Source organism: Polypterus senegalus, chromosome 1, assembly GCF_016835505.1.
Source record: "Polypterus senegalus isolate Bchr_013 chromosome 1, ASM1683550v1, whole genome shotgun sequence".
NCBI classification, from domain to species: domain Eukaryota; kingdom Metazoa; phylum Chordata; class Cladistia; order Polypteriformes; family Polypteridae; genus Polypterus; species Polypterus senegalus.
Window position 1 is genome coordinate 131394127 of NC_053154.1, and position 72089 is coordinate 131466215.

At 40.4% G+C, this 72089-nt stretch overlaps 1 protein-coding gene and 1 non-coding gene across 2 annotated transcripts; both read left to right on the plus strand.

The window, feature by feature from the left end:
- Nucleotides 1-23120: 23120 nt before the first annotated feature.
- LOC120532307 (fetuin-B-like) lies at nt 23121-38394 on the plus strand. The gene is made up of 8 exons (XM_039758206.1): nt 23121-23248; nt 23870-24089; nt 24772-24879; nt 29478-29565; nt 29922-30088; nt 32852-32956; nt 34375-34458; nt 37554-38394. The coding sequence occupies exons 2-8, from the start codon at nt 23874-23876 to the stop codon at nt 38196-38198; spliced, it is 1413 nt and encodes a 470-aa protein (XP_039614140.1). The 5' UTR covers nt 23121-23248; nt 23870-23873; the 3' UTR covers nt 38199-38394.
- Nucleotides 38395-58848: 20454 nt separating this feature from the next.
- trnaf-gaa lies at nt 58849-58921 on the plus strand. Its single transcript has one exon. It is a non-coding gene; the product is annotated as a tRNA-Phe (tRNA).
- Nucleotides 58922-72089: the final 13168 nt, after the last annotated feature.

A 72089-nucleotide genomic window follows, 5' to 3' on the forward strand; every position in this document is an offset into this window, starting at 1 on the left:
TGTAAAATGTCTGGGGATGCATAGCGATTCGCTAAAATTGAGTGAGGTGCGTTGTCCAGCTTTATCTTTTATTGTCTTGCAGTTTGCCTTCATTTAGACGGCATTTTACTGTATTAGTCCAGGCTCCTGCTCAGTGATATGAAAAGAATCAAGCATTGTGAATGCAGCTGTCACATATGAATGAGCCACAGAAATGTATGTTCTCACTGGCTTCTTGCTGCAGGCAGAGCGTTCATTAAGGTGAATAACTTTTTTTGGAACTTGTAATAATCCACAGAGGAGAGTGAGTATTGACATCTGTGCAAGCAAGCCCTGATGGTGAAACATTACTGATTTCGAGGTTTGATTGACATTTTGGACAGACATTGACAAGGGGGACTGAACCGGTTCCAACACTGGTAGAAATCAACATCTGAATTAAAGAAAGAAACTTATCCTCTAACAAGACAAATCAGTAATCAGGCTGGAGAAAAGCTTGTACATCTGCGTCATTTACTACACTTCAGCTAATGCTTGAACAGGGAGCATTCTTCTACAGCAGTCTGTTACAGCATCGTCAGAATGATCAGAGAAACAAAGAATAGAGGTTAACTTTATAAACTATTGAATTTACATAGTGTCCATCAATGCATTTTACTGTTGTTGGTTCATTGGTTTACACCCAAATAATTTATCTTATATATAAATGTCTGCACATGGAAGTGCGTGGGTCTGTCTGTCTGCCCAGCCCGGACGTGCAAGGCTACAGCATGAAGCTCAAAGAAAGTCACCCTGTCGCCGAAGTGAAACCGTCTGAGAAAAGAGAGACACTCGTTTAATACACAAGCGAGGCGAGCACGTCGCCAAAACAGATGATGCCCAGAGTAGTTCCTTTCAATTACCTGACATCTGTACATTTAAATTTTTTTCAATACTTTTTAGGAGCCTGGGCTTTTTACAGCACTGGTGTACACAGCTAGTATAAAAGTCTATTATTATATTATATTCTGGCTCTTCTTATACCTTTGAGTTGAGTCATGTGGCTGAAATTTAACATCTTTTTAAAGAAAGACTAGGTTGGCTCCAACCCCTGATCGCTTCACTCGCCCACCCCCAGGTTTGTTTTACTGGATATACAATTTAAAGAGATTGTTATTTTCATGGGAATTGTTACATATGCATTATTTTCACTTTTACATTAAAACTTTTGTAAAAACAATACTTGTCCTTTATTTCCGGCCCTGGGCGTGCTTAAATCTCTTTCTCGCAGGACGTATAACGCTGCTCGCGTTGTGAAGGGGGGGTGGCTGAACAAATGTTAGGGAGATGCCGTCGGATCATGTTGTCTTGCTGCTGCTGCTGGCGAGCTGCATGTTCTGCTTGTCGCACTGCGCGTCAATCATTTAAAAGCCTGTACAGCAGCTGTTCTTTTGCCACTTTGTGTCTTTGCCACTTGCGTTGTTAAGGGGTGTTGGGGGGGTGGGCTAAACGCATGCTAAGAAGAAGCAGTCGGATCATCTGCTGGCTTGCTGCTGCTGCTGCTGGCGAGCTACATGTTCTACTTGTTGCTTGTCGTTGTTTTAAGAGCTGGGAGCACATGAAGTGTGTCTGCCAAACACATTCCAACAACTGCTTGGTTAGATGTCCATGAACTTGTTTTAAATGTTGTCTCACTGCCTTGTCTCGCGTGATGTTAAAGTATCTCTTGCAGGATGTCAAATTGTCTTCCGAGAAGATCATGTCTTGTCTCCCTCAAAAAATGTGTTTTTATAATAGAAAGAAACATCCTCTAACAGGACAATTCAGTAATCGGGCAGGAGAACAGCTGTTCATTGTATCTTTTAAATAATCCTTGTCATCCTTCAGTACATTTTGTATATTACGTCAACCTTTCTTCTGGTACATTCTTTATTTACTTGACCATCTCGCTATTTTTCCTAAACCAATTCTTATATTTCAGTGTACATTTTGTTGTTCACTTGACCTTTATCTGGTTTCCTGGTGTGCCTGAACAGATTTCTGACATTTATTAAGCTTTTATGCTATTTCTTTAAGACAAATGCTATGTTACCCTAAAATTATTCTTCCACAAAACCTGCTGCTTAAGCTCAGCCCATCTCTCCTGCTGGCAGTTCTAGTAGTAGCGCAGCAAATTTAACTGTACAGTACATGTTTTTGAACTGTAGTACGGGTGTTATCAGGGGACAAAGGTTGTCCACTCTGTCTTGCTGCTAAGTAACAAGGTGGCACCCATTGCTGTGCAGGGGTCACCAATTTGTCATTTCCTCACAGTGCTTTATTCTTCACGGCAGTTTCTAAACTCTTTTGGGACATCCCTCCCCACCCAATGGCACAATTCACCAAGCAGTATCCCGTAACGCAATCGCCGTGTCTGTGGGAGATAGCCTATCAGTTGCCGGGGCAACTGCAGGTTCCCAGAGCTGTAGCGGCTTGTAGCAAAACCAAATCCGAGCCGAACGCGTTCGTGCTATATGTTCCTGTCATCAATGGGTGATGCAAGGAACATTATATTAAGTGTGAATATATTCATATATATTGGTATGCCTCACAAGATTCTCACTGATTAGGGCACACCCTTTAGGTCTCGCGTCATGAAACAGCTATGCAAATGTTTCGGAATTAAGCAGTTACACTCCATGGTTTATCATTCACAGATGAATGGCCTGACTGAACAATTTAATCTATACTAATAAAAGGCAAAGCCCTCACTCACTCACTCACTGACTCACTCACTGACTCATCACTAATTCTCCAACTTCCCGTGTGGGTGGAAGGCTGAAATTTGGCAGGTTCATTCCTTACAGCTTCCTTACAAAAGTTGGGCAGGTTTTATATCAAATTCTACGCGTAATGGTCATAACTGGAAGCAGTTTTTCTCCATTTACTGTAATGGAGATGAGCTTCAACGCCGTGGGGGCGGAGTTTCGTGTGACATCATCACGCCTCCCACGTAATCACGCAGTACATAGAAAACCAGGAAGACCTCAAAAAAGCGCTCAAGAAAACATGCATTATATAATTGAGAAGGCAGCGAAACAATAAGAAGCGACCGAGTGACATATACAACCATATTCATGAGTTCTGCTACTTCGGAAACAAAGCACGATGTAAACCTAAAGTTTAAATTAAGTTCATAGACAGGCTGCCGCTGGCGTTTGTAATTTAGTTCCTGCCCATATAAGGCCGTCCATCAGCGGCAATCCAATAGCAAACTGCCACGGGTAAATATTCACGGGTGAAGGACTGTGCTTATGGAAAGGAAGATGAGATGGTCAGGGTGGTGTTTGACACAAACTCAGCGAAACTGCGAGAGAAAGTTTTAAGTGCCAGGACTAAGGTAACATTAAATAAAGCTATGGACATAGCACGAGATGGCACCAGCACAGCTGGGAACCTTCGATGCATGTACACCGAGTGGCTCACGTGAACTGGACGAGTGCACAGATAAAAGCAACAGTTCCAAAGAGCTGAACAAAACCGAATTACACAATTGAAAAGGCAGCAAAAATATGAAGCGTCTGATAAGCATATTCATAAATGCAGCTACTGTGGAAACAAAGCACACGGTGGAAAAAGTCAATGTCCCGCTAAAGGAAGACAGTGTAAAAAAAACCCGTGCATGCAGTGTGTCAGGTCTCAGATAAAGAAGAAGACGAGCTGTTTATTGATGCAGTAAGAAACGAATCGATGAATGAAACCTGTCATCTTTACAACGATTAATAAACAGGGAATGTAACTTGAACACAACACATCCTACAAATACAAACCTGATTGAAAGAAATAATGATAATCAAATCCTTGATGACAGCAACACTCAATAACACTCACAAAACAAATACTGTATATTGACAGTCATGTTACGTTATTTTTAAAATGTTCCCTTTTCTTTTTCTAGCTTTTTTAACACACTACTTCTCGCTGCGAACGCGGGTATATATATATGTATATATATATATCCCGCTCTACATACTCGAATAATGGATACTTTATTCGCCATCAATGATTGTTTTGGTAAAGCCATACTCAGTGTATTCATTAGATGAACGGTAAAAAAGTAAGAGCGAGGCAGAGGATGACTCATTGAGGCATGCAGGCTGTAGTGCGCGTCAAATCTATCTGAATTGCGCGATCACATTTGAAAAAATATATCTTTTCAAGTTCTATTTAGTCCATATGTGTCAAACTCAAGGGCCGGCCACATCCGCCCGGCGTGTAATTATATCCGCCCGAGATCATTTTATATACTGTATTATTGTTATTAAAGCCCGGGTATATGAAGCGCTGGTAACACAATAAACTACAGATCCCATAATGCAGCGCTTCAGCTGCCTTGCCGAACACTTACCGCTTACTAGAGTTATTGCGCACTGAGTTTGCACGGCGCTTTGGTGACTTTGAAGAACAAAAAAAGTCCGTCTACATGCGGCTCGAACCTTGTGCATGTTTGGTAGCACATATCTGTGTGAGAAGCTCTTCTCAGTGATAAAGACTAACAAAACAGCACACAGGAGTCGCCTCACTGATGAGCACCTGCAATCCATCCTGAGAATCTCCACAACACAGAACCTCACACCAAACAGAAACGAACTTGTGGCCAAAAAAAGATGCCAGGCGTCCAGCTCTAAAATGACATATGAGCAAAGACAACTGAATGATTTGATTTTTATTGCACGTAAGAGCGGGAGTCAACCGTTTTAACAAACAGCATATTGCACTGATACTGAAATAGCTGTGTGTGTATATATGTAGATATGTATGTATATGTATATATATGTTTATATATGTGTGTGTGTATGTATGTATATGTGTGTATATATATGTGTGTGTATATATGTAGATATATATGTATGTATATATGTGTATATGTTGTGAACCTCGCCCCGGACACAGACAGGCAGACACGTTGATGTCACCCACAAACACAGGTTTATTTTCCATTATCTTTTCACAATTCGCTCACCAACCCCAACTCCTTAGTCCAGGCCAATCCAATGCCTTCTCTTTTCTTCTTTTCCTTTTCTCTCTCTCTCTTTCTTTCTTTCTTTTCTTCCCACCGCCTCCTTCCTCCTCCAGGCGTTGCCACTCTTCCACCCGACTCTTGTCAACGACTGGCGGCCCTTTATAGGAACCGGATGGGCTCCAGCTGCTCCCGGCAATCTCCGCGGACACACCCCGTGTGGCGGAAATGCCGGCCGCGCACCCGAAGCCGTCCGGCGCCCCTGTCGTCTTCCCCGGCACTTCCTGGTGTGGCGGAAGTGCGGGCTCCCGAATAAACAGGCACTGGGCGCCGCCTGGCGGTGGCCACGGGTCCCTACAGGGCTGGGCTTCCAAGCCCTGTACCCGAGGCCCCCTGCATAACCAGGACGGACGCCCACTCGGTCTGGAGGAGGCACTCGCCCTCCTCCGGTCCTCCAAAGCGCCCCGGCCAGGCTCCAGCCCCAGCCGAGGACCGTACAGGATAAACCGGCATTGGGGCTCCGCCTGGCGGTGACCACGGCCCCTACAGGGTAGGGCTTCCATGCCCTCGACCCGTGGCCCCCAACAGAACCAGGACGGACGCCCCCTCACGGTCTGGAGGAGGCACAAGCCCTCCTCACATCCTCCTGGGCGTCCCGGACGGGCTCCAGCCCCGGCCGGGGACCACAATGTATAGATATGTATATATATATATGTTTGTGTGTGTGTGTAAATATATATATATATATATATATATATATATATATATATATATATATATATATATATATATATATATATATATATATATATATATATATATATGACAACAACACTCATCACTCACAACAGTGACAAAACAATTACATTGACAATCATGTTACGTTATTTTCAAAATGTTTCCTTTTCTTTTTCATTGCTTCTTTAACACACTACTTCTCCGCTGCGAAGCGCGGGTATTTTGCTAGTCTACACTAATAAAAGGCAAAGCCCTCACTGACTGACTGACTGACTCACTCACTCACTCACTCACTGACTCACTCATTACTAATTCTCCAACTTCCTGTGTAGGTACAAGGCTGAATTTTGGCATGCCTCACGGCTAATGCGGGATACAAGTTTAATGAGAGGATGCACAATATAAACGAGAGTTTTGATCACTTTGTAACTAAGTTAAAATTGCAGGTGAGGGGGTGTGCTTATGCAAGAGACTGTGTTTGTGGGGGATTGACAGTTAAGGCGGGTGGGGGAGTCACGTCATCATCTCCCTAAGCAGGTTTCATTTTGAAATTCTACACATAACGGGCATAACGGTCGACAACGTCCGCCATGTTGAACTTTCTTATTTATGGCTCCATCTTCACAAAATTTGGTAGACGGCTTCCCTGCGCTAACCGAAACTGATGTACGTACTTATTTCGGTGATATGACGCCACTGTCGGCCGCCATATTGAACTTTCCAATGTCACTAATTCTCCAACTTTCCATGTAGGTAGAAGGCTGACCCCATCTTCACGAAATTTGGTAGGCGGCTTCCCTGCGCTAACCGAAACCGATGAACTTACTTATTTTGGTGGTTCGACGCCACTGTCAGTCCCCATATTTAACTTTCCAGCGTCACTAATTCTCCAACTTTCCAACTTCCCATGTAGGTAGAAGGCTGAAATTTGGTAGGCTCATTCCTTACAGCTTACTTACAAAAGTTAAGCAGGTTTCATTTCAAAATTCTACGAGTAACGGTCATAACGGTCGACAACGTTTGCATTGTTGAACTTTCTTATTTATGGCCCCATCTTCACGAAATTTGGTAGGCAGTTTTCCTGCTCTAACCAAAACTGATGTACATACTTATTTCAGTGGTATGATGCCACTGTCAGCCACCATATTGAACTTTCCGATATCACTAATTCTCCAACTTCCCATGTAGGTAGAAGGCTGACCCCATCTTCACGAAATTTGGTAGGCGGCTTCCCTGCGCTAACCGAAACCGATGAACGTACTTATTTTGGTGGTATGACGCCACTTTCGGTCGCCATATTTAACTTTCCAGTGTCACTAATTCTCCAACTTCCCGTGTAGGTAGAAGGCTGAAATTTGGTAGGCTCATTCCTTACAGCTTACTTACAAAAGTTAAACATGTTTTATTTAGAAATTCTATGCGTAATGGTCATAATGGTCGACAACGTTTGCCATGTTGAACTTTCTTATTTATGGCCCCATCTTCACAAAATTTCGTAGGCGGCTTCCCTGCACTAACCAAAACCGATGTACGTACTTATTCCAGTGATATGATGCCACTGTCGGCCGCCATATTGAACTTTTCAACAGTGTTTGTTACTTATGGGCCCATCTTCAAGAACTTTGGTACACGGGTTCCGAACTCTTAACAGAATCCTACTTACGTACATGTATACGTGCATAGCCAGCAGCTCGGTCACCATGTGAGGCGGCGTTGGGTCCCCCATCCCAACGCCTCCCACGTTGTCGGCTGCCTGCCTATATAAGGCCGTCCGTCGCTCCGGTCTCTACATTCCCTTCCTTGCTTCGCCACAGGATTCATGTCTACCTGCTGATAACTACAGCCTTTTTATTTAATCCGCTGTTTTATTGTTCGTTTATTATGATTATAGTTATCGTGTACGTATTTTAGACTTACTTAACATTGTTCAGGTACCCATTTCCTTTATTATTCCAACCGTACCCCATTACCATGTCTATCGAGGTGATCACCATCGATCAAAGAACTGTCACTTACCGAGTGGTTTCCATGCCCGGAGATGGCACCTGCCTTTTTCATTCTCTGTGTTACATATTGCACAGCAATATCAGGCTCACTCTTGATATCCGGAGGAACATTGTGTCTTATGTATTGAATGACTGGGAAAGGTTCAAGGTGTGGACTGATGACGGTACAGGAGATAATTATACTACGCAGGAGTACTAGAAGAGTGAAATGCTTAAGCCCTTCACCTATGGTTCTCCATGTGAGTTGATGGCTGCCGCTGAATTATTTGGTTGTCGCTTTCAAGTGTACCGAAATGGCCAAATATTTTTCACCTTTCGACAACCACCAATGCCTCTTAAACATCTTAGATTCACAGGTGACGATTTCAGTAGTGGACACTTTGATGTTTATGAATGTTTAAACTCTCAAAAGCTGGATGTGCAGTTATCGATGAAACCGGTTGTATGCTTACAATGCTTGACAGATGCCGAATGTCACTTCAACACAAGTCATGCAAATACTATCGTAATTAAAACAAACCATGAAACTCAAACCGATTATGACAGCAGCAATCCAAGCTGTGAGATTTGAAACAAGATTACTGTTCACATGGCCAATTGTACATTGCATGCTTAAGAGTAAGCTCAGCGCACAGTTTGGTCATATTACAACCGGAGAGCCGAACTGACAATGTGGTATACAAAGAGATCCTTAACAAATAATTATTTGTATATTTTCCCTCAGTTTAAAAAGGTTTAATTTTCTTCTTAATAAAAATTTTAAGGCAGTATTTCGCTGCTGCGTAGTGTGGGTATTTTGCTAGTAAAACATAAAGTAGATGATTCGGTGGGTAGACCATACAGATCCAATTTCCTGGAATACTGTAGTGCCTTTCCTCCTGTTTGCTGTCCGGGCAGCCCCCAAGCATGAATTGGGATGAGGCCTTTCAAACAATTATTTTGCCAGCAACCACAAGGGGTGTTGGACATTTTTCGGAAAGAATGGACAGGGGACTCATGAGACAACGCCTGGAGGGAGGTTTGTCGAACAAGTTGTTTTGTTACAAGAGCAGATTGCCAGATTGTCCTCTACTTGTATTGCGGTGGAACATTAGCAGCACAAGCAGAAGGCACAGAAACGTAATTATGACAGGACGAGTAAATTCTGTGAGTTTAAGAAGGGGGATTGCGTGCTGGTGTTGAGCTGTCCGATTCACATAAATTTCAGGCCAAATGGAAAGGGCTGGCAGTGATAGAAGGGCATATGTCCCCAGCGAATTATAAAGTCAGAATATCCCAGGCAGTAGAAACCTGTACAAATTTTGCATGTTAATCTTTTAAAAGAGTGGCATGACCGTCATGAAGTTCTGGTCATGGCCGCAGCAGTACCCAAGACTGAGGTCGCTTTTCAGGATGATTTAACTGACACCCAGAAAGCAGAATTGCTATCGCTGATCGAGGGGAACTCGGACGTCTTTTCGGCAACACCTGGCCGGATGACAATTGCAGAACACAAGATTGTCACTCCTCCTGGTGTTACTATACATGTGGCCGCATATCGCCTACCAGAGTCAACAAGAAAAGTGATACACAAGGAAGGCCAACAGATGCTCCAATTAGGCATTTTTCGGCCAAGCAAAAGTGAATGGCAAAGTCCAATGGTATTTTTCTCAAAGTCCAACTATTCAGTTGATTTAAGACGTTTGAATCGGATTTCCAAATTTGATGCATACCAATGCCGTGTGTGGCCTGCTGTTGGAAAAGCTCAGGCACGCTTCATATATCTTCACCCTTAACCTCACAAGGGTTATTGGCAAGTCACTTTGGAGGAGTCTAGTTGTGAGAAGACCGCGTTCGCCACTCCAGATGGGTTTTTTGAATTTATGGCAGTCCCTTTTGTTCTCCAAGGTGCACCACTGACCTTTCGGAGAATGATAGATCAGATCCTGTATCGCCATTCTGCGTACACAGGTGCCTATCTTGATGATGCAGTCATTTTCAGTAATGACTGGGAATCTCATCTCGTTCACCTACAGGAAGTGCTTGACAGTTTACGGCTTTGGGGGTTGACGGTCAACCCTAAGAAGTGCAAGCCACCCATTATCTGGATATTTCATGGGGAAGGGTTTGCTCAAGCCTCAAATGGACGAAGTGGGTGAGGTGTTTGCATATCCCTGTCCTGAAACACAGAGACAGGTTTGTGCCTTCCTCAGGCTTGTGGGGTATTACAGGCGGTTCATTCTCAATTTTGCACATCGGGCCGCCCCCCCTCCCTGACTTGACAAAGGGCAGATAGAATCATAGTGTTTTCTGAACCGACACCCGTGACCTGCGACCTAAAAGCTGCTTTATCATCATTCCCAGCTCTGTGTAATCCTGACTTTTTGAAGTAATTTATTCTGCAAACGGATGCTAGTAGTTTCGGTTTAGGAGCAGTGTTTTCACAATGTCCCATCACGTCTCTCAGCAGAAAGCTGCTACCCGTAATTATTTGACTACTGAAAAAGAGTGCTTGGCAATTAAGTGGGCGGTGGAGACCTTCCATTACTATCTCTGAGGATGACAGTTTACCCTGGTGACTGACCTTACCCCATTGCAATGGCTATACAAACAGATGGATACGAACGCCTGACTCACTCGGTGGTCCATTAGCTTGCAAGCTTTTGCTTTTGATGTTCGCCATCGTCCCGGTGCTGCATACACCAATGCTGATGTTCTCTCCCGCCTAGCTGAAACCAGCTTGGACGTTCGCTTTTCCCACACCAGTGTGGACAAAGCTGAGGGGGGAGATGTAAGGTTTCTAAACTCTTTTGGGACTCCTCCCAACGGGATGACACGCTAAAGAGCGTCCAAAAGTGTGAACACCACATCTGTGGAAGACAGCCTATAAGTTGCAACTGCAGGCTCCCAACGCTGTAGCGGCTGGCAGCAAAAGCAAATCCGGGCCGATCGCATTTGCGCTATAAGTGCCTGTCATCAACGGGTGATGCAAGGAACATTATAAATGCAGGGAAGAGTATTACTTGGCTATTAACCTGGCCATGACACTGCCTGAGTTCTGTGCCTGTGTATAGGAGAGTGGCAAATCCCACGGAAAGTGGTATATCCTGCTACAATAAATAACCGTGGTCTTTCTGTTTTCAAGCTGAATAAAGCTGGTTTTGCTAAAGTACTGAGCCTCAGCTTCGTGTTTTGGAGTGCAAGACAAGGACTCACAAGCCACAATAGTAAACTCTTAACCCGGGATTGTCAATCGAGCATCTAAGCTCCACTGGTGACACATGTACAAGACTGCTGAGATTATAAAGGTAAATTGCTCAATGTATGACTAAATCTCAGGCACCAAGTTAAAAGCTTATATTTTTTAGTTCAATTTGTTCACCCACAGTACTGTATGTGGTTCAAAAATGAGAAATTTGACTTCACCTTCATCTTCAAATGTGATATTACTTTTGTAGAGGGTGCGAACATAAATCAAACATTTTCTAGGACCTAGAAAAAATTGGAAAACTACTGGTCTAATTACAAATAGTAGAGTCAGAGTTGGAGTTAGACATGGTGGTCCCAGAAGCTGAGGATTCAGATTTAGAATTGGAGTAGAAGATTTTGTGCACTGATTTCACAACCCTGCTGATATATCAAAAGTACTATGTAACTAAGGCCTTTTCTAAATACAATATCTGTAGGGTTTTTATGAAAGGATAACATTATTGGCAGGCAGTGTGTTGTGTTGTAGTGGTTGAGCTTTTAGACTTCGGACTTGAAACCCTGAGGTTGTAGGTTCAAATCCTGCTACTGAAACTGCATGAGCATTAGCAGGTCACTTCACCTGCCTGCACTTCACATGTAAACACAAATGAAATTTAGCCAGTTGTGTTTCAAAAGTTGTAAGTCACCTTATATGAAGGTGTTATGCAAAACATACCTAATATTTGTTATAATTAGGTCACTGGAGATTCATTGCAAAACACACTTTTACAGGAAACTGTATTCTTTTAAACTGAGATGGGTTATCAGTAGGAATAATTGTGGAATTTGAGTATACTGCATATTATAATCAAACAAAGAGCAATGACATTTACAGGCTGCATGTTTAGGTGCCTTTTTACTTTTTTAATTGTTGTCTATAATACTTGAAGTGGAAGAAAATAAATGTTGGGACTACATGTCTTGGAGGCTTGTTAAACCACTAGGGGTTCCTCTTAAAAGTCCAGAGAAGTGAATGTGTAAAGAACTTTGTAGACTGGGGTGTGGGACATCCCTGTTCCAAGTAAGCGGACACATTAAGTAAATGTAAATAAATACGGTGGGGGGGGAGTGGGGGCATCAACTTTCAAAGTCTACAGATGTGAATGTATAATTAAAGAACTTTGGAGAGTTGAGGTGGGGGGCATACCTGTTCAAAGTAAGCAGACACTCATGTAAATGTTAACGACTTTGGTGGGTGGGGTGGGGGTCAGGGGAGGGAGAGCCTCACCTGTCATCATGAAGGTAAAAAAAAACTAATAATGATAGCATAAAATAAATTTGTATTCTGGTCTGCGCTATAAATGTTTTTTCTGTATGATTCCAATAACTTTGATAATTTTTTATAGTCAAAATCGCTGAATTGGCTCATTTCCTATTCAAATACAGGGGGAAAACCCAAGGTGAGGCAGCGATGAGCCTCACCTCGGACTGCACTATCCCTCACACACTGAGTTGATGCATGCAATTGGCATGTGCCTGTTGCTGTCTCTCCGTATGATGCCAATATAATGTTTGCAGACATGTTTATTATACAATATGACTTTCCACAGTCTGGTTAATATCTTTAATGAATGTGTGTGACATATTTAGTCTTGCTGATCAGACATAAAACTGCAGGAAAAAGGCATAAGGTGAGGCAGACAGTACCGTCCCACACTGAAGGGGGCAGATGTGTGCGCCATGGGTGCTTGTTGCTGCTGTTCTTCTACACAGAGGCTCTGGGCGCCAATAAATTAGTGATATTAGATAATCAAAAGCACAGCAGTGGTCCGTTTTTTTAAATTTTTTGCTCCGACTGACTGCCAAAATGGAAAATTAAGATTTTTTTAAACTAATGGAAAATAAGGAGGACTTTTGCAAGAAATTGACAGAGATTTTGTTGGAGAAGGATAGGCCCATGGACTTCATTTACAAATAAAGGTAAGACAATAAACAGTTTCAATTTTTTAAAAAATGGCATCAGACTAAGAAAAAAATAATCCAATATTTAAAAACTAAATGTTGACCTTAAATAAAATATTCTTTTGTTTTTCTAGTTCTCTTTTTGTTGAACAGTCTGTATTAGAATTGATTAAAGCCTCAGAATTAAAAGCTTTTAAAAACAAATAAATATTTCAAGTAAAGTCAAAATTGAAATCCGTTTTTTTTGTACCCCACTCTATACTTTTATTTGTATTGAATGAGTATGAATTGTGAAATTGCAATGGCAAATTTAGAACACATGGGGGTGCAGAGCAAATGCACTCTCTCCATTCTCTCTCTCTTGTTGCTATAAATATAATGTTCTTTCTTAGCCAAATATGTACCTTACCTATCTGTGTGTAAAGAATGCTGATGAGATTTGAAACATAGCCAGTAGTCAATGTGCATGCTGCCAACTTAATAGTGAATAAGCTACTCTTTTGGCTTCATATATTTGTAAATCTGACTCTGAAGGAGTCAGTACCTCACCAGCCATGAACCTCACTACACGTCACTGGTGGGGTTCCCTTTCAAAGTCTGTAGATTCAAATGTATGTTACAGTGGATTAGCCTGTTAAGTTGTCTTGCACTTCTACCTCTTCTCCTCTCTCCCTACCTTTTTGCTTCTGACAAAGCAACAACTCTCACAGCCACAGCGTCTGACACCTTGAGCTTCATATTACTTGCCAATCTTATAGCTTTGCTGATCTTTCTCTTTTCCATTTCACAGTTATGAACTAACTGGCAAATGTGAATATGTCTGTTTTTTCCTCTTTAGTCATTAGTCCACCCAATTGACTGGTGCTGCTGTCAAATGCTTCTGCAATGTCCTTCATTTGCAAAAAGTCTCTTGTCAGCCTTATGCACAGCATGTATGTTAACACATATTCCCATGTATATTTTTGTTTAGAAAAAATCTATTTTCAAGAGAAAAAAATCTCAATTGAACACATCATAACATCTTGTTGCTACCAAATTTGAGCTTTTTTACCTAAACAGGAATTAGTGTTTTTGTTAATGAGTGAGTGAATGAGTCCTTCAGTCAGTCAACTTTGCATTTTAGACAGACAGACAGAGTGAGCGGGGGAAGTAAGTATTAAACACGTCAATGTTTTTCTCAGTAAATATATTTCTAGTGGGGCTATTGACATGAAATTTTCACCAGAAGTTGGTAACAACTCAAGTAATCCACACATACAAAGAAATCAAAACAAATAAAACTATAGATCAAGTTATATGTAATAAAGTGGAATGACACAGGGAAAAAGTATTGAACACATGAAGAAAAAGAGGTGCAAAAAGGCCTGGAAAGCCAAGAAACGAGCTGAACTCTGTCAGTATTTAGAAAGCAATCCTGTCCCTTATCAGTGCAAATTAATATCACCTGGTTTTGTCCGAACTTATGGCCTATAAAAAGGTTTCTCATTACCAAGGTGTCACACAAGAAGCATCTCATGATGGGTAAAAGCAAAGACTCTCAAGACCTTTGCAAACTTATTGTTGCAAAACATGCTAATGGCATTAGATACAGATGCATTTCTAAACTTCTGAATGTTCCATTGACCACCGTTGGGGCCATAATCCAGAAAGAACATCATTTCATCATAAACCGGCCACAACCAGGTGTTCCTCGCAAGATTTCTGACAGAGGAGTCAAAAGAATAATCAGAAGAGTTGCGTAAGAGCCAAGGACCACCCGTGTAGAACTTCAGAAAGACCTGGAATTAGCAGGTACACTTGTTTCAAAGTAAACAATACACTGTACATAATCCATTCAACCCCCATGGCCTCTATGCATGCTCATTGCACAAGACTCCACTGCTGAAGAAAAAGCATGTCGAAGCTTTTTTTTTAAGGTGGCTGCGCAACATTTGGAAAAACCAATGAAATACTGAGAGGATATAGTCTGGTCAGATGACACCAAAATGTAACTCTTTGGATGTCATTGCACACACCATGTTTGGAGGAGAAATGGCACTGCACATCATCATGTTATGGGTCTGTTTTTCAGCATATATTACTGGCAGACTACATATAACTGAAGCAAGGATGAATGGAGAAATGTACTAGGATATTCTTGATAAGATTCGGCTGCCATCTACCAGGATGCTGAAGATAAAACGAGGGTGGACATTTCAGCAAGACAATGATCCAAAACACACAGCCAAGGAAACTCTCAACTGGTTTTAGAGAAAGAAAATAAAGCTGATTGAATGGCCCAGTCTACCTTCTTACTTGAATCCAATTGAAAATCTATGGAAAGAAAGGAAGATCAGAGTTCATAGAAGAGGCCCCCCGAACCTTCAAGATTTGAAGACAGTTTGTGTGGAAGGATGGGCCAAAATCGCACCTGAGCAATGCATGTATATATGAGGCGGCTTGAAGCTGTCATTACCACCAAAGGCTTTTCAACTAAGTATTAAATACATTTCAGTAAGGGTGTTATTACACATAATTTATGGACTCATTTGTTTTGATTTCTTTATATGTGTGGATTACTTGGATTGTTATAGACATTTGGTGAAAATTTCATGTAATTTGCCCCATTCAAAATATACAGTTCTTAAATGAGAAAAACATTGATGTGTTCAATACTTATTTTCCCCGCTGTAGATTCCAGTGTGTTGTCAGTTGCACAGTTTGAAGATGGTCTGTTCTTGCAGTTTAAAGGAGGGAACTATGAGTGCCATCTATAAAGGGACAAAACCCAATTCTGTGAGCAGATTGTAGTAACACCTGCTTGCAGTTTTAGTATTCATGAGTGTGACATTCCTTCATTATTCTTTGTACTTTTTAAAGCCAGCAAATGTCATCAGTTGTAATTAGTTGTGTTGTAGACCTTGCACTGTCGTTCTCCTGAATTGGATTCCTAGCTTGAGAAAAGCACAATAAAATGATATGTATGAAAATCAAGCCAAAGGCCAGTTCTTGTTTGCTCATTATTGAGAAAGCTAAGAAAAAGAGCTGTCATACTGTGGTGTTTTAGAACTGTAATGTTTGTGCGGAAAGTGTAACAACCAATGAATCAGTGAATTGAATATGTGATTCCCTAAAAAAAAGTACACCTTCTTAATAGCCTGAGTACAACAACTGCATGTTTTCTTTATGTCCTGATTCTTATCACTATTAATGGGCCACTGTCCATCTTTGCTTTTAACAGTCCTTGCAAAACCTTCAGCCAATCCAATGAGAATGTAGTTATGTAATAATGAACTGAATTGGCATGATCTCAGCTGAACCTTTTAGAGGAAGTGATACAGCAGAGCTGTCAGCCTGACTCAAAGTTAACTTAATAATAGGGGGCTTTGCCCCCTGCTCACTTCACTTGCCAACCCTAACCATTATGAAGAGGAAGATTTTCTATTCTTTTAATTGAGAGACAGAGCTGTCTCCTCCTGGTAACATGAATTAGATGATCTACAAGTCTCCGACTTAAAGTTTAAATCTGAACAATATATTCTATCTCTTTTCGCTGTTCTGTTTGTGCTAATGCGATCTTTACTACCATTTTTTTTGACACTTTCGAATTGTCCTACTTCCATTATCTCTAACCTGTTCTGCACGTATATCGCGCCAACGTTTTTGAATTCTTTATGACATTCTATGTTGTCATTTTCTTTGTGCTTTTCCAGCCATGGGTATGGTTAAATCTCTTGGCACAAAGTCTTGTCTCGTGGGACGTGAGAGTGTCTTTCTGAGAAAGTCACGTCTTGTCTCTCTGAACAGGTCTCGTCTCATCCCAAGATTTTTTTATGTAGTAGAGAAATGACTGACAGACACCCCTTCTAGAGTTATTTTATCTTTTTCCCCCCAAGGTTGTAAGAACTGACTCTGGCCCCCTTGGAAGATAGCAAATGCGGCGAATGGTTGAATTGAGTTAAATTATCTGTCTGTAAGTCTGCACATTGTGTCAATGTCTCAGAGAATTTTTTCATGTACCCCAGTTTCGTCCCACAGTTTAGGGTCTGTTGGTGTGAGCCATTCAATGGACTGGTGTCTCATCCAGGGTAGAGTCCTATCTTACCCCAGTGTGGTAATAATGACAGTTTTTTGTTTTTTCTGTCCTCCCTGGCCATCGGACCTTACTTTTATTCTATGTTAATTAGTGTTCCCTTATTTTCGTTCTTATTTATTTTGTCTTTTTTCTCTTTCTTGATCATGTAAAGCACTTTGAGCTACATTATTTGAATGAAAATGTGCTATATAAATAAATGCTGTTTTTGTTGTCACCTGTTGGGTGACCCAAAACCACTAAGAGAAAATAAGTAGGAGGAAATTTAAATCATATACCATTTATTCTCTTCGAAGAGGGAGCACTCCTATTACAGGACGTGGTAACTAGAGAGACACAGCATTCTGTAACAAGTTGCCCACCTTTTCTGCTAGTTGAGGTCATTTTATACACAAGTAAAAGGTACAAAATTAGATCACTTACATCATGCAAAATTTCTTATCATTGTTGGCTGCTTCCAGTTGCTAGCTGGACACAAGGCAAAATGAACCAAGCTAAATTATAAGTAAACACGGTCAGCAAAAACATACAATTGTCCTATATACAGATCATTAACTTCCAGCATTGTGTGTTTGCTTTGCTAATTTCAGCTCCTTTCTTTATCAGCAGTAAATAAACATATAGTTTACTGCTGACCGCCTAATGTACTCACGTTTGCATTCTGCATCAGCTGCTCTAGGTTACTTGAAAACACTTTTATATTATAGAGTGAACTTTGCTAAATGTGCCTAATTAACATATAAAATTAAAACTATTAAAATATCATAACATAATATCATATCAAACCATACCAGAATCTTTCCAGGTCAACTTTTAGTTCCCCAAAACCCTTTGACAAACAAAATAGTGATAGAAGAAAATGGATGGACCCAGTCATATTTTTCTGATTTTACTTTAAAACACTGCTGAAAACATATTACTTTAACATGGCCTTTTTATAACTTCAATTTAACTTAATTTAACTTAATCCTGATACTCTGTATGTTTAATTCATCATAATAACTATTCATGGTGGCTCTAAAATCTGTACTGACCCCTACTCTCTCTTCTGTTTCTTTTTCCGGTTTCTTTGTGGTGGCGGCCTGCGCCTCCACCACCTACTCAAAGCTTCATGATGCTCCAACAATGATGGACGGATTAAAAGGCAGAAGTCTACGTGACCATCATCATCAAATTCTTCCATGAGAACCCTAAATCCAAAGAGGACTGTTTCATTTATGTTAGGTAGAATGCCCAGAGGGGACTGGGCGGTTTCATGGTCTGGAATCCCTACAGATTTTATTTTTTCTCCAGCCGTCTGGAGTTTTTGTTTTTTCTGTCCCCCCTGGCCATTGGACCTTACTCTTATTCGATGTTAATTAATATTGATTTATTTTGTTTTCTTATTGTGTCTTTTATTTTTCTATTCTTTATTATGTAAAGCACTTTGAGCTACTGTTTGTATGAAAATGTGCTATATAAATAAATGTTGTTGTTGTTGTTGTTGTACTCTTGACTTGTTGTCATTACTATGTTTGGTAATATGGAGAATTGGTCATGCTTCTGTAAAATGAGAGCTTAAAACAAACAAAAGGGTGTTAACCAAAGCCTTCTGGTACTCTGTGTTCTGTTTTGCAGTGGACTGAGAGAAGTGGCACATCAGTTTGTGTTCCGTCATATTGTCACTGGGTCACAGTGAGTTATAAATAAGCAACAGATTGGCCGTGTCAAATAGAGTTCACAATAAACTCTACAGAAGAGGTAGCTTACAGATATTGTGACATTTACGCTGCCATTGGTAAGGTGGTTGCCGTTTGTTTTACTTATTTATTCTGATAGAATAAACATTTATTCCGTATTGCTAAATTTATTTAATGTTCTATGAAATGAGATAAAGATGCCCTCTGATCAGAAAGCCAAAACTGTCTTCTTTTGGAGGTGCATGAAGTAGAGTAACTGAACATGTCTGCATGCAGAATCAGACAATATAAGGATAACAAAATGACAAGAAGTGTATTTGAACAGAATTACTGGGAAGAGGAGCAATTAAAAAGAATGACAAGGGGGTCACAGTAAAGTAACTTGGGTGGTGGCACAGTAATGCAGTGTAACCTTACAGATCCAGCATTCAAATGGTTGGCACTACTCTAAACTGGCACTGTGTTGGACTGCTTCCTCACTTCTACCTGATGGCACCATGATAGGCTCAGTCCCCTGCAACCCTGAATTAAACTAAGCAGATGTCTGCCTGTTATGGTGCCAGTTTCTGTTCACCCGTCTGCTAATTTTTAAAGCAATGCTGTTCAACTCTGCAACACAAATTGACAACTTCATTGTAAAAGAAGCTCTGACTTAGTGGATTTGTCTGGGCATCAGGGCCAGGAGATTGATCCATTAGTGAACAAAGTTTTTCTTTAGGTTGTCTGTAAATACCCTAGAAGTATTTGTCAATTATTTGGTGAGGGACTTAGGGACATTTCATTTTAGATAGATAGATAGATAGATAGATAGATAGATAGATAGATAGATAGATAGATAGATAGATAGATAGATAGATAGATAGATAGATAGATAGAGACACAAAACTCGGTTCTACCTGAAATTTCAACCTTCATTTCTAATGTAAAAATAAACAACAGTAACAAAATCACAGAAATCCGTACCAACTTTGAACATTACCAGTCATCTTGCAGCTCTTCACTATCTTGTGTGTCTACCTCTTTCCCATTGCCACTGCTTGACAACTCCGAGTTTCTGAATCTGTATGATGTTGTCCCATTCCTGCAGAACTTGCCCTGATGTACTCTAGCTGCTGGTTAATGGTAGGCTGAGGGCCACGTCTTAAGGTCACTTCAAAGGTGTGCTGTAAGGTTAAGGGTAGAGAAAATTCACGCAGCATTTGCACACCACCACCCACGTGGTCCCTTTGGGACATTAGTTCATGGATAGGTGGTAGACCCTCTTCAACATTTTGGTGCCTGGATATTTCATTGAGGATTGCTAAAGGCACCCTGCCATTGTGGGCCCCTCAGCAAGCACCCATAACTCCTTAATGGTACATCCACCTGTAGTTGCATGGATGGCAGTTCTGAAAAAAATGTATCAAATGGACCAATCTAATGTGTCAGTCCTACTCTGGTGTGGTCACACAAGGGGATAACCAGATTACTGATGGGCATCTGTCCTGGTGGTCTATTGAAATCTTAACTACAGTTGAGACGCAGTGAAGCAGCTTAATCCATAGTATCTGGCAATACTGGCTCACCCTGCCTAGAGCAGCGGGAATTTCTGGTGACATGTGAGGCACTGCAGAATACATAGAAACTGACTGAGTGTGCCATTTGTCTTTCAGCTCCCCAAGCTTTGAATTTAAAGCCTTTTTAATGATGACCAATCATTTTAAATTAAAGCCATCTTTAAGATGACACTTAAGTGTTGTTTTACCTTGTTGTGTTAAACTGCACCTAATGAGCTTTTTTGCATGCTTGCCAAGTTGCAATGCCTCACTGCACAAGATGTATACAAGGTCAGTATACAAAAAACAAAATGACATGTTTTGTGACAGTACGCAGGTTAGAGCAGTTGTTTTCTTATTCCTTTAAATACTGCTTTACCATCAGTCTATAGTATATAGGATATATACTACAGTATATACTGATATAGGGTGACACAGAGGTTAGTACTGCTGCCTCTTGGGTCAAGACACTTGAGTTTGGTTCTGTGCAGAGTTTGCATGTCCTCCTCATGTGCATGTAGTCTTTCCCCTTAATTCTCCAAGATGTGCATGTTAAATTGACAGGTGACTTCAAATTGTTCCTATACCAGTGAGTTCCTTCCTGACAGATAATAATAATACAGTTACAAAGTGCTGCTGACTAACAGCTCCTTACATCTTGGTTCATTTTCTGGGTGATATTGACTGTGGAGTTGGCAGGTAAGGTTAAATGCTGTCTTCATATTGCTTAGTGTGCCCTGACTTACTTTCTTTTCAGAGATGACTCCCTCCTTGCACCTGATGATTTTCTGTGACACTCCCACTTAAAAGTTTATTAAGAAAATGTTATGGATTCGTTGAGCTATTTATAGGTCCAACATCAGCAAAATAAACTTGATAGTCCACTGTAATTAAACTGCTTGCTATTCTTCTGTTTCTTTGAAAATGGCTTCTCTGTTGGCCAACTTACTTACATTCAGTTTATTTTTTAATTTTTACTAAGACTCATCCTATAATGTAACCTTATACCAGATATCCTAAACCCTGAATATTATCATCATTTCTTTTTCTGAACCCCTAGGATGCTGGAGCCTATTTCAACAGCACTGATCCCAAGGTAGGATCTAACTCATTGGCATGTCCATCCCAGCACACACTCATACACACACCCACACTCACTCATACAGTTCGAACGAGGATGGACAGGATTAGAAATGAGTACATTAGGGGGTCAGCTCAAGTTGGATGGTTGGGAGACAAAGTCAGCGAGGCGAGATTGCGTTGGTTTGGACAAGTGCAGAGGAGGGATGCTGGGTATATTGGGAGAAGAATGCTAAGGATAGAGCTGTCAGGGAAGAGGAAAAGAGGAAGGTCTAAGCGAAGGTTTATGGATGTGGTGAGAGAGGACATGCAGGTGATGAGTGTAACAGAACAAGATGCAGAGGACAGAAAGATATGGAAGAAGATAATCCGCTCTGGAAACCCCTAACGGGAGCAGCCGAAAGAAGAAGATTGAAGTATGTTATTTGTAACTGACTTGATTCTGTTGATTACTGTGCAGCACTCTCATTAGCCCAATGCAGGACCCTAGGATGCTTTTTAATAAGAATTTATTGACTAATTGGAGATATAGAAATACAACTTACTTATATCTAGAAGAAATCCAAAAATGCTGAGGGCTCCCACATACAGATGAAACAATTGTCTTAGGAAGAGCAAAAAGGCCACTACTTGGTCCTCGTGAGCTGAGCTTATCAGGTGAGGTTTCTGCTTAAAGAAAACAAGTGCCAGGCATGAACCAACCTCTGATAGGGGTGCCAGTTCATCACAGGGTACAGATATGCATATCACCACACAATTTGGAATTAACAGTTAATCCTGCACACATATCTAAAGGAAGAGAAAGAGGATATCCAAGCTAATTGGGACATAAGGAGAACATGCTAACTCAACACATCCAGTGACTGGAATGAAATCTCAACCCAATACTCATGAGCATGTCAGACGGCAGCACTAACTACTGACACACCCTGAATGGTAGCTGCATTTTTCACATTTTAGACAGACTACAAAAGTTGTTTATTACACTGTATTGAATATGAACACTTTTGAAGTGAGAGATATTATATTATATGTCATCTGTCCATCCATTTTCTGAAAACTCTTAGAAAACTTTTAGTAAAAAGTCAAGCAAAATGACACCTTTTATTGGCTAACTAAAAAGATTACAATATGCAAGCTTTTGAGGCAACTCAGGCCCCTTCTTCAGGCAAGTGGTTGTAGGCCCTGATGTTAGAATAGTGGACAGGGCATGACTTGGAGGTTTAAAGTTACTGTATTTGCTTAGAGGTACTATGTAGATTGTTTGTTATTATAGTGTCTATTGTGGATTGTTGTATATGTTTAGGGACCGGTATGAATAATAAGGGCATGATTGTATATAGGACAATGTTTAGATAACAATGGTCTTGCCTGAAGAAGGGGCCTAAGTTGCTTCAGAAGCTTGCATATTGTAATCTTTTTAGTTAGCCAATAAAAGGTGTCATTTTGCTTGACTTCTCACTACATTCATAATGGCTAACACGGTACAACAACAACACCCTAGTACTACTGAATACTCTTCTAGCTCAAACTCACAGGGCACAATTGGCTCTAGCGATTGTGTTAATATTGATTTTTTTTTTTTAATGATCTTAAAACTAAAGGTCTTTAATATTTTAGAAAGTGCCAACCCATCATGCTGTTCCCTCCTGTATTATCTTCAGGGTCCCTTCAAATTATCAAATTAAAAAGTGCCTCTCATATTAGCCTCCAACGCAGGGCCCATATGCTATTCTTATTTAATTTCTTTTCATTTCTTTTCTGTGCCACATCTGTCTACATGTATCTGAGAAAACAGCTATAAAAGTCCCAAAAAATGACTCCAATAATGTTTAAAACTGGGGCATTAAGGTCAGGGGTCATTACTGTTGTTTATTTAAGTGCAACATCTACTGGACATTGCTCTCCTGTTAATATTTACTCACTAAATCAAGGACAATCGAGCAAACAAACATGTCCTCACACTCTCTTTTTTATCAAAGAAAGCATATAAAAAGAACAGCTCAGGTCAGAAAAGGGGTGCAGTCCAGACAGAAGCGACTTCACTTGGGGTAAGTCCTGTGGTTTTGTGCTGTCTCCTTAATTACTTAACAGCAGTTCTAAGATGGGGTGGAATGGTGGCAGAGTCAGTAGCAGATTACCAGCTGAAGAGACTGCCAGGGAAGAGTCAAAAAGGAAGGCCTAGGCATGAAGTGTACAATTTGCATGTGCCTAACTTCGCTCCTTTGTGCCCCCTTTCCACTATTCGGTGCTGTTAGCTTGAATGGTAAGATAAGGGCATGCCTTTGAAATCTGTTATCCCATCCAGGGTTGGTTACTAACTTGCACTTGTTGTTACTAGAATAAACTCTAGCTTTTCACAACCAAGTAATATAAATATAAGGTTAAGAAAATGGATGGATGGAACTGTTCTATTTTCATCAAAGAAGAACGAGGCAGGCAGTTAGAATTTAGTCAGATAGTAAAAAGAGTACATAACGTGCTGGCATAAGAAAGCGCTTGGGGTAGACCAGCAGTAAAGCATTCAAAAAAGTTTGGTGAGTACAAGCCACAAAGAGTAAAAGAATACAGGATGAGGAAGTCTGATCATTCGCAACTGATCGAGGGTTTGAGGAAAATGACAGAACTGAAGAGAAAAATACTACAAATAAAATGCTTGTTTTTTCTTCCAGCTAAATGAAGCTTCTAGTGCTGACTGTTGTTGGGACATTACTGGGCGCTGCCTGGTCCCTTCCTGTGGCACCTGATATTGCCCCACTGCAAGCGGCCTCATGTAATGACTCACAAGTCGTCATTGCAGCAGATCTAGCTGTGCGGGAAATTAACAAGAGGCAGGATGAAGGCAACATCTTAGTCGTGTATCGCATTAATGATGCTCACATACAGAACAAAGTAAGTGCAATTCAAAAATCTCTGGGCCTGAGGAAATGGGAGTATTGTTTTGGAGTGTCTGTTTCTTCAACTTAAGAATAAAAAGGTTACCTAACAAAGTGTCACCTGGGTGATACAGGACAGTGGCAGTACCTAACAAAGCAAGAGAGACAGAAATAATGACAGAGAGCAAAATGGCACATTTAGCACCTCTGCATACCAATTTGGACAAGCATAGCCACTTTCCACAAAGGGTCCTCTGGCAGTGAACACAACAAGGGAACCAGACTTTGTGAGATAGGTAGGAGGCTAGGAAAACTTCTCCAGGCTGGAATGTAGCAGCAAAGGTTGCAAACCCTACAGTACAGAGGGGGCAGCTGAGAAGCTGCCATGCAGGTCTGGCCTTTTAAGGGTTGGTGAACCTGTTTGTGTCAAAGAAGGCACAGTTGTCTTGTGGCACTGAGGTTTGAAGCCCAAATGCATACTGGCGCAGAAGAAGAAGAGTCAATGAACTGGGAAACCAAGAATGTGTTTTAATGTGGACAGGCAGTTGGGCTGCAGGTTTTCAGTGTTGTCTGTAGCTTTTTGGGTACTTTATACTCTCCTTTTAATCATCCCTTCTTTGTATTTTGGTTTCAATACACTGTTTAGCACTTTACTTTGAGTATATACTGAATATCTTGTGTTTTTGTTAATTATTTAGGGAATGGGCAACACATTCTACCTTGATATTTATGTTGTGGACACCGACTGTCCTATGGTTAGTAGAAAAGATGAAAAACAATGCAAAATCAAGCCAATTCATGAAACAGTAAGTCCTATATTTAAATATATATATATTTTATTTTTTGATAAGCATATTTAAGTAATAATATGTAGTGTACAGTATATGGTAAGTATTATTGGATGGATGGGGTGGTCCTTAGACATACTTGAAGGTATGCAAAAAAAGATCAATGGTTCACTATTATAAGAATTGTAATAAATACTTTAAAATAGTAAGTTATTTACAACAATAGAGTTCTATGTTCAGATCTTATCATAAATGAAGCCCAAGTACATCAGTTGTCACCATGTACTCTAGAACTTTACTTTCCTTCCACGTCTTAAATGCACAAAGTTTAGGCTGATTGTTAACTCTAAACTGACCGATTGCTAGTGAGTTTGAATGAATGTGCCAAGTGATGGATTAGCACCTTCTTTCCTCAATCCCAGTAGGCCTCACTCAATTCTAAGCTGAAATAAGCGGGTGTGAATTGATGGACTAATTAAAGTGAGTTAACTGATAACACATAAATATATAGTACCTGCCAAATAATGCAAAGAGTACACAACACATGTTTTGGCCTACGTGGGGCTCGTCATGTGTATGCACTTTTGCTTCCTCTTGCGGGATCAAACTCACAGACTCACTCACTCACTCATCACTAATTCTCCAAGTTCCCGTGTAGGTAGAAGGCTGAAATTTGGCAGGCTCATTCCTTACAGCTTACTTACAAAAGTTTGGCAGGTTTCATTTCGAAATTCTACACGTAATGGTCATAACTGGAAGCTATTTTTCTCCATATACTGTAATGGAGTTGAGCTCGATGGGCGTGGGGGGCGGAGTTTCGTTTGACACCATCATGCCTCCCACGTAATCACGTGAACTGACTGTCAACGCAGTACGTAGAAAACCAGGAAGAGCTCCAAAAAGCGCTGAAGAAAACATGCATTATATAATTGAGAAGGCAGTGAAACAATAAGAAGCGAGCGAGTGACACATACAACCATATTCATGAGGGCAGCTACTTCGGAAACAAAGCAAGGTGTAAACCTAAACTTTAAATTAAGTTCATTGACAGGCTGCCACTGGCGTTTGTCATGCCCACGGGTAATGCGGGATACAAGTTTAATGAGAGGACGCAGGATATAAACGAGAGTTTTGATCACTTTGTAACTAAGTTAAAATTGCAGGTGAAGGGTTGTGCTAATGCAAATTCTGAGAGACTGTGTTTGTGGGGGGATTGACAGTTAAGGCAGGTGGGGGAGTCACGTCATCATCTCCCCTCCCATTCACCTCATTTTGCTCTGAGCTGAGCTCCGCAGCTAACGCACGCAGTGTTACGGAAGCGACTTTGTGACGCTGCCACCATATACTCACAGAAAAATCCACAAGTTAATACACACACTGTCTCTACGGTTTCTCCACACTCTGAATCCTCCAGGCACTACTTACAAAAGGTTACATTGACAATCGTGTTACGTTAGTTTTAAAATGTTTCCTTTTCTTAGCACAAGCACAGCTGAGAAGCTTTGATGCATATGCTCCATAATGCGTTAAAAAATCACGCATTTAATCACACTTTGAATTCCAAGCACAGGGGAACTTCTGTCAATGCATGATTTCCTGGTACACCGATTACATTGATCGATATACAGATAGATTGATATAGATATATAGATTATATAGATAGATATATACATATAGATAGATATATAGATAGATAGATAGATAGATAGATAGATAGATAGATAGATAGATAGATAGATATATATATATATATATATGTATGCATATGTGTGTGTCTATATATGTAGATATATATATATATATATATATGCCAGCAACACTCATGACAATGACAAAACAATTACATTGTCAATCATGTTATGTTATTATTAAAATGTTTCCTTTTCTTCTTCATTACTTCTTTAACACACTACTTCTCCGCTGCGAAGCGTGGGTATTTTGCTAGTAAAATAATAAAAGGCACATACAGCCTACTTGCGACCAACAGAAACAGTCTTGACAGCCTACATACTCACACCAAGACACAGAAGCAGAAACATCTACATCACGGCAGACCAACCAGCAACGGCAAGATGCCTTAGAACAGGGTTGGCATACTCCAGGCCTGGAGTGCCACAGTGACTACAGGTTTTCATTCTAACCCTTTTCCTAATCAGTGACCAATTTTCACTGCTAATTAACGTGTTCCCCATCACTTTAATAGCCCTGTTAGAAGAGTTCAGTCCTCTGAATTGATTCCTTTCTTCATTAAATGACAGCCAAGCAGAAATGAGACGTGAAACGAGCTAACAGATTACCAGCTAAACTGGGGCTTCAAACTCCAACCAATTTCACTCCAATCACTTTCTTAATGAGAAGCCAATTCTTGCAGTTAATTAAACCCGTTTTTTAATTCCATGGCTTGTTGCTGCTCTCATTCTGCCACAGCACACATTTTGAAAGCTGTTGATTTTCTGTTCTTTCTAAGAGCACCGTCAAAATGTTTTGCTGACCTGAGAGATCAACCTTACCAAGACCATCACCTCTCTTTAATTTCAGATATTGTGTAATGGGCACAGGGGAGCTGGTCATGTGGTGGCTTGTTTTGTGTCTCATTATTGTTTAGCTGCTAATTAAAGAAAAAGACACAACTATGGGGCCTGAGTCAAGTTAATTAAAAAAAGTAATCAGCAGCAAACACTGGTCACTAATTAAGAAGATGGTAAGAATGAAAACCTGCAGCCACTGCGGCTCTCCAGGCCTGGAGTTCGCCACCCCTGCCTTAGAACAACAAAGACAACGTATGACAAACCACAAAGCGACATTATCTAAAGATCAGTGGCAGCAAGTCTTGCACCTAGACGGTGAACAAAAAACGAATTACTCACACAACCTTTCTGAAGAGCAGCAGCAAACTGCCAGACAACAAGAAACATTATGACGAAAGAAACTACAGGGATTCCATAACACTGACCAATCAAAACAAGATATTCCTTTTATATTACGATGTATGCAATTCCTCATTCGTTTAGCATATTGTATGACTATCACCAAGTCACAACGACAAACGTTAAATAACGTCTGAGTTTATTTGCCAGGTTCTGTTTTTAACCATGGCCAGTTGTACACTACATTTTCCAGAATTTCACTGAAACCCGGGTTAAATGTACAGGCACTTGCGGGTTACAAACAGGGGAATATTTTCGCTGACAATAACATTTATGCAACAAATTGCATTTTTTGACAATTATTATAGACGTTGGTATACTACATTATCTGATGGCCACACTTCACACATACTGACTTACATGTGGAGAAAGGGAAAATTAATCTTTCATACATACAATAATAACATGCATTTATTTGGTTAGAGAAGGTATAGTTATAAATTGTAGGTTTAAAATCTTTTAAATGCATGATGTAAAATAATTACTATTTTTTATGCACCAAGAAGTATTCTAGAAACCCACAATTTCTAGAGGCATGAAGGTACACCCGTGTTACATCACAGCACTTGGAGCAAGGTATGCTTTTACAGGGGACAGGAGCATGCACTGATACAGTTCATTTCCGCATCCACCACATGACAAACCACCTCAGGATCCCAGATAGGGACCTGAGTGAAGTCGTGCCTCAGTCCCACACTTGTTCAGGTGGAATGGATCAGTGTGAGGCTTCTTACAGTGGCTAGAGTGCCAATCCTGCCACCAACCCCTGAGTTTTCCCTACAAGTTAGAGGACCTACAGTATGTGCAGGGCTGGATGCACGTTAATGTCATACCCAGGACCGAACAATTGCAGATTAAGGGCTTTTCTCAAGGGCCCAACAGAGTGGAATCACTTCTGGCATTTACAGGCTTTGAACCGGCAACCTTCCAATTGCTGGAACAGGTCCCTAGACTCAGAACTCTGCCCAGAACTTAAAGGAAGGCCTTATCCTGAACCAGAGCCAGGGACTTGCATCCAGGAATCTATCCTAGAGACCAGAGCCAAGGGCCAAGAGTGAACCAAGGCCTCATCCTGAAGATACAGAGCCAGAGGCCTGACCCAAGCAGAGAGATCCAGAGGGGAGGACAGATGCATCTTACACGACTCCGAGCTCTAACCTGAAATACAGAGGACCCATACAGTGACATGCCTTGATGCCCTGTCGCATTAGGGACAGCCAGTGAAGTGCAGAGCTAAGCAAATGACCAAGGGAAAGAGTTAGTCAAATTGTTTCAGGACATGTCAACAGTAAAGCAACCCTCAATGAAAAGGAACCAAAGTATGCTTTTACTCTGCCTTTAATGTGGATTTTTTACCAGTCAGATTTTCTGGTTTCTTTTCTCTACCCAAAGACAGTTAAAGACAAATAGGTTAGCATGATTAACAGTGCACTTCATGGAACTGGTGGGTTCTTGCATCGTCACTGTCTAGAGAGACCCTCATTTTCCAGGCTACAAAGAATTTCAGATATAAGTTGCAAAGAAACACATACTGTATTTTACTATGTTTTTAAAAATGAGTATCAATTCATTTTGATTTTATACAGAATCGTTCAAGGACAGCTCTCTCTCAAAAAGATATTAAAATTAGCAGTACATCAAGTACTATTTAAAAAACAGGACATTAATTGCTTTGTTCTTATCTTACAGCTTTTTGGAGACTGCCACGCAGTGATACACATTAACAGAGTATCCCGTGAAATCCTCTTGTACAGCTATAACTGCACTCTCATAGCACGTAAGTTACTTTTCCATCACTGTCCTTGTGTTTCTTTATCTTTTTTGTGATGTCTTTTTTTTTAATAACAGGCCTATGTATACAACTGTTAGGCTGTTAGCATTCATAGTCTGTGAAGGCTCTAAGTACAAATCCTGGAAGGGCAGGGACCCTTGGCAGGGCATGAGCCAGGAAGGAACTCTATTAATAAACTGTTAAAATTAGTTAACATTAGTTAAAACTATTAAAAGCATAAAGCTTGAACTTAAAAATATGTTCAGTACAGTACAGTTTCAAATGACATTTGTTTGCCCTTTGTGGTATTTCCCAATTATCATTCATTGGTAGATTCACTTGTTGTTTTGATGTTTCTGCAGCTTCAAGGAAAACTATCCTGTCGATCTGTCCAGACTGCCCCCTGCGAGTCACTAAAGAAGGTGACACACTGCTGGGTTACGCAAAACAAACACTTCATAAGTATAACAAAGAAAGCAACCAGGCCAAAGTATTTGAAGTGAAAGAAATTTTAGGCGGCAGCACTCAGGTAATATGAAATGTTCTGGTCGCTGTGTCCCACGTTACAGTATAAGTGAAACAAAAACAAATTAGGTGATTCTGGTGATTCAGTAGTGCTAGTTTAGGTTTTATTCTTATTGACCTGCATTGTTTTGTATTATTTATCATTAGCACAAAATTATCTGCTAAAAGTTACTTACATGATTTCAGATGCCTCATTTGGATTCACATTGACAACTGCTGTGTTTATACTATATACTTGATTTGCTAGATAACAAATGGCATTTGTTATCTGAATATCAATAAATGAGAAAGAAAAGTTTGCTAAATAATTTGTAGAATGCAGGTTAGGTGGACTGGCGATTCTAAATTGTCCCTAGTGTGTGCTTGGTGTGTGGGTGTGGGTGTGTGTGTCCTGCGGTGGGTTGGCGCCCTGCCCGGGATTGGTTCCTGCTTTGCGCCCTGTGTTGGCTGGGATTGGCTCCAGCTGACCCCCATGACCCTGTGTTCTGATTCAACGGGTTGGAAAATGGATGGATGGATGGATTCTGATTTGTGACGACCATATAAACAATAGAACTCAAATAATTATCATGTAGTATGTCCACATAGTACAATATTATCTCCTCGGGCCTCTAGGCGGCACCACTGAGCCCCAAACCCCAGGCACAATTGCACAGGCAAGTCCCACATCCACAATCAATGTTAATTTAACAAAATACCTTTCCATTGTTTCCATTTGTTCTCTGTCTACTATTTACTCCTCACTCCTCCCAGACAAGTGTTGCCCTTCCCTGCTGCTGACTCCAACTCCCTGAGCCAAGTGGAGATTTTTCTTTTAACTCCGGACCCTAGAGTACTTCTAGTGCTTAATCTGTTGCCTCCAGGATACACTTCTGGGCCACGCAAGGTGCCAATATCTCCATTTGACCACAACTCCCATGCTGCCCTGTGGGCATCCATACTTGGGCTTACTAAATGGGATGCTGCCACCCAGTATACAGGGGACACGGTGCTCACAGCAGGAAGTTATTCATTGTCCTGACTTTCTAGGGACCCAAGCACAATCAGTGTCCTTCAGTGGTTTCTGGGACATCAACCCAGTGTAGCTGCTGCTGCAGTGTCTTTCTGTGTCCATGTCCTGGCACTGTAGGAGAATATCACCATTCCTCCTCTCACCTTCCTTTCCCAAGGCCTACTGGCTAGGCAAGGGGCCAGGATCCATCCTGGTAGGGACACCAGTTGGACCCTCACTCTCCTTAGAATTGCAGGATATTTACTGCATCAGAGTTTTGATGTTATTTCAGTCGATGATCACAGGGGTCTGAACAATAGTTTCCTTCTATGCATGTTCTCCCTGTGTCTGTGTGGGATTGTGCCTGGTTGTTCACATCTTCTTCCCACATCCCAAAGACAAGCAGTTATGACTAATTGGCTTTTCCCCATTGGTGTTGCGTAAGTGGGTGCCTCCATGAATTGGCTCAGCACTTGATTATGCCAAACCAAGCACTGGCCCTTTACAACACTGAATTAAATGAGTCTAATAGCATTAAGTAAAATAACAAGATATATTTCTTAAACTAATGAAATGTTTATCAAATGCTTTTGTGATAATGGATATATTAGCTTCCATCCATTATCCAACCCGTTATATCCTAACACAGGGGTCTGCTGGAGCCAATCCCAGCCAACACAGGGTGCAAGGCAGGAAAAACCACGGGCAGGGCACTAGCCCACCACAGGGCACACACACACAGAATTTAGCATGGCTATTGCACCTAACTTGCATGTCTTTGGACTGTGGGAGGAAACTGGAGCTCCGGAGGAAACCCACACAGACACGGGGAGAACATGCAAACTCCACTCCGGGAAGCAAACCCAGGTCTCTTTAGTGCAAGGCAGCAGCACTACCACTGCATCACCGTGCCGCCTTACTCCATTGTTACTCCAGTAAACCACTAGTTTTAGTGTACAGTGATGACAATTGATGTAAAGTTAGCTCGATTACTGGATTTTGATTTGTAAGCACACCTGCAAGTGCAAGTCTCCTAACTGTTAGGCAGTAGTGCTACCACTGCGCCACCATGCCGTGATGTTACTTGATAATCATAAACAAACAAATAGCACACATTAATAAGATAAACAGCATAATATCTAATAAAAGGATATTGGACTAAAAGTAATGAGCATTTATATTATGATTTTGAAATACTATGCTACATTAAAAGGGAGCATGTTGGTTAGTATTTCACCCTCACAGCTCCAGGGACCCAAGTTCTGTTCCCACCTCCCAAAGGCACAACAGTAAAATTGATTAGCTACTCCAAATGTACCCAGTGTGGGCACAAACACGAATGAGCCCTGTGGTGGACAAGTGTGAGAACCAGAGTTGCTTTTTGCATCAAACGCAAGTCTTCCATGTTCAGCGCCAACCCCAGATGACTTTGTCCTAAAACACATAGAATCAAAAGATGGATGGATGTTCTAATAAAGAGACATGTGCAGAGCAGTAGCAAAAACATGGAGTTTTTGTCAAAGATAAAACTGTTACATAATAAGGCTTTGCTTCATAAATGTCACTATAAGTAAACCAAAAAAATTAAAATTTTTATGTTGTGGAATTCAGCTTAAATGTGAATTTTATAGAAAGTATATTGTTGTTGGATATTATTCATCCATCTGATTGCTAACAGAAATCATGGTTGTAATACTTAAAAATTCTGCCTCTTAAATTCTACTGAAATGTCAAATCATACAAATTTATAACATAGCTGTCTTTCTAATTCAACAGCTTGTTGGCGTTACTTTTTATGTTAAGTACACAATCTATGAAACGGGATGCACTAAAGAAAACCTGACTGCAGATTTTATATGCAAAATTGAAAATCCTGTCAAAGTAAGTCAATCTTTTTTCTTTAAGCTAACTAGGGAGCTTTGCCCCCTCCTCGCCCACCCCCTCCCCCCTACCCCAGGGCACACCAGCCACTTTGTGTCTCTGCCACTCACGTTGTGAAGGGCGTGGCTGAATGCATGTTTTGGAGATGCAGTCTGATCAGCTGCTGGCTTGCTGCTGCTACTGCTGAGCTGTGTGTTCTGCTTGTTGAACTGTGCATCGATCATTTAAAAGCCTGTACAGCAACTGTTCTTTTGTCTCACTGCCTTGTCTCGCGGGACATTAAAGTGTCTCTGAGAAAATCACGTATCGTCTCCTTCCAAGCCTTCCAATATTTTTTTTTTAATAATAGAGAGACATTGGCTTTAGAGCAGCAGTCATACTGCCACTCATAACTCTTAAGGTTCATCCCTGTCATTTACTGAACTCCTTTTCTAATTGACTTTACCTGTCCCCTCAATGCAGTGTGTGTAGTAACCATTTTGAGTATTGAAATTACATTTTTCATTATTTTGAAGCAATATGTTTCTACCAAAACTGCTTTTTAAACTGGATGAATAGACGTTATAGCTATAAATAACAATGCATCTTGCTGAATGACAGTAGGAGTTATTCTCTCCTCATTTTGTTTTTAAGCCACTGAGAAATACATTATAAATTTAATATACACCGGGTGTTGAGTAGTCACAAGATTTATTCTGCATTAACAAACTTTTACACTAAATATTGTACGTGGGAACTGCAATGGTGTTGGCTCCTGGTCCAATGCCATTTCCTGCCCTGTGCCAAGTGCTGACAGGTTAGGTTGCATTAAGCAGGATTGAAAATGTTATATTATTAAATCTGGTGACCTGCAATCAGCTGGGATCTTATCCAGAATGAATTACTGAACTATTTTTGGAACATGGAATTTGTTTCCTTAATACTTAAAAACAACTACGAGTGTTTACAAAAATTAAGAGATGTGAATTCTAAATTTCAAAGATGAATAGAAATTGACAAATGAAAAAAAAAAAACAGTTTCAAAATGGAATCAGATTTTCATTAAACACACAGATTGAAGGAAAACCTATTGACACACTGATGCCTCAAGAAAGCATAATGTTAGCTTTAGTTATCTTATCTCTGCGCTTCATATGTCCAAGACAGAAAATGTGGCATGCTTATTGTGTATTTACTGCTCTTCTTATTTATGCTACTATTAATTGTATTAATAATAATACTAAATAGTGTCTTTTTTTCAGCTTATTTTTCCCTTTCAATAGGTTCATGCAGAGCTTTATTAGGTTAATATTATGATCTGTTTGTATTTTGATGAGTGTATCACACTGCCTTTCTGCAATAATTCAGTTTTTCCTATATAATTATTTTATAAAATTTATGTATTTATTTGTTTATTGATTGATTTATTTATTTTCTAGCGATTTGGATTCTGTAAAGGTTCAGAAAGGATAATTGCTGCGGGGCCGACTCTTTCAGTGGATTGTGAAATCTATGCAACAGAGGTAATATGCTAATTCTCAAATATGATTCAAATAAGAATACAACAGCTCCTCAATCAACCACATGAGCACAGAGGCACTTGATGGATGTAGAATAAGGAATAATATAGGGAAGGAGATATAATTAAAAAAAAGAAACAACATAATCAAAATTTGTTTCTTTGTCCTATGCAGACCAAGCTATAAAATACCCTTGATAGCAATAGGGGAAGTTGTTTTGAACTTGAACTCTATTGTTAATCTCTGCCTCCTAACACGGGAAATGTGGTGTTATATGCTATACTAATCTCACTGGCATTAACCCAAAGTGTTACTCAGGCTCAAAATTCTATGTAATCACAGTTAAGCCTGAGTCAGACTTAGGGTGACACATAATGGTCAACTCTCAGTAACGGTATTATGCTGCCGTCTAGTGCATAAAATAACTTCATGCTACAAAGAAATTATGTATATTATTTCTATGTGTGTTGCCACTCTAATGTTGCTCATTAATATTCATGAGTGGTGTGGAGCCTTCAACCAAAACATAATGGAGTGTAAATGATGAGCTTTAAATCCAGTTTTAGAACATATGGCCATTAGATGTTGACACGAACACTGAAACTGATACATAAGGCACTGTACAACCAAACTGGCATGACATGCCTGGTGAATTTGGTCACCTGAAGCCTCAACATGATGCAAGAAGGTGCCTGGTAAAAAAATAAAATTATTGTGATCAAGTAGAAAGACAATAAAGGTATTAGCCCGGTAAGTACTGTTCACAATTGCAGCAACTGTCAACAATCAGGGGAATTCAGGGGAAATGTGGAAGTCACTAGGCCTTGTTCTGTGGTAATAATAATAATAATAATCATAATAATAATAATTCTTTACATTTATATAGCGCTACTACTCAAAGTGTATAGTATAGTAGAGCAGTAGATGATCAGGGTGTCAGAACGACGAGGCCATGGAGGACAATTTCGCCAGGGCATCAGGATACATCCTAGTCTTTACAAAGGATGCCCAAGGATCTTTAGTGACCACAGAGTCAAGAACTCGGTTTTATGTCTCATCTGAAGAACGGCGCCATTTTTACAGCACAGTGTCCCTGTCACTGCATTGGGATCCACATACAGACCACAGGGAAAGCACTCCTGATGGCCTCACCAACACCTCTTCTAGCATAATCCAACCTTTTCCTAGTTGGTCTCCCATCCAAGTAATGGCCTGACATGTTTTAGCTTCAGGTGGAGTACCTGCTCAGAAATGCAAGGCTAAGGCTCCTGTAGTAGCCTACGATAACACAAGGGGGGGTGCGTGGATCTTACAGATCAGGCACTGTCATTTTACCTTCTCATACTCAAGTAACAGTAAAAATATTACAAGAAAAATACTCCTGTTGTCCCAATTGCAACATCGGGCTGTGCATTGCTGACACATAGGATGTGTTCTAATTCTGCATCAGTACAGATGTGGACACTAGACACTTCTGTACTTATGTTGATGTTTTCATATTTAAATGCTTGTGTTACACATAATAACATTTTTCCTTTTAAAAAAATTTCACTGTTTTTGACATGCTTTCCCAGAGATAAATATAACACTAGTCTCCTTAATTTTTTGTGGAATACTGTGCTGATTCCTGGGTATACTACACTCTATGACTGGGGACGGAAGACTAGAGTATGCTGAAGAAATGCTGAGATACCACCCAAGTCACCGCTTTTTATAAGCAGAAAAAAAATTATTGCCACTTGGGCACATAAACTAAACTAAACTAAACTAAAGTACCCTCAGATAGTCTTAAGCAATCGTAAGAGTTGTCTGAACTCTGTCCTCCTCAGTTGTCGGATCAAGATCTGATGCCACCTTCCAGGAGCAACCTGGTTTTATGGTGTCTGTACTGGAAGAGGTGGTGCCCTATTGGGTATTGTGGGTGGAGGTAGGTGTCCACCTTGGGTGGCTTTTCAAAGCTATGGGGAAAAGAGAAGATGATGCTAGTGCCAATGCTCCCTCACAGCCTGGAAGGTGGTCACAAGGCACACAGACATTTACCAGCATATTTAATAGGCCAAACCTGCTTGGATTAGTTGCCAGTACACCATTCATGGGTGCCAATAATATGACTCTAAAGGCAGGAACCCTGCACCAACCTTGCTCTTCATATAACACTCTGCAAGTAGTCCTCATTCACTTGCTATCCCAAGCAAGGGGTTATGCACCTTTCCCATACAATAAGGTGCTTTATTCCCATTCCTTAAGTAACATCCAATGTCCCAAACTGTACAAGGGATTTATTTAGACTGTATCCTTTAGAAACAAAAGGTAAAGAAATCTGTTTTGCTGTACTGTGTATGGTATGTTATTGATGAAAAACGTTCTTGACATTTCACTTTGCATATCTCAAAACACACTGTGCTCAAAGAGGGCTACGCACTTTGTGGACAGTAGACAAACAGAATAATTCACTTTTGCTGTCACTTTCTCCAGTGCTCCTCTTCTTGACTTTGTCTCGATGCTCTATAAACTCACTGCTGACATTGCTTTAACTTCACAGAGGCCAGATATCACTTCCTTAGCCTGCTCCCTCTGTAAGCGTCAGTCACTCTGGGCTGCCTCTTTGGCGCGGTATTATCATGTCTTAATTAATTCATAACAAGACTTAGTGGCTTCAGTCTTCCCCACTCTGTAAGTAGCAGATAAATAGTGAGGATAAAAACAGCGGCAGTCTCTTATGGTATATTCATTAACTCTAACACCATGTGAGTGCATGACATGATATACACAATATAGATACATACCGTATGTGTACAGAGGGGACTGGGCGGTATCATGGTCTGGAATCCCTACAGATTTTATTTTTTCTCCAGCCGTCTGGAGTTTTTTTGTTTTTCTGTCCCCCCTGGCCATTGAACCTTACTCTTACTCGATGTTAATGTTGATTTATTTTTTTATAATTATGTCTTTCATTTTTCTATTCTTTAATATGTAAAGCACTTTGAGCTACTGTTTGTATGAAAATGTGCTATATAAATAAATGTTGTTGTTGTTGTAGTATGTATGTTTATATGTGCAAGCATGTGTTCATACTAACTTTAATATTTCATTTGTAGGAATTGCCTAATATCTGTCACATGCATGGTCATGGACATGACCACCATCATCATGGACCTGGGCATGACCATCATGATCACGACCACCACCATCATGGACCTGGACATGACCAGTCACCTCATGGACCTGGGCATGACCAATCCCCTCATGGACCTAAGGAAGGAAAAGGAAAAGGAAAAGAACAGCAAGGAGGGCATGGTCATGGTCATCATGATAAGCATAATCACGGACAAAGTCATGAAAGAGGACACAAGGATAAGCATGATCATGGTCATGGACATGGACATGGACATGACAAAAAAGATAAACACCAACATAAACATGATCACCAGCATGGGCATGATAAACATAACCATACACATTCTCATGGATCTGGTGAAAGTCATGAACACAGCCATGAGCATGGCCATCACAATCATTCTCATGACCATGCATGTCACAGACCATCTATAGGCTCTGTGCTCATTCTTCCCCAGACATCTGATCCCATTGATTTGCCAGAGCCTATTGTAAACCTTCCAGAATTTGCCAAAAAAGGTGACGTCCTTCCATTTCCTGACAAAAGTACAGGTTCTAGCCTGTGTCCTGGTGAGTCAAAACTGCCAATAAGATGGATTTCAGAATTCAATCCAATACCCAAATAATACTAAACATTGCATGTCCTGATCACTGTTGTTTCCAAATATGATTGTATTGCTAAAGCATTCTGTATGTTTGGGCATGTGAAAGTTCAACAGCAAGAATTAGTGAGGCCATCTGAAACAGTGAGAATTGTCAGTATCTTGTCATTTAAACATCAAAAATAATAAAATTGCCTTCTGGGGATATGCATTAACCATCCATAGCTTATTGTTGCATTTGTTTCCTCTGCATCCACATTTTCATTCATTTAACTTTATCCTGGAGAAATTGAGTATTCGGTAGATCCAGTAGATTTGTAAATCTAGACTGAATTATTACATATCGGTAAGAACTGAAAAAAGTGGAAGTGGAAAGTGGCTCCCCAAGTCTGATGATGCCTCTCCCCTACTTAAGAACCAGATCCATAGCCTTTCATTGCAACCAACCACATAAAAAAAAAAAAAAATCATAAATTCATAAATCAAAAATTTACTAAACATCCTATTAATGCAGGACTTATGACAATGCAAATATATGTTGATTTAGGCAGCATTAACAAGAATAAAGCCCTACACCGGACTAGTGCACCTTTCGGGGGGTTTGTCTCCTTACACACGGTCCTGCTGGGATAGGTTCTGGCCACTCTGACTCTTAAGTTGACTAAGCAGGTTTGATCATTTATGGATAAATTCAAGAAATAAAAGTGTTTTGTTTGTATAAGTCACACATCGCAATCTCTCTTCTATTTTGCCACTTAACAGATTTTAAAAATAGTCCAAACTGCTAGTTTTCCCCTTTTCATTTTCAGGTGACATATCTGTACAAACTAACCTCCTTAGCTTTAGACCCAAGCATTACATGGGCTGCGAAAACCGTGCTAATAGCGTTAGTCCCAAGTGTCACTCCGGCAACTGTACAGATGGATCTTGCGTAAGTGTCAGAACCCAGAATCACTTGCGCTGTAAAAGTGCTGTCTGTGCTGCCGTTCTTTGGAGAAATTATGTCTTTTGAGTGCAGGTTTTCACTACAGTAATTATCAACAATGAAGACTTTGATGAGAATACCCATCCAGCACCCAAAATGAAGAAAATTTGGGAGATATGCCAGTCGATTGTAGTAAAATTTCAGAGCGTTTACATTCCGGAATGCGATGTTAGCATCAATGAAAGTCTCATGGCTTATAAGGGCAGACTGTCTGTGGTAAAGTACATCACGTCAAAAAGAGCAAGATTTGACATAAAACTTTACGAGCTTTGTAAATCTAAAACGGGATACATTTGGAAATTGGGTTTGTACACAGGTAAAGGGACAATATTTGATCCGAAATACAATCAGAACAGCATTACTACGTCATTGGTGCTGACTTTGATAGACGTTCTGCCATGGACAATTTTTATACTTCGCCAGAGCTATTTAACATCTTGCTACATAGAAAGACTGACACATAAAATAGTGCGTCCCAACCGTTGTGGCATGCCTGAAGTAAATTACTGTGAAGCGCGCTAGTAGCTTGGCAAAAGGATAAAGTGCTTGTGCTGAAATGGAAGGACAAGGAAGATGTTTATCTTCTTAGCACTGTACAAAATGAAGCAACAGTCACTGTACAGGTAAAAGGCAGCAAGCTGCATGTTACGAAGGTTTGTGCTGTGGTCGACTACAATAGCACGATGGGTGGCGTAGATCGTGTGGATCAAGAACTTACTTTCCATCCCGTTATGCAGAGGCAACCCTAGTCTTCGTAGTCTTTCTCTCTCAGGATTTTTTTTTATAATAGAGAGATAAGTAACAAAAAAACAAGGTTAGGTCAGACTGCCAAGAGGAAAGAAAAAACAAAAAACAAAAATACTGCAGCTAGGCTAAAAAGAGAAATAATGTTATGACTTTAAGCCAAAGTGCTCAGTGAGACCTATAAACACTGACCATGTAATTTCAAACTAGGTCCAAAGCTGTGAATAGTGAAAATTAAACAGTGTACGCTTTTTCACAAACACAAATCTGTTTTGAATATACCAAGTTGGGCAGTTATTGCCAAAAATGTTAAAACAATCCAACTCAAGCTACAATTTGCATTCTGAACCACAGTAGTTAGGCATATCAATTAGGCTAGGGTCCTAATTCTATGTTTTTAAGCATTGTGACTTTGGTAGACAGTTGAGAAGCAACACATACCCATAATAACATCTGGAGGTGGGGATGAAATGAAACAAGATGATTGTGACAGAATGACAAAACAAAAGGCTCTGTTGGACTGGATTAATACAAATGAACAATCCATTCCCAGGTATTCTGTTGAATGGCTGGCTCCTTTTCCTACTCTGAGAAACAAACGATGCTCCTTCTAAACTTCTTCATCTCCAATCCTGACCTCTCTGCCTCTCACTCCTTTGCCAGCAGCAAGCTGTCTCGCTTGTAGCCAACATGTTTTTTGTAGCCCCCACCTCCTAAGTACTCATCCACCTTTAACCTGAGAGTGTCTTTTAGGAATGTACTGTATATTGCGGTCCTTGCTGTGGGTAGTGGGATGGGGTGGGGGTGGAGCTCAGAGGGGCGTGGACAGGTGTGGGTGTAGTCAGACAACAGATTCTGTCCCATCTTGGTAATCTTCTTTGCATGGGGTGGGGACAGAAATCAAAGATGGCAAAGCTTCACCATATAAAGCAAATTAATTCTCGCTAGCCCAGGGGCGAGTTGACCCAAACAATGAAAGAACCTCCCTGAGCTGATAAAATTAATTAGATTGTGGAGAAGAGAAAGTGGACAAGATCTGATTTGCATCAAATAGAATTGAAATTAAGTTAACTAACATTTTATTGGCAACATTTATTGAAGCCAGAGACAATAAAATTGTGCCTCAAACTTTTCGCCAAGCACTAATTACTTATCTGAAATTGGAAAAAATCAAATTCTTAGAGGATCTGTTCAAAACATTTTTAAAACCTGGTAGGAGCTAATCAATAACATTTTAGAATAAACATTTATATTGTGGAGGAGGACTCCTGTCCCTCTTTACTAGTCTCAATGTTTTACTCCGGCTGTTGGCCTTCCTCCCTTTCTTATGGGTGGGGGTTGAATTGAATTTAGTTTTGTTTAGTTTGTCTTGATTATATGGAACATTACATGCTTTTAATAAATTAAAGATTAAAAAAGATTAGTTTTCAGTCTTTCCACCACTCACTTTGCTGTGTATCTATTTTTTATGCTAAGGAGACATACAAAAAACAAAAAAACAGAACAAAACGGTAACAAGACTAGATAGTGCTTTGTTAACTCTGTTTAAATCTATTGTTTCAGTGGAAGATACAACAGAAGGCCAGTATTTTTATTTTCTTACCATTTACTTTGTTGTTTATTTGCTTAATTTAAGCTGTTAGTGTAATTAAATTAATGAAACATAACAATATAATTACAGGATTGGACACTGTTTTCGTGAACTGTTTACATCCGTTATTTCAATGGAAGGCTAATGAAAATTTTATTTTTAATTTTGCTAGTATTTACTTACTATATTTTTTATTTGATTTTTGCCATTATTCATTAAAGAAACAGAAGATATACAGTACTTTAGCTACTGGTCTGGATTACTGTTTTTGTGTATTTTGTTTCAATCTATTGTTTCAGTGTAAGTTTAAAGATAAATTTAATTGTCCAATGAACATGTGTTATATCAGATGTGCTGTCTATTTTATTCCTGTAGAGACACATTAGCATTTTTGTAAACGATGAACTTCCACATCCCTATTTTCATCACTGCCATTTATCTTATGTGACAGATAGGGGCCGTTATCGCTCCCTTGAACCCCTGTCCAAGACTCCAGACACCAGATAAAAGAATTTATTTCCACAAAACAGTGCACAAAGCACCCTCTCCTCCACTATACTCATACAAATACACAATCACAATAACAATAAACTCTCCACCACTCCCAGACACGTTGCCCTCCTACTACCCAGCTCAGCTCGCCGTCTGGGAGCTCCCACAGTCCTTTTATTCTCCCTGACCCGGAAGTGTTCCCAATCCCCAGTCCATGTGATTCTTTATCACTTCCAGCTCAGGTACAAGTCCTTTTCTTCACCCCGGAAGTACGCCACTTCTGTCGTCGCTCCTCCTATGATCCACTTCCGGGTTATAGAGCACATATGACTCTTTGCTCCTCCCTGCAACTCACAGCAGGGCTGTGGATAAAAACTCCATTGTTCATGATTCCCTGCTGTCTTCGGGGCACCTCCATACTGCAGGGAGGGCTCCATCTGGCGGCCTGGGGGTATTGGCCGGGATGACAAGCCAGCCATAGACCATACTTACTATACCACTGTACAGGCAAACATGGTGATTTACCACATAACACAATCAGGCAACTGTTAAGCGGCAAGGTATGAATAAGTGCAAAAAAAAAAAAAAAAAATCAGCAATAAAGCAAAGCATAATTTACTACTGCAAACTTTATTCCAATGAAATTCAGTAATTATGTATTTAGTAATATAACTAATTGTTGTTAAAAGAAAATTTGTAAAGTCATGCTTAAGGTTTCACTCCAAGTTATCAACATTTTGAATTTTCAGTATCATTGTTTAAAACCTGATTTTATTTAACCTTTGTAAAGGAAGTGATATGCATAGTTGATGTGAAAGAATAATGGTAGTGATTCTGTCACGTTATGTAATTCTCAAACACGCTTAATCCAGTTTACAGTCATGGAGAGCCAGAGCTTTTCCCAAGGCAGAAAAAACACTTAAATTACTCATAAAAGGAAATAACTAAAGAGCTTGGCTCATTAATGAGATAATGAAAATGTGTCCTTTCTTTTTCATTAACAGCTTGTACAAAGCAATATTTCTAAACAGCAATCTGTGTCAAACTGCTTCATAGTCTTCTCTGTTACAGAGTTCACCATCTTTCAATGAGGACTACAGTGTTATTGCCTGTATTGTAAATCAGCACTATGTAGAAGAGAAGACAATATGTTATAACATCTCACTAGCCATATGTCAGCAGCCTCACCAGCCAACAAGCCTTTTGCCGCACCAGCCAGTCTACCAGGAGCCTCGCCTGTCAGTCAGTCTGCAACCCCACTCACCAACCTGCCTGTAGCCCCACCTGCCAGCCCACCAGCAGCCCCACTTGCCAGTCTTTTAGGAGCCCCACCTGTTAGACAGAGTACAGCCACTGTCACATATTTGCAATTGAAAAAGAGAAACTTGCAAAACCACATCAGGAGGAAACATGGAGACAAGGCTGAGATGATGTCAAAGGAAGCTGTCAGTGTGTGGATCTGAAATGAGGTGTGTTGGCCGTCGAGAAATCATTTTACAGTCCATCCACTCCTGTGCACGTAATAAAAACCACTTGGGCTGAAACTCATAGCTCTGAGTGTGAACTTAACGAGTGCACCATAAATGCTGATTTTTGACCAAAAGAAGTGGTATTCTGTCTTTTGAATGTGAAGACATCCGATCTTTGTATTTCTGTCCTAGAACAAGTTACAGCAAAGTAACTCTTATAGATGATGTGCTTGACATTGGTTTGGAATTCAGTGTAAGGAGGCTCTGATTAAGATAAAACACATGGCAAAAAAAGATGATGTGCCCCTGTCAGTTTTGCTACCTTTGAGTGCATCAGAGACAAAATTGCACATTTCTGTGTTTAAACCAAGATATATTTTACAGATACTGAAGCCTCAACATCGGAAAATTTTCTTCCTTGATTCACTCAGTGGTATTAGTTTCACCGATGCAAACCACATTTAAACATTAAGGTATATACTTGGTGGATGGTTTGTTCAGTTATAAACCTATATTCTTAACAGGCTTATACTTATAAAAATTTCCAAGTTTTGCAGTCCACTTCCTCACTTTCAAAATATTTGAGATTTCCGTATTGACAATCAGAGCTATTAAAGGAAGGGGCTGTACTGTGCCATCCTGTTACTTTTATCGGTTTATAGAATCATTATAATTACTTGTTCAGATTTATGTTGTTTTTTAGGAAAAGTGGTTTAGGAATTTCTAGAGCCTGGAACAGGGGAGAGTCCCAAGGCTTTGGAAAACATCTTGTATCACCCCTGTCCCAAAGGTATCACGTCCTAGTGAGCTGAATGACTTCTGGCCTGTTGTTCACCACCTGAGGCCACAGATCTGCCATGCCCTCAACCCTCTGCAGTTCGCATACCAGGAGAAGGTGGGAGCGGAGGATGCCATCATCTATATGCTACACCGATCCCTCTCCCACTTGGACAGAGGCAGTGGTGCTGTAAGAATTATGTTTTTGGACTTCTCTAGCGCCTTCAACACCATCCAACCTCTGCTCCTTAAAGACAAGCTGACTGAGATGGGAGTAGATTCATACGGGGGCGCCGCAGTGGACTGTATTTTCTCCGGTCGTGTTCAGCCTATATACATCAGACTTCCAATACGACTCGGAGTCCTGTAACGTGCAAAAGTTCGCTGATGACACTGCTATTGTGGGCTGCATGAGGAGTGGACAGGAGGAGGAGTACAGGTAGCTAATCAAAGACTTTGTTAAATGGTGCGACTCAAACCACTTACACCTTAACACCAGCAAAACCAAGGAGCTGGTAGTGGATTTTAGGAGGCCCAGGCCCCTCATGGACCCTGTGATCATCAGAAGTGACTGTGTGCAGAGGGTGCAGACCTATAAATATCTGGGAGTGCAGCTGGATGACAAATTGGACTGGGCTGTCAATACTGATGCTCTATGTAAGAAAGGTCAGAGCCAACTATACTTTCTGAGAAGGTTGGCGTCCTTCAACATCTGCAATAAGATGCTGAAGATGTTCTACCAGACAGTTGTGGCGAGCGCCCTCTTCTACGTGGTGGTGTGCTGGGGAGGCAGCATAAAGATGAAAGACGCCTCACGCCTGGACAAACTTGTTAAGAAGGCAGGCTCCATTGTAGGATTAAAGTGGGACAGTTTAACATCTGTGGCAGAGCGACGGGCATTAAGCAAACTCTTGTTAATCATGAAGAATCCATTGCATCCACTTAACAGGATCATCTCCAGGCAGAGGAGTAGCTTTAGTGACAGACTTTTGTCACTGTCCTGTTCCACTGACAGACTGAGGAGATCGTTCCTCCCCCACACTATGCGACTCTTCAATTCCACCCGGGGGAGTAAATGCGAACATTAACAGACAAGTTATTGTCTGCTTTTTTTATTCTAGTTGGGCACATTGCTGTTTGCAAAGGCATGGCTCGTTCTCATCCTTTTCAGTTTTGTTCTTTTTGTTTCAGATTGCTCTGTGTTTGTATTGGCCTCACAACTTTCAACAGTCATCTAATTTCATTTTAATGATCCCTCAACAGAGACCTCTGTCAGCTGATTTCCCCAGGACCATGCGTAAAATTAACTGCTAATAATGATCAGGCAATTTTTTTTTTTTTGCATTTTTTCAAATAATGAATTTCATCAGTGCAACACAGTGTTTTAGACTCTCTTTGTTTGTTTCAAACCACAGGGCACAACAAAACAAGGACTCTCCACCAACTGTGGGGTGTTTGTTTTAATGGTAATATATCACATTTATATATCGCTATATAACACAGACAAGACTCATTTGTGGGATGATATTGAAATGCTGCCTCAGATGTATATAGATGTTTCTTTTGTTACCATTTCTCATTAAGAGTATGTCCTCTATTTTGTGAAGGGAGCTCCTTTTAATCTCTGAAGCAGATTTTAGGGAAATAGAAGTGAATAATTCTATACTGTGGTGAACATTTCTCAGAATTTTGATGTTTTTATTCTATAGATGGACATGCAAAAAATCAGAAGATGGAGTTGATTAGTACTTTTAAAGAACTACCCCATGCCATAAGCATACATATTGTGACTACTGTATTATCATTAGTGTGTCAGGTGATAACATTTGAAATGATTTGTTCTTATGTGTGTTCCCAATAAATGCAAGGTCAGAGTAAACAGAGAGGCAGAGGAAGAAAAAGAGAGCAGAAAGATACAAGGTATATGTACAGGATTATACCGCACTAAATTAACACTTCAGATATGCTGCATGCAGATATTTAAATAGTTTTTTTTCAGTGAACATCTTCATTAATGTTGTGTTTGTTGTAACAAGTGGATGGTGGGGAAACATCTATCAAGAAGGTTGTCACCACAGTACAATACAGTAATGAATCACATTGGGTGGGTGAAATTCTATGCAATGTACTTTAGAAGAGCTTTTTTATCATCATTTAGTACAAGTCCAACTAGACACCTTCTATGTCAAGTAACACTGACTGGTTATAAACTATTACATGCACAGTACCAAAAATAAATTCTCTCTTATACAGTATGAATACATTTTTTTTAAAAAGCCAGCGGAACAAGTAAGGGCAGCAGTTAGCTATCATCAGCAATCACAGAATAAAAAAATCTGCATTTATGGTAGACAGATCCACAAAATAATGCCAACCTTGTCTTGCACTTTTTAGGTCGATGTAACAACCAGTTTCAGTACAGACCTGACCACTCACAGGCTGGAGCTCAGTAACAGTCAGAACAGAACAAGATGAAATAACACTTATTTTGCAGCTGCACATGTATTTTTCATTTTAATTACTCTATTACTTAATAATAGGAAAGAGCTCATGATGCTCTGCAACATTGCAAATAAGCCTGCTCTGGGCTAATTGATTTCATTACCAAAAACCCTGACCTGTGCAAACACCTTGAAGTGAGTATAACACATATAGAGGTAAACCAGTGTGATGAAAGTGATTAAAAATAAAGGCATTTTTAATTGGTGTTTACCTTTTTTTTTATAAGAAGATAAAATTAAATACTTCTACAGGTCTGATAATGTTTAGCATTCACCCCTCCAGCAATACTGATTTGCAGGCAATAATTACTTGAAAATGAAAATCTATATTAAAAAACATAAAGGAAAAAGCTGTCATTCATTTTGAAGATGTAGAGCAGTTTGGTGAAGTCTTTTCCTTCTTGTCTGTCCTTCTGAAATCCACACCAGCAGCCAAACAATTACCAGATGAGATTGTCTTTACTTTTGACAAGCTTCTGCCCTAGCTAAATTTTAACTTTATTTACTTATTGGAGTTAATGTGACATATCATAATCATACTCTGTTCAAATAATAAATGTAAACTTACTATTCATATCACATGTTTTCTTGCGACGAAACAAGTGGATAGGACTGACGAGCTTTGTTGGGCTGTATGGCCTGTTCTCGTCTAGAGTGTTCTAAATTGCATTCCTGTTTATGCCATATGAAAACAAGTTGTGTGTCAGTACATCTACTGTATTTCTTTCTGGTGTTAAGTGATTCTGTAGTGTATGGCATGTATATAATCCAGATAGATCTGAAAAGTGTACCTACACAAATTATTGTGAAAATCACAGAATAAATGAAGTAGGGACAATTTTAATTAGTTTGAGGGTATACAAACAGTACTATATCCGAATGCCTCTAAAATAAAATCAAATGAAGGTAAATGACTTCACTAAAAGATGATACTTTATTTGATGACAAAAAGAAACTGATGGTTTTATACTAGAATAAAGAAATAAGTAATAGTTTTACAATGAATGAATATACGATGTACAAGAGTATATGAAATAAACTGGTAAAATACACAAAAAGGTTTAACCAATCCAAGCATTGCAAACAATATCCGGCGGTTTTAATGGTAAATTAATACGACATCCTTTGGACACGATCAATTCAAAAACATCATAAAACGTAATCAGTCCAATGCCGTTACGTTAGTCGCATGGTTCCTTAACCTTTGCATACAGCCACAGCATTAATACACAATAATGTGGAAATGCATCGTTAAAACAGTTAAATGTTTTATAATACAAACATTCATATGCAGAAAGCTGCGCATCAATGCACCATACCTTATGTGAAATAAAGTAACATTAGTTAGGACTTAGCTTGGTTCAAAGCCCTACTAATTATAATGGCGTAACTATCAGTACATGTACATTTCAATAGAAGACCGCAAAAAAACTCAGTCATAAATGTGTCTCGAAAAAATATATAACTTAATTGACGCATGAACAAGTGTTGTTTTCATATGCCCATTCTGAATCTTATGCTGCATTTTGTGAATCGATAACCGAAAACGCTTTAGCAGATGAGTAAAGCTCATCTCAGCAGCAGTCAGGATGAGACGGGATAGGGGCAGCTAACTCCAACCCGCCCACATCTCTCCAAGCAAACGAGAGAAATGCTACATGGGCGGGTCCCAAATCATAACACCGCCCTTTCTGTGCACTAATCCCCACCTTCACACCAAGAAACGTCACCGCCCCGTCCCGCAGTGAGAGCTACTAGTCTTTAAACCTCCTAGAGTTGTAGTTCTAGGGCGCCCCCTAGTGGTCAAAGACGTCCCTAAACTTTCAATCTGTTGTTTAAAAATGAATGGACAGGCCCTGTCAAGCAGAAGCCTAAAAACACAAGCTGCAACACCCATGTGCAGCCCTCTTTCATTCTGGAAGAAAAGCAAACAACTCCAGTGTCCACCCATCACGGCATTTACAATCGCTTATACATGCTTTCATTATCTCAATCAACCTTTTCCAGTTGAAGGTTAAGAAAATCTGAATCAAAATACTGAATTCATAAATGTAAAGCAGGAGTCAAACCTATATGAGTTTCCAGTACATGCACCTGGCGAGTAACCTCTGAGTTTATAGGCATCTGTTTCGAGAGACGTGTCTTTAAGTTTGAGTTGCTATTAGTGATTTGTACTTGTGCTCTGTAAATAGTTACCTGTGCTTAGTTATTATTATCGATATTAAGTTGATTTTGCTGTTTATTTTTATTAATTTGAATTATTTTTAGCTTTATTGGAACTAGGCTGAGTGACTTGTTTTTTCTCGTCATACACATTTCATTGTATGTTGACCCTGTGTTAACCTATATATGACAAATAAATAAACCTGAACCTGAACGTTATTGTTCTGCTTTAAGTATACCGATCGACCTGTGTATTTGTTTGTTTGCCTGCTTACTGCGAGTTTCGATTTGTTGAACGAGTACCTCCGACTCCCCCAGCCTTGTGTTTGTATGTATTTATAACATTTGGGAAGTACTATATTCTTGATGATGCTGACATTTAATTAATTTGAAGTAGGTAAAAATAAATATTTGGAAATATTGCAAAGGGAAATGTTTATATACTTAGCGCAAAATAACTATATGTGTTCTAGTAAACAGCATACACACCACTTAGTTAATTATATATATATATATATATATGCTATTCTACACCATGATTAGAATCATCTGAGTATTAAAGGTGTAGGTCTGCTTTATAAGAATAACTAGCAAAATACCCGCGCTTCGCAGCAGAGAAGTAGTGTGTTAAAGTAATGAAAAAGAAAAGGAAACATTTTGAAAATAACGTAACATGATTGTCAATGTAATTGTTTTGTCACTGTTATGAGTGTTTCTGTCATATATATATATTGTGGTGGATTGCCGGCATTTCACTCCAGCCCTCAACCCCAGGCCGCCAGGAGGAGCTCTCCCGACAGCATGATCATGCCCCGAGTTCCAGCAGGGCATCATGGACTATGTAGTGTTTGTACACAGCCCTGCTGGATACCTTGGGGGCCACCAGGCGTCGCTGTAGGGGGGCTCGTAGGCTCTTATGTGCCCTATACGGTCACGTGACAAGAAGAAACGACATGCTCCCGGGTTGAAGAAAAGGACTATTTACCCTGACCCGGAAGGAATAAGGACTTGTGGACTGTTGGGCAGGAACACCTCCGGGTCAGGGAATATAAAAGGACTGTGGGAGCTCCCAGACGATGAGCTGAGTTGGGAGGCAGGGTGGCTAAGCGTCTGGGAGTGGAGGATTGGTTTATTATTATTATTATTGTTATTGGAGTATTGAGAATTGTGGAGAGGAGCGTGCTTTTTGCACTTTATTATTATAATAAATATCATCTTTGGACTTTTACCTGGTGTCTGACGTATAGTCTGAGGGTACAAGGGTGCGAGAAGCATCTTAATCTATTACAATTGGCGTAGTCGGCAGGCCGTCAGTTTGGCAGAGGACCTGTATTTAAAAAAAATTTATTGTGGACAGAATACCCCGGGAAGACAACGTCACGACACACACAGGAAAAATCACCACTAACCCTATTTTCAAGTCCGTAATGGGGAAGAAGAAGACAAAGCAGAGCGCCAGCCACAGCGGAGGTCTAAAGCTCGGCATTGCCTACGCTCAAGATGAGCCATGGAGCAGCTACGCGTTCGGGAAAGATTTCCGGAAGAGGACGTCTCCGACGAGGTATGTGCAGGGAATGTACTTTATAATCTTTTTAATGTAACACATGATGTCCCATGTACATACCTCCCAGATGTCCATCCGAAGGCTCTGCGGGAGGCAGAGGACAAACCTGAAGGCGATGGCGCGCTCTCGTTCAGGCAGCCGAGTAACCCTAAGGACTTCCGCATTACGGGTGCCGGCGAAGGACACGTGACCCACCCCGGAAGATTATGGGAAGGAGAAGGTCCGTGTTCAGCTGCTTGTGGCTTCACTCAGGAAAAGACGGACTTGATTTTTCCGAAGGGGAAAGGGGAGGTGAGCGAAGCACCGCTCAACCCACGAGAGGGTAAGGAGGGCCGGGAAATGGCTGGTTGATCTACCGACAAATTAATAAAGGCAGATCGCAGTCAGCCAAAGATGGCGGCCCGGTCCTCGTCCGTAGAGAACTCCAATTCCCAGAAACCCGTGCGGAACCTGTCTGAGCATGTGCCAGGAGCGGCCGTGTTTATTGGCTCCCACCCGGAGGGTAAGGCTAATGATGGCTCGAGCATGCCTCCGGGTGAATTAAGTAACTTTTTGGACGTGCACGAGCTGGAAAAGTTGCTTCAGCCCGTGCACAAATTTTTACAGGTGGTGGAGACGATAAAGAAGATCGCTGGGGATCTGGGAGCAGCGGCCGAAGCGCCTTTAAGGAGGGTGGATGAATTCTTACGGTGATTTGGTCGGGAGTCTCCCATCATGATTGATTTGGCGGTACAGGTGAGTTTTACCGGTACCGTACAGAATAAGGGGACACAGAGTGACACGGGACCGCGGTTAATTAGTAGCGGGTGCCAAGTCACTACTAGCCCTACAAGTGAATGTGGGGTGATGACAGAAGGGGCGGTGGAAGCACCGATCGTACCAGAGCAGCTGAAAAGTGCTGTCTCTAGGAGCGATGCGGTGCTGAAGACGCCGCCTCTGGTTTCTTTAAAGTCAACGGGCATGCAAACAGCAAAGAGGCTCTCTTTTCCTAATAGAGAGACTCAAGCTGTGCGCCGACCCCAGAGTAAGCAGGAGATCCCCGAAATATACCGTGGGTCTCCTAACAAAGTGGAAAAAAGGGCGGAGAGCAGAGAGGCGGCCAGAAAACCCTCCTTAGCGGGGGAAAGGGTGGAGCTGACAGAATTCCCGAGATGTTTCAGGTCTCGGGAAGAGAGACAACCAGGAGGACGTCGGCGGTGCTACAACTGTCGGCAACCAGGACACGTGTGGCGTGATTGTTCCCGGAGGACAGGGGAGCGGAGGGATAGAAGATACACCGTTCTCCCAAGGTTCGCCGGGAGGTGCAAACAATACAGCCAAGGTCCGGATGACGCGTCCTCCTGGAGGAGGACGTCCCTCGCGGGGATCGATGCTCCGCCCCAGTTGTCGTCGCTAAGGGGGGGAACTGTGGTGGATTGCCGGCATTTCACTCCGGCCCTCAACCCCAGGCCGCCAGGAGGAGCTCTCCCGACAGCATGATCATGCCCCGAGTTCCAGCAGGGCATCATGGACTATGTAGTGTTTGTACACAGCCCTGCTGGATACCTTGGGGGCCACCAGGTGTCGCTGTAGGGGGGCTCGTAGGCTCTTATGTGCCCTATAACCCGGGAGTGCGTCACGGTCACGTGACAGGAAGAAACGACGTGCTCGGGTTGAAGAAAAGGACTATTTACCCTGACCCGGAAGGAATAAGGACTTGTGGACTGTTGGGCAGGAACACCTCCGGGTCAGGGAATATAAAAGGACTGTGGGAGCTCCCAAACGATGAGCTGAGTTGGGAGGCAGGGTGGCTAAGCGTCTGGGAGTGGAGGATTGGTTTATTATTATTATTATTGTTATTGGAGTATTGAGAATTGTGGAGAGGAGCGTGCTTTGTGCACTTTATTATTATAATAAATATCATCTTTGGACTTTTACCTGGTGTCTGACGTATAGTCTGAGGGTACAAGGGTGCGAGAAGCATCTTAATCTATTACAATATATATATATATATATACACACACACATATAAACATATACAGTATATATACATATCCATACATATATACATATAAACATATACACATATATATATACACACACATATATACACATACATCCACATATATATACATATATATATACATATCTACATATACACACATACATAACATATACACATATATATATACACACACATATATACATACATATATATATATATATACATACATATATACACATACATCCACATATAAACATACAGTATATATACATATATATATATATATATATATACCTGTATATATATATATATATATATATATATACCTGTATATATATATATATATATATACAGTCTTTGGGTGCGAGCAACTGTTGCTGGGGGTGGCAGAATCCATGAAGGAAGAAAAATGAAAAACATTATTTGTACAAAATCTTAATTTATTTATCCATTCCTAAATAATTAAATGGGCAGGCTATTTCGTATCAGTGCAATACGCTGCTTGTTAAAACGGATGACTCCCGCTCTTACGTGCAAGTCTGCGTGGATATTATGAACTATCGTTTCTGTTCAAGTTCCATTTAAATTTTAAATAGAAGGAATTTTTATTCAGTCGACAGAATATTATTCGGGAATAAATCAACTCAAACCTTAAAAAACTTATAATATTTTGCTCTCCATAAAAATATATCCTAAGTTAGAAATAAAGTAAACGTTAAAAGAACAAACATTCAAATTTCTTTACTCTTATGTAATTTTATATAAAAAATAAACTTAAATTTTAAATATCCCAAAAGATTTTGCTCTCCATAAAAATATATCCTGTCAAAATTATACAAATTCAAATATGAACATGGTGCATAACAAAACCTGGAAATATAAATAAAATGTGTTCCTTTCAGCAATAACAAATCAAATCATTCAGTTGTCTTTGCTCATATGTCATTTTATCAGATTTGGACGCCTGGCATCTTTTTTTGGAAACAAGTTCGTTTATGTTTGGTGTGAGGTTCTGTGTTGTGGAGATTCTCAGGATGCACTGCAGGTGCTCATCAGTGAGGCGACTCCTCTGTGCTGTTTTGTTAGTCTTCATGACTGAGAAGAGCTTCTCACACAGATATGTGCTACCAAACATGCACAAGGTTCGAGCCGCATGTAGATGGAGCTGGAGCATTTCTGCGGGAATGGAGTGAATAAACTGTGCGGGCCGTGCAGTATCGTACTTTGCCTTCAGTGTGCCATTACACTGCAGCTCAATCACCTCCATCTGAATCTGCACAGGTGCAGTTTCCACATCGACGGCAAATGAGTTGCGAAACAACTCAAAATTCTTTTTTTGTTCTTCAAAGTCACCAAAGCGCCGTGCAAACTCAGTGCGCAGTGCGCTCAGTTTATCAGCAAAGTGCGTATTTGGGAACACCGTTGTGCCGACTTGGTTCAACATTACTTGGCAACAGGGAAAGTGGGGCAAGTTGCACTGGTGCATTTGTGTCTCCCATAAAAGTAGCTTCACTTGAAATCACTTTGTGATTTTGCACGGGTAAAACGTCTGCTGAAGTGTCAGATTCTTCTTTAACTCTTCTGCTTTCTGTATCTTGTGCATTGCATTCAGGTCTTTCAGGTTATCTTGATGTTTTGTCTCATAGTGCCGTCTTAGATTAAATTCTGTAATTACAGCCACATTAGCTCCACAAATGAGACACACGGGTTTACCGGCAATGTCAGTAAACATATACTCAGCCTCCCATCGGTTTTTAAAGGCTCTATGTTCAGAATCACCTTTTCTCTTCGGCATCGTGTGGGCTAGCTTCGCAATAACTTGCAGCATCATAAGCTAGACTTGATTAACGCGGTAAGTGTTCGGCAAGGCAGCTGAAGCGCTGCATTATGGGATCTGTAGTTTATTGTGTTACCAGCGCATCATATCCCCAGGCCATTAATAACAATAATACAGTATATAAAATGATCTCGCGGGCCATAATATAATTACACGCCGGGCCGGATGTGGCCCGTGGGCCTTGAGTTTGACACATATGGACTAAATAGAACTTGAAAAGAAATATTTTTTCGAATGTGATCGCACAATTCAGATCGAGTTGACGCGCACTACAGTACATCGAGCCTGCGTGCTGTTGTGGTTTTGCCTGTGTGCCTCAATAAGTTACCCTCCCCTCACTCTTACTTTTTTACCGTTCATCTAATGAATACACTGAGTATGGCTTTACCAAAACAATCCTTGTTCGCGAATAAAGTATCCATTATTCATGAAGCTTCAATTGGTGATCTGTCTTTCTGTGTTAACCACATATTTTTTCATACGTCTCAAACCAAGGGGATGCGAAGGTAAAATGATTCAAGAAGCACGCGTACATACTTAGTGCATCCCCTCTCGGGAATCGAACCTCGGAGCTAGAGGCGAAGGCTCTACTATTGCGCCACGGCGTGTGGTTTGTCTATTTCAGCGTAATAGTGTAATTCGGTTTTTGTTCAGCACTCTTTGGAACCGTTGCTTTTTGTCTGCGCACTGCGTCAGTTCACGTGAGCCGCTGAATATGGTTTTATATGTCACTCGCTCGCTTCTAATTGTTTCACTGCCTTCTTAATTATATAATACATGTTTTCTTCAGCGCTTTTTGTAGCTCTTCCTGGTTTTCTACGTAATGCGTGATTACGTGAGAGGCGTGATGATGTCACACAAAGCTCCGCCCCCCACGGCTTTCAAGCTCAACTCCATTACAGTAAATGGGGAAAAATAGCTTCTAGTTATGACCATTATGTATAGAATATCGAAATGAAACCTGCCTAACTTTTGTAAGGAAGCTGTAACAAATGAGCCTGCCAAATTTCAGCCTTCTACCTACACGGAAAGTTGGAGAATTAGTGATGAGTCAGTGAGTCAGTCAGTCAGTCAGTCAGTCAGTCAGTCAGTCAGTGAGGGATTTGCCTTTTATTAGTATAGATTTATAACATCAATGTTAATATAGAGTATAACTATAATTATTATTATTATTCTATATTGGCTTTGATATGAACGATTTGTGAAATTAGTGTTAAGTATTTTAAAAAAAGAATACCAGCCTCTCGTTTTTACAGGTACATATATATATACACAGTATATATATAATTTTTACTGCAGTAATTCATTAACAATTATTGGTCTTTATATATCAGAAAGACTTCCCAAGGGTCTTTTGTAGGAAATATGTACACATAGTTCATTTTCTCTATGATTTGTATTTTTATAATTAATGAGCACTTCATATTATTATTTTTAAAGCTCACTCTGTAAAATTAAACTATGATTATACAATTCAATGTTTATTATATGTATACATTATTATACCTGTCTTTACACGTGTTGCACAAATATTTAATAAATCTGCACAAACCGACAATAGTGAGTAACATTTTTAGACAGTTCAAAATGCAACGCAAATCGCAAAGCGTCTGTGTGCCAACTCGAACAAGCTTTTGCAGAATACATTAACTGAAAAAAGGTTGGCCCGCCCTCTCCGAGTTTTGGTAGTCGTGATTCGTCAATTCTTGGTAGCAGAGCGAACCGTCATTGGCCAATTCTTGGTAACCGAAACGGGCTGTGAATGGTCAATTCTTGGTAGGAGAAACGGGTTGTGAATGGTCAATTCTTGGAAGCCGATACGGGCCGCGATTGGTACGGCTGCAATTCTTGAGAGACGATCTACCAGGAATTATTGTAGAGACTCGAGTTCGAATCCCGCTCAAGGCACATTGCCGAATGGAAAAAAAAAAACTTTCTCTTCAACGAACGGTGCTTTGAATCCTACGTTGTAGATTGTTTATTTTTCTTTTTTGATTAAACGAAAACTGTTTAGTGTATGATTTGTCAAGGAACACACAGACAACAAGCAAAGTTAAAAATCACACTTAAACTGCCTGCCCATTCTTTTGAATCATCATTATAACAAATAATAATGCATTTCACGTCCTTATATAGTGCCTTTACTATGGTCTGAGACGGCTGCACAGATAATCAAGAAGGATAAAATAAAAATGAAAGCACAATAAGAATGAATAAATAATAGTGCACAGCTTTGTGTTTGTATGTATTTATAACATTTGGGAAGTAATATATTCTAGTTGATGCTGACAATTAATTTGAAGTAGGTAAAATTAAATATTTGGAAATATTGCAAAGGGAAATATTTATATACTTAGTGCAAAATAACTATGTGTTCTAGTAAACAGCATACACACCACTTATATATACAGCATTGTCTGAGTATTAAATGTGTAGGTCTACTTTATAAGCATAATTTATAACATCAATGTTAATATAGAGTATATTATTATTATTCTATATTGGCCTTGATATGAACAATTTGTGAAATTAGTGTTAAGTATTAAAAAAAAGCATACCAGTCTCTTGTTTTTACAGGTACATATATACACAGTGTATATATATAATTTTTACTGCAGTAATTCATTGGTGTTTATATAACAGAAAGACTTTCCAAGGGTCTTTTGTAGGAAATATGTACACATAGTTGATTTATCATTCTCAGATAAAAAAGAACTCGCCCAAACAATTCAGTTTAAAGTTTTTAAATTGGCAAAGATAAAGTCAAGAAAAAAAAAATTTCACTTTCTATGATTTGTATTTTTATAATTATAGAGCACTTCATATTATGAAGCTCACTCTGTAAAATTGAACTGATTAAACAATTCAATGTTTATTATATTTATAGATTATTATATCTGTCTTTACACGTGTTGCACAAATATTTAATAAATGTAATAAACTTAACCAAGAATGTTTAAAAAATCATTCAAAAAATGTGCAGGTAAATGTAAATATATCTGCACAAACTGACATTCTTGAAGTAGGTAAAAATAAATATTTGGAAATATTGCAAGCATACACACCTCTTTATATATATATATATATATATATATATATATATATATATATATATATATAATTAACTATATATATCTATAATATATATGCTATTCTACAGCATGATATATAATTAACTATATATATATAAATATATATATATAATTAACTATATATATATATATAAATATACATAAATATATATATATAATATATATGCTATTCTACAGCATAATGTATAATTAACTATATATATCTATAATATATATGCAATTCTACAGCATGAGTAGAATCATCTGAGTATTAAAGGTGTAGGTCTGCTTTATAAGAATAATTTAGTGTTAAGTATTAAAAAAGCATACCAGTCTCTTGTTTTACAGGTACATATATATACACAGTATATATATATATAATATTTACTGCAGTAATTCATGAACAATTATTGGTCTTTATATACCAGAAAGACTTCCCAAGGGTCTTTTGTAGGAAATATGTACACATAGTTGATTTTCTCTATGATTCGTATTTTTATAATTAATGAGCACTTCATATTATTATTTTTAAAGCTCACTCTGTAAAATTAAACTATGATTGTACAATTCAATGTTTATTATATTGTATTTATACATTATTATATCTGTCTTTACACGTGTTGCACAAATATTTAGTAAATGTAATAAACTTAACCAAGAATGTTTAAAAAAAATCATTCAGAACATGTGTAGGTGAACGTAAATATATCTGCACAAACCGACACTAGTGAGTAACATTTTTAGACAGTTCAAAAAGCAACGCAAATCGCAAAGCGTCTGTGTGCCGAGCATTTGCAGAATACATTAACTGACAAGAGGTTGTCATTTCTTGGTAGCAGAGCGAGCCGTCATTGGCCAATTCTTGGTAGCCAAAGCGGGCTGTGAATGGTCAATTCTTGGTAGGAGAAGCGGGTTGTGAACGGTCAATTCTTGGTAGCCGAAACGGGGCGCGATTGGTCAATTCTTGGTAGCCGATACGGGCCGCGATTGGCCCGTGCTTTCAAATCTTAGTTGAATCTTGGTAGCGGAGAGCGATCCGATTGGTTCTCGCTACCAAGAATTACTTCGACTCAGCACCAAGGATATCTTGAATTCAACTCCACCTACTTGGAGCTCCAGGGTGTAGGTTCCGGGCTGCATCTGCGATCCATATTTGGATTTTTCGGGCACCCGGAAAATAACGCAGATTTCAAAGTTGCAATTGTTAAAAGTTAGGGAGACGCATGTAGATGAATGTGTGTTGCACGCACATAAACATATTCGGGAAGCGCGGATTGTCGTCTTCGAGGAAGTGAATTAAATATTAAATTACTGACGGCAGTTCAAAATCAATTCAGGAGAAAAGGACGGGCTTGCTGCCCTCTATCAGAACCCAGTATAAATCGTAACGAAGTTATTTTTAAAATATTTAGATCAATGGTAATTCAGTGGAAAACAAGAAAAAACATTGAAATACATTATATAAATTGAAAACATGAGGATGTTTTTGTCGAATTGCCGAAATAGCTCAGTTGGGAGAGCGTTAGACTGAAGATCTAAAGGTCCCTGGTTCGATCCCGGGTTTCGGCAGATGTTTTTTCATGCTATTCGATAAAAATAATTGACTTCCTTCTTCAGTTTTACTTACTAAATAATTAGACTGGTGGATAAATGCACTCATTGCAAGAATTCTGTAATGTCAATCTAGGTACGCACGCGTTAGCCGACATCCTCGAGCGCACATCTCGATCCTAAATTTAATAAGTGTCACTAAATTTTTAAACGTCGGGAATGAGAATGGCCGCTACGGTACTCCAAATTATCTTTCCTCAAAGCGTTTTTTTGTGTATGTATCGACGGACAAGGCAGGAAGCAGTGACTCGCACGTGCCTGTGGGAGGCACAATGGCGCAGTGGTGTGTGTCACAGACACCGTTATGCTATGCGTGCCGCAATTTCCACCCATTGTCATGAAGCTATAAACTGAATTATCGGGTGTGACCTCTTCTGCCATTACACTGGTGTCCTGTCCATACTCGATCTCGTCTTGCCCTCAGGTTCTTGTTATGTTATTATAGTTGCCATTGTAGCCAATATCTTTACACCCTCTCAAGACCCAGAAATGGAAAAAAGGCTGTAAAAAGTAAAATGATGTTATGATTTTATGCCAAAGACCTCAGTGAGACCTATAAACACTGTCTATGTAGTTTCAGACTAGGTCTAAATCTATAAATAGTGATAATTAAACAGTGTATGCTTTTTCACAAACCAAATTCATTTTGAATATAGTAAGTTGGGCAGTTAATGTCACAAATGTAAAAACAATCCCAAACAAGTTGCGATTTGCATCGTCTCCACAGTAGTTAGGCATATCAATTAGGCTAAGGTCCTAATTCAATGCTTTTAAGAATTGTGACTTTGGTAGACAATTGAGATGCAACACATACCCATAATATCATCGGGGAGGTGTGGATGAAATGAAACAAGATGATTGTGACAGAATGACAAAGCAAACAATGCTCCTTCTCATCTTCTTCATCTCCAATTCTGACCTCTCTGCCTCTCACTCCTTTCCCAATACCAAGCAGTCTCTCTTGTAGTCAACAGGTTCTATTCTCAAAATTAAAAGCTTAAAACAAATGTACTGTGGTCAGAATGATATTAAAAATGTTCACAATAGCCCTTGGACAGTACATCTGTCATTGACCAGTGCTGCTCAGACATTGTTAACGTCTAAAGGCCTGTTTTGATGGCATCAGTATAAAGCAGAGCTCTGTTCTCCTGTCAAGTCCTGTTCGTGCATTTGCTTAGCTCATCTCATCACAAATTCATTAGATTATCTATACTAATAAAAGGCAAAGCCCTCACTGACTGACTGACTGACTGACTCACTGACTGACTCATCACTAATTCTACAACTTCCCGTGTAGGTAGAAGGCTGAAATTTGTCAGGCTTGTTCCTTACAGGTTACTTACAAAAGTTAAGCAGGTTTCATTTCTAAATTCTACGCGTAACGGTCATAACGGTCAACAACGTCCGCCATGTTGAACTTTCTTATTCATGGCCCCATCCTCACGAAATTTGGTAGGTGACTTCCCTGAGCTAACCAAAACCAATGTACGTTCTTATTACGGTGATATGACGCCACTGTCAGCCGCCATATTGAACTTTCCAACGTCACTAATTCTCCAACTTCCCGCGTAGGTAGAAGGCTGAAATTTGGCAGGCTCATTCCTTACAGCTTACTTACAAAAGTTAAGCAGGTTTCGTTTTGAAATTCTACGCATAACGGTCATAACGGTCGACAACGTCCGGCATGTTGAACTTTCTTCTTTATTGCCCCATCTTCACGAAATTTGGTAGGCTTCCCTGCGCTAACCGAAACCAATGTACATACTTATTTCGGTGGTATGATGCCACTGTCGGCCGCCATATTGAACTTTTCAACAGTCTTTGTTACTTATGGGCCCATCTTCAAGAAATTTGGTATGCGGGTTCCCAACGCTAACTGAATCCTACTTACGTACATACGTCTATAGCCTGCAGCTCAGTCACCTTGTGAGGCGGCGTTGGGTCCCCCATCCCAACACCTCCCACGTTGTTGGCTGCCTGCCTATATAAGGCCGTCCGTCGCTCCAGTCTCTACATTCCCTTCCTTGCTTGGCCACAGGATTCACTTCTCCCTGCTGATAACTGCAGCCTTTTTATTTAATCCATGGCTTCTCCACTGTTTTACTCTTCGTTTATTACGATTATAGTTATTGTGAAGGTATGTTAGACTTACTTTACATTGTTCAGGTACCCATTTCCTTTATCATTCCAACCGTACCCCCATTTACATGTCTATCGAGGTGATCACCATCGATCAAAGAACTGTCACTTACCGAGTGGTTTCCATGCCCGGAGATGGCACCTATCTTTTCCATTCTCTTTGTTACATATTGCATGGCCATATGAAGCTCACTCTTGATATCCGGAGGAACATTGTGTCTTATATATTAAATGACTGGGACAGGTTCAAGGTGTGGACTGATGACGGTACAGGAGATAATTATACTACACAGGAGCACTAGAAGAGTGAAATGCTTAAGCCCTTCACCTATGCATCTGCATGTGAGTTGATGGCTGCCGGTGAATTGTTCGGTTGTCACTTTCAAGTGTACCGAAATGGCCAAATATTTTACACCTTTCGACAACCGCCAATGCCTCTTAAACATCTTAGATTCACAGGTGACGATTTCAGTAGTGGACACTTGGATGTTTATGAATGTTTCAACTCTCAAAGGCTGGATGTGAAGTTATCGATGAAACCGGTTGTCTGCTTACAACGCTTGACAGATGCAGAATGTCACTTCAACACAAGTCCTGCAAATACTGTCGTAATTCAAACAAACCATGAAACTCATGCTCAAGAGTAAGCTCAGTGTACAGCTTGGTCATATTACAACCGGAGGACTGAACTCACAATGTGGTATACAAAGAGATCCTTAACAAATAATTATTGGTATAAATAAAAAAAAATTTTAAGGCAGTACTTAGCCGCTTCGAAGCGCGGGAATTTTGTTAGTATTATATAAATTGCATGAGTACATTACCAGCATAATGAGCTTTAAGAGTTAAGAGTGAAACACAGCAAATTCAAATGCTTCTCTTCTATCTATCTATCTATCTATCTATCTATCTATCTATCTATCTATCTATCTATCTATCTATCTTGTATAGTGCCTTTCATCTATCTATCTATCTATCTATCTATCTATCTATCTATCTATCTATCTATCTATCTTGTATAGTGCCTTTCATATCTATCTATCTATCTATCTATCTATCTATCTATCTATCTATCTATCTATCTATCTATCTATCTATCTATCTATCTTATATAGTGCCTTTCATATCTATCTATCTATCTATCTATCTATCTATCTATCTATCTATCTATCTATCTATCTATCTATCTATCTATCAGTGTACCTGATTAACAGTGAGACTCTTGAAAGTAGTCAGCCAGTAGTCTAAGATGCCAATTTATCTATCCATCCAATGCATGCAATATATTACATACAGTATACATGTGTGTGTATGACTAAATACCTAATTGTAGTTTTGGAACAGATACTAGAATCAACTTAATTAAACTAAATTAAAAACAGGCACAAACTCCACATATGTTAGGGAGGCAGAGTGATGTAGTGTTTAAGACTTTAAACTTCCAACCCTGAGGTTATGGGTTCAAGTCCTGCTATTTACACTCTGTGGCCATGAGCAAGTTACTTCACCTTCTTGTGTTCCAATTGGAAAACCAAATGAATTGTAACCAATTGTATCATAAATGTTGTAAGTTGCCTTGGCTAAAGGTGTCAGCCAAATAAGTACAGTAAATGCAAATGTGAGACAAAAAAGACAGGATCTCCCTAGGTAGGAAGGGAAATCGAATTCTGAGTGGGTATTTGAAAAATCAAACATTTCTTTGTTTTGCTTTTTATTTGATTGATATACAGTTTAAACTCCAAATCAAACAGTATGTGCTGCAGCAGACCTATACTCACAAAACAAGATGGGAATGTAGTTCTCTTCTGCTCAGTTTTTCTCACATCAGAACTGAAATTCACAAAACAACTTGTCCAATCTTCACATTATGTAGTCACTTGTGTACATCAATGTCTGATTCTTTTGAACAAACTTAAATTGCTTTGGGACATGAATTAATTATGTATAACTGTCAGCTGTTTCCTATATTGTCATTTGCTAATGTTATATATTTGTTCTGTTTTGAATAATCATACCTCACAAAACATTGAGGCATTAATTCATTGCATAATCTGTCAGGGTTATTTTCTGTACATTTTTATTAGACCTTTCCTGAAGATATGCTCTGAATTGGTGAATTACTCTCAGGTGAATCTTGACTTTCACTAATGGAGGGGAATATTTGGAGTGTCCTCTAAATAGCTCAGAGGTGATTCTAATGAGCCTTCAATTGTCAAGCATATGCTGACAGAGCACAACACGGTGTTACAATTTCTGACATTATTAGAGCAACAACAAAATGAACAGGGTCAACAGCCAGGAAGAAGAGAAGTAAGGCTGAGCATAGAAGAGTAAGAAGGCAAAACAAAGGAAGTGGAAGTGGTAAAATAGACCAAGGATATACTGTAGGTACGTTCCCAATGATATAAGGGACACAATTGTGGACTATGTTCTCAATCATGGCTTTATAATGGTTGCAAGCTCATCAAAGGGTGCAACCAAATGTTGGGAGGACAGCCGTGTCCTCAATCATTCAAACATTTTATAGACACAGCAGATATGTAACCCAGCAATGTGCACTGTACTGTAATACTGTATATTTACTGTAATGCTTCATTTTACAGAGCTGCTGCTGATGTGCCAGGCCAGTGAGGAGGGAATATCACTATGTGTGCTTCTATTTCAGAGCATGGCATGCTAACTCGTATTCCCATGATAGGACCATACGACACACCATATCCTCTTCCTAGACTCCCTCTAAAGGGATCTCACCCCTGATGATAAGAGGTGTCTGATTTGTAATGATTTCCTAAAGTAATTTGGGATAATGTGAGTTCCCATCACTCAAACACCATCAGGTAATGATTTGCGACCCATTACAGGATGCTGATGGAATTCCTCCCACCCTATTACCTGTTCCATAACCCAGCTGAGGAGTTCTATTCCCCATGCTGGTGGAGGATTTATGATCACCAGCCACGTATTCAGTTGACCCTGCTTAATGCCGTGCATACAGCATATCTGAACATCATGGCAGAGGCTGAACAAGCCAGTCCAAAAAGATTCTTTCTGCAGTGCAATGCAAAGGAAGAAGGATCTGAGGCCTGACAGACAGGAACACCAGGAGGTGTAGAAGGAATGGTTACATTTATAATTTTGTATTTTTCCCTGGGTGCTATGCAGTGCTGGAAAAGAGTCTTGTCTTTTTTCTTTTCTGTATCAAATCATCATATTACATATGTATCAAATGTAACATATTACAGTACAAGCAGTAAAAGTGTAAATGTGAATCCTGTCCAATCACTTGCAATCAGTCTCTCACATACAGTAATGCGCAACGTTGTACTATTGAAACTGATATATATCATACAGGAAAAGTGACGCCTTGTGTATTTTCAACCTTAGCCATAGTTTACATCAGAACATACTTACAAAGCACACTTTTATATTGACAACATGGCTGCACTTTGACTATCTTGTTTGTAAACAATGAAGCAAGCACTTGTGATTTGTATGAACTGTTCAGAGAAATGCACTTTCTGTTTTACAAATGTTAAAGATCATTTGAGAAATGTTCCAAAGCGACTGAAAAAAAGTGTAATATTACGTATTGGTGTTTTGAATGCAAAGTACAGAATATGGTGGCACAGTGGTTGTGCTGCTGCCTTTTAGTAAGTACAACCCCAATGAAGTTGGGATGTTGTGTAAAACGTAAATAAAAACAGAATACAATGATTTACAAATCCTTTTCAACCTATATTTAATTGAATACACTACAAAGACAAGATATTGAATGTTCAAACTGATAAACTTTATTGTTGTTTTGCAAATCTTCACTCATTTTGAATTTGATGCCAGCAACACGTTCCAAAAAAGCTGGGAGAGGGGCATATTTACCACTGTGTTATATCACCTTTCCTTTTAACAACACTCAATAAGCGTTTGGGAACTGAGGACACTAATTGTTGGAGCTGTGTAGGTGGAATTCTTTCCCATTCTTGCTTGATGTACAACTTCAGTTGCTCAACAGTCCGGGGTCTCCGTTGTCGTATTTTGCACTTTATAATGCGCCACACATTTTCAATGGGAGACAGATCTGGACTGTAGGCAGGCCAGTCTAGTACCTGCACTCTTTGACTACAAAGCCACGCTGTTGTAACACATGCAGAATGTGGCTTTGCATTGTCCTGCTGAAATAAGCAGGGACGTCCCTGAAAAAGACGTCGCTTGGATGGCAGCATATGTTACTCCAAAACCTGTATGTACCTTTCAGCATTAATAGTGCTTTCACAGATGTGCAAGTTAACCATTCTATGGGCATTAACACACCCCTATACCATCACAGATGCTGGCTTTTGAACTTTGCACTGATAACAATCCGGATGGTCCTTTTCCTCTTTGGCCCGGAAGACACAACGTCCATGATTTCCAAAAACAATTTGAAATGTGGACTCGTCAGACCACAGCACACTTTTCCACTTTGCATCAGTCTGTCTCAGATGACCTCGGGCCCAGAGAAGCCGGCGGTGTTTTTGGGTGTTGTTGATATATGGCTTTCACTTTGCATGGTAGAGTTTTAACTTGCACTTGTAGATGTAGCGACGAACTGTGTTAACTGACAATGGTTTTCTGAACCATGTGGTAATATCCTTTACAGAATGATGTTGGTTTTTAATGCAGTGCCACCTGAGGGATCGAAGGTCACGGGCATCCAGTGTTGGTATTCAGCCTTGCCACTCAACGTGTAGAGATTTCTTCAGATTCTCTGAATCTTTTGATGATATTATGGACAGTAGATGATGAAATCCCTAAATTCCTTGCAATTGTACATTGAGAAACGTTGTTCTTAAACTGCTGGACTATTTGCCCACGCAGTTGTTCACAGAGTGGTGAACCTCGCCCCATCCTTGCTTGTGAACGACTGAGCCTTTTGGGGATTCTCCTTTTATACCCAATCATGACAAACACCTGTTTCCAATTAACCTGTTCACCTGTGGAATGTTCAAAACAGGTGTTTTTTGAACATTCCTCAACTTTCCCAGTCTTTTGCTGCCCCTGTCCCAGCTTTTTTGGAACATGTTGCTGGCATCAAATTCAAAATGAGTGAAGATTTGCAAAACAACAATAAAGTTTATCAGTATGAACATTAGATATCTTGTCTTTGTAGTGTATTCAATTGAATATAGGTTGAAAAGGATTTGCAAATCATGGTATTCTGTCTTTATTTACACTTTACACAACGTCCCAACTTCATTGGAATTGGGGTTGTAGATAAGGGTTCTGTCCTGGGGGTTCCCTGCATGGAGTTTTCATGTTCTCCCTGTTTTCATGTAGGTTTCCTATGGATACTTCAGTTTTCTCCCACAGGTCAAGGACATGCAGGCTATGTGAGTTGGCATTGTTAAATTGGTACCTGGCCTTATTCTTATTCTGTGTTAATTAGTGTTGTCTTATTTTAATTCTTACTGTCTTTGTTTCTCTTTTCTTCATCATGTAAAGCACTTTGAGCTACATTATTTGTATGAAAATGTGCTATATAAATAAATGTTGTTGTTGTTGTATGTGTGTGTGTGTGTTTGCTCCGTGATGGACTGGCACTCTCTCCAGGTGTTGTTCTTGCCTTGCACCCAGTGCTTGCCGGGATAGACTTCAGCACATTCCCAACCATTTCCTGGATAACAGGGTTATGAAAATAGATGGATGGAATACAGAATATGTAGTTTAACCAATATGGGGCACCACCAAGCCCCAAACCACAAACCCAATAATGCCCAACACAGTCATGGGTTCAAATAATTGATTTTTAATCCACCAAGCACTTTTACAATGAAACATGGCCAATTACTATACAGATAGTGAAGCTCTTTCCTCTCCTTCTGCCTCCAGTTGAGTGTCCCCCACTGTCTCCTGACTCTGACTCCCCGAATAGAAGTGTGGTGACTCCTTTTAAGCAAGACCTGGGATTACTTCTGGTGTCAAGATGTAGCCCTTTGGGGCACTTCTGGGTCTGGTGGAAGCTCCTTAAAATAGGGAGAGCTTCTTTCGGCAGCACCCTGTGATGGCATGCAGTGACCCTGACGGGTCCCATGATACCCTGCAGATGTCCAAATTGGGAACCAACTGGAGAAGCACTTCCGCCCACCTCTCATGTTGGGTGATAAACTATCCAGTTCATTCACTACACTCCAGCTGTGCTGACTGGAATAGGAATCATTAGCCACTGCCCATTCATTAGGACCTCCTAATCAGGTAAAACAGCACTTTCCAACCCAGTTGGAGCACCGGTTCTTCCTTGTCACCTTTTGCAGCAGATAAATCCTGTTCTAAAGTAAAAATTCATGCAGGAGTTTGTCTGTGAGGTGACCCCAAATTTGGTTTAACCTAGTAAACTATTATGAGGCAAACATCAGTTCTCTAAAAATTCATAGACAGCAACCCTTCAGTGGCAATGCAGGACTAAATGTTTACCAGATCAATTATTTTTCATTCTGTGCTGTTATTTTATCTTGTTTAAATATAACCTTTGATTTCTAAATACACATGGTCAACTTGTATTTGGTTAAGCTTTGTTGCTGCTGTAGTTGGAGTTAGCCTGGTAATCTGTCAAATTGAAGTTGTCAGGACAAAGGATGGAGCAGCAGCTTACACAGTTGGTTCATGTCATGGGATCAGCACACCGTTAAATTTGCTAATTCTTCAAATTGCTTTGCATTATGAAATTCCAAACCAGATTGTGTAACTTTTAGCATTTGTAGACAGAGAGGTTCAGTCAAACCTACGAGTTTAGGATTAGGTTTGTTGTGAATTCCCCATTCCTGAGCTTGTTTCTAAATAGTTTAAAATGACAGAAAACCAGTTTTGTTATATAGTGCCTTTCAATGCAAATGCTTGAGACTATTTGTAAACAGTAATATAGGTAAGGCAGAAAAAAAGGAAAATGATGCCTCACAATTATCACTTTAAACCTTGGAAACTACACAGCAATTCCACTTTTCAACCAGCACCAGGATGACTTCTGGCTTCAGGTGTTTTTCCATTGCAAGAACACTGAAAGTAAAGACTACATTGGAATAATCAGACATTTTGTGAAATCGTAGGAGCATGTGAAAAAATTACAGGAGATGGACAGATGTGAAAAGAGCAGATATAATTGTAGTCAAAACTAGAGTAGTCTAAATTGAATAAAACAAACAAGACATTTGAATTGTTCACTGGCACCGTAATGCTAAATCAAAGACAAAGTCTGTGGCAAAACTCCTTACATTCATTCAAATTCTTGGCAGATTGTTTTGAGAAAGATTTAGAAGTAGGATATCTAAAGTAATGTATCTGTGAGACGCTAGGGGTCGCTGTTGCCCCTTTAACCCCAACAGACAGACGCACAGGACACAGGTTAGAAACACCAAGAAGTATTTTTATTCTTTTTCTTTTTCTAAACAGTGCCCTAAGCACCACAGCTACAATAAATCAACAAATACACACAATTCTCTCTCTATTCTTTCTCCTCCACACCTTCCAGGAAGCGTTGTCCACCTCCTCCTGAATCTGGCTCGCTTGCTGGGTCTTCAGCAGTCCTTTATATAGTTCTTGACCCAGAAGTGCTTCTGTTTTTCCTCCCACATGATTTGCCGGGTCAGGCAGAGAATTCAAGTTTTTCGTCATCCCAGAAATACTTCTGGATTTCTGTCCTCATGACTCCACAGTACTTCCGGACTATAAGGGAAGCACAACTCCCCTGTTCCTTCCATACCACCCCCTGGCAGAACCCACGGCACCCAACAGGGCTGAGATAGTGAACTCCAAGTCCCAGGATGCCCTGTGGAAATCTGGGGCACCACTATATTTCAGTGGAGCTGCCATCTAGAATCTTGGGGAAGGCAGTGTCTAAAAATAGCTGCCTCCCCCCATCCTTTCATTCTCGGGGTGCCCCGGCTGGGTTGAGCTGCAGTCAGTCCATCGCATATCCCATTATTTATAGGCCAGATGTGATGAATCACTCTCATCTCATTTCATCTCAGCTCATCTCAAGTGACCAGCAATAGGCATGGTAACCAGTAACATTGAATAGTTCCTGCTGTTTCCTCACCATCTAAATAAAACCACTGCAATCCAGGGGGACTGCCAGGGGAGATTATGCCCTGTGCACACTCTCTCCCCTGGTCGTTTCATTCCGAGGGCATCCCAACCGGGTAAGGCTGCAAGCTGTCCCTCACAATATGTATAATTATGTATTTTGTTTTGGTAATAATATGCTACAGAGTCCCGTGAGTCACATTGAATTGGTTTAAGTGGGTTTGACAATGTTGTATAACATCGTCCTATAACCTTTTTTTTGTTATAGTTTTGTAAATTCAGCCACTTACACAGTATATTGCTATCTAGTGTTAAATATTATTCATTACAATTATACTCAAATTTTCAAGATTACACTAATGAAAATATCAGTTCAAAATGTTTCAGCTACAAAAGTGCGCAGATGGTATGAGTGCATTCTATGTCTAATTATTTATCATTTTATAATCAATATTTAGAGATCCAAAAAGAATTGTGTAGCTTGTGTGGAGCCGACCCAGACACAGACAGGCGGACATGTTGTAAATCACCACCTCACGTTTTATTATATACACTATTTACAATAATAATGGTCACTCAGACCCAGTCCAAACCCCAACACACAGTCCTGGCCACACAAATGCCTTTTCTTCGGGCCGCCTCCACACTCCTCACGTGCCTTGTCCTTCTTCCACCCGACTCCAGCCCTGAATGAAGGGAGTCGGCCCCTTTTATATCATCCCGGATGAGCTCCAGGTGATTCCCGACACTCCTTTGTTGGCTACGCCCCAGGCGTCCCGGCCGGGTCGTGGCCCCAGGCATCCTCGACACTTGGCAAAAAGTAACCAATTCAAATATGTCTTTATCTCAACCTTTTATCTTTCTTATTAAGGTTTATTTTAATTGATATCTGCTTAACTTGTTTGCGTTGCTTATTATTCTTGGTAATGATTGGTTGAGCTTAAAGTTTTATTAATATATGTGATTTAGGATACCACCATCTAGCTATATAAAATGCTAAGGTCTATCCTTCTGTCATGCACTTACTCATGAACTAATGGTGTTAGAACCTTGATTTTGGTCTTAGGCCTATTATGTGATATGTGTGTGAAATTAGAAAAAATTAGGTACTGGCAATCTGGTGGTCATAAAGAACAGCAAAGTGATCTGAGGTTGTGTGTTTATGGCATAGTGATAGAAATAATGATATTTACTGAGTATCAAGCAAGTCACAAAAGGCAATTCAGTGATAAAGAATGAGAAATACTCCCCATGGGCTCACCACCTATGGGAGGGGTCAAGGAGGTTGGGTGCAGTGTGAGTTGGGTGGAGGCCGAAGGTGGGGACCTTGGCGGTCTGATCCTCGGCTACAGAAACTGGCTCTTGGGACGTGGAATGTCACCTCTCTGAAGGGGAAGGAGCCTGAGCTAGTGCGCGAGGTCAAGAGGTTCCGGCTAGATATAGTCGGACTCACCTCGACGCACAGCTTGGACTCTGGAACCAATCTCCTTGAGAGGGGCTGGACTCTCTACCACTCTGGAGTTGCCCCGTGAGAGGGCCAGCAGGTGTGGGCATACTTATTGCCCCCCGACTCGGAGCCTGTGCACTGGGGTTTACCCCGGTGGACGAGAGGGTGGCCTCCCTCCGCCTTCGGGTGGGGGGAAGGGTCCTGACTGTTGTTTGTGCGTATGCGCCGAACAGCAGTTTGGAGTATCCACCCTTTTTGGAGTCTCTGGAGGGTTGCTAGAGGGCATACCTTCAAGGGATTCCCTCGTTTTGCTGGGAGACTTCAATGCTCACCTGGGCAATGACAGTGAGACCTGGAAGGGCGTGATTGGGAGGAATGGCCCCCCCGATCTGAACCCGAGCGGTGTTTTGTTATTGGACTTCTGTGCTCGCCACGGATTGTCCATAACGAACACCATGTTCAAGCATAAGGGTGTTCATATGTGCACTTGGCACCAGGACACCCTAGGCCTCAGGTCGATGATCGACTTTGTGGTCGTGTCGCCGGACTTGCGCCATATGTCTTGGACACTCGGGTGAAGAGAGGGGCGGAGCTGTCAACTGATCACCACCTGGTGGTGAGTTGGCTTCGATGGTGGGGGAAGATGCCGGTCAGACCTGGTAGGCCCAAACGTGTTGTGAGGGTCTGCTGGGAACGGCTGGCAGAGTCCCCTGTCAGAAGTAGCTTCAACTCCCACCTCCGGCAGAACTTCAACCACGCCCCGAGGGAGGTGGGGACATTGAGTCCGAATGGGCCATGTTCCGGCCTCTATTGTTGAGGCGGCTGACCGGAGCTGTGGCCGCAAGGTGGTCGGTGCCTGTCGTGGCGGCAATCCCCAACCCGTTGGTGGACACCGCGTGAGGGATGCCGTCAAGCTGAAGAAGGAGTCCTATAGGACTTTTTGTCCTGTGGGTCTCTGGAGGCAGCTGATAGGTACCGCAGGCCAAGCGAAGCAGCTTCGGTTGTTGCTGAGGCAAAACTCGGGCATGGGAGGAGTTTGGAGAGGCCATGGAGAACACTTTGGACGGCTTCGAGGAGATTCTGGTCCACCGTCCGGCGTCTCAGGAGGGGAAGCAGTGCAGTGTCAACACCGTATATAGTGGGGATGGTGCGCTGCTGACCTCACTTCGGGACGCTGGGTCGGTGGGAGGAGTACTTCAAGACCTCCTCAATCCCACTAACATGCCTTCCAATGAGGAAGCAGAGCCTGGGGACTCTGAGGTGGGCTCTCCCATCTCTGGGACTGAAGTCACCGAGGTGGTCAAAAACTCCTTGGTGGCAGGGCCCGGGGTGGATGAGATCGCCGAGTTCCTTAAGGCTCTGGATGTTGTAGGACTGTCTTGGTTGACACGCCTCTGCAACATCGCATGGACATCGGGACAGTGCCTCTGGATTGGCAGACGGGGTGGTGGTCCCCTCTTTAAAAGGGGACCGGAGGGTGTGTTCCAA

Excerpts from the sequence above, each read along its gene's own strand:
- LOC120532307 (XM_039758206.1), top strand. The coding sequence starts at position 23,874 with ATGAAGCTTCTAGTGCTGACTGTTGTTGGGACATTACTGGGCGCTGCC. Across the intron at positions 24,880-29,477 it reads TCAAGCCAATTCATGAAACA|CTTTTTGGAGACTGCCACGC; the intron begins GTAAGTCCTATA and ends CTTATCTTACAG. Across the intron at positions 30,089-32,851 it reads TTTTAGGCGGCAGCACTCAG|CTTGTTGGCGTTACTTTTTA; the intron begins GTAATATGAAAT and ends CTAATTCAACAG.